The sequence below is a fragment of the Chiloscyllium plagiosum genome, unplaced genomic scaffold (assembly GCF_037043375.1).
Source record: "Chiloscyllium plagiosum isolate Xiang-an unplaced genomic scaffold, Cpla_swu_hap1 HiC_scaffold_4, whole genome shotgun sequence".
NCBI lineage: Eukaryota > Metazoa > Chordata > Chondrichthyes > Orectolobiformes > Hemiscylliidae > Chiloscyllium > Chiloscyllium plagiosum.
The window spans coordinates 55,649,682-55,721,770 of record NW_028270142.1 but is presented as its reverse complement, the minus strand read 5'-3'; the positions used below and the strand labels follow the sequence as shown (position 1 = coordinate 55,721,770).

The 72,089-nt window shown below is 41.5% G+C and overlaps 1 pseudogene; it reads left to right on the top strand.

Moving 5' to 3' along the window:
- The first annotated feature begins 19,436 nt into the window (after positions 1–19,436).
- Positions 19,437–54,541, top strand: LOC148150151 (small ribosomal subunit protein uS3 pseudogene; annotated as a pseudogene).
- Positions 54,542–72,089: the final 17,548 nt, after the last annotated feature.

The following is a 72,089-nucleotide window of genomic DNA, read 5'->3' as shown; positions in this document are numbered from 1 at the left end:
CTACTGTTCCCCCAAACCCCAACATTTCACCTTAATAATGTCAGTTCGACTCCCATAATGCACCCCCTGTGGAGGCTAAGGATGTCACTAAAAATAACCCTTCCTCCCATAGCATACCCTCCAATCCCGTTTTGCATACATCCCTCTCCCATACATATTGAGATCTCTCTCCACAACCCTGGTTCCAACTACCCAAAGCCTCTGCTTCTCCTTCCCACCACCTCCTTACTACCTCCTAAGCCTTGACTCCCCAAACCTTTTTGGTGGTGACCTCCCCTTTGCCTGTACAGGACCCCTTTCCACCTCCATCAAGAATTGATGATGGGACCCCAATCTCTGAATGCCCTCAATGAATGACTGACCAGACCCCTGACCACAGTCTTTACAACTCTTTAACTGATGATATGGGATTCCCCTTATTGATGCTATTGGTGCTACAACTGGGGACTATTACACATTCCCCGGATTGTTGTTGGACAGTTTTTGAAGCCCTGTTTATCAGCATCCTATGCTGACGACTGACTGCGGTCAGACTTTCTACAGACTGTGTCCCTGACTGACAGTACCAGGACCCATTGAAAAGATATGCAGTGTGTTTGCCACACAGGCAGGTGGCAGCTTGGTGTGCTGTACATCAACATCTCCTTCCCTCAGACAGATACTGATTGACAACTACAAAAAGCAGCCTGCCTGTGTGTCTGTGCAAATGAGCCTGTCAATGCAGCAGTGCTGATAATCTTTAGGCTCTTGTTGAAGTGCCAATATGCTAACTACCAAGTCTTGACATTAGAAGGCAAGGCATGGCATGAATGCTGTAAGCATGCAGGTAGGCATTAAGCGAGTGAGCACTAAGAGAGCAAAGTGGGTAGCCCTAAAATGCAGCCTTTGTCCAATGTGTGAGCTGGCTGCCTGTCCGTTTACAAAGTGTCTTTGCTGCATCCTATTTGCTGGTTGGCCCTGCGATGAAGGACTATATGTCCATAGCATTCTGCAAGTTCATGTGTTGGTGTCTGTAGATTGTGCCCTGAAATGCTGTTTGGTCCTCAGAGACATGAAGGTCCTTTGGAGCAAGCAGTGAGTTGAAATCATCAGGAACCTGCTCTAATTTCTGTGTCAAAATTTCTGCGTTTGGCATGTTTGCTCAGATAGGAAGCCCAAAATTAATGAGGCAATTTGCAGCATGTATAAAATGACTATCATGCTTACTTGGCAGATTGCTGCCACCTGGTGAGAAATTTGTATTGCCTCTCAATAAAAGCATAAAAGATAGCCAGAGATGCTCCCAATGTTAAGATAAGCTTCCCTGTACTTTCCATCTCATTCTTCACAAACCCCACTATATCCTGCATCACTCAGAGCCCTACAAACTTCTATCCTTAATGTGCAGTATTCTAGGCTAAACATTGCAGCTGTTACTAATAGTAGAACCTTGACATACAATAGATTGATATAACAACACAGCTATTAATTCAATTAAAATGAACAAGCAATCTGGTTAATTTCCAGCCTTACCATCCAATTAACTCAATTTGTTGACAACCTCCTAATTCTAGTGGGGCAAGGAAATTGATTTTCGCACTCAGGCGCTGGCAATATATGGGATAGAACACCAATGCCAGATTGTTTAGCAGAGACGTTTGCTCAGTTTCATCAGCTTCAGTTGAAAGGCTACAGAGAAGGAACAGGATGCAGGTGTGGGAACAGTCTGAAAACAAGGATGAGGGCTTTTTGTACATTAATTGTGACTGACATGTGAGGTTACTTATCAACAATAAGTGTCCATTTCATTTCTTATCCACCCACTGCATCTCACAGAGAAGTGCATGATGAGAGGGAACACAGCTCATGCTGGATACTATGTATATAATAAGTGTGAAACCTGCAGGATTGACAAAAGTTCCTCTTTATGTAGTGATACTAATGGTACTGGTTTCCATGGTGATGAGAATCCTCTTTTATCCAAACAATCCAAGGTTTACACTAAATATGAGGGAAAATCATATCACTAATAAAGTATACCAAATGTCACCCTGCCCCCTCCCAAATCCTTAAAGAAAACCTTAAAAAATCAAGTAAATGATATTTTCAGGCATGATGAAAGACTGCACCCTCTCCAATGGCCTCTAGTCACAGAGGCATCAAGGCGGCCAGTCAACAGCACATGCTCTCTGTCCAGGAACATGATTTTAATCCAGTATATAGCCTCCTGGAGTGTTAATGGAAGTTAATTTATCAAATTGAGGTTTATGACTGGAGAGAGAAAATATCAAGTCATTAGCTTAACTGCTTTTAGGATGAGAAAAAATTGTTTTTATTAATATAGTATGAGAGCTTTTTAGTTCAATTTGAAGGAGATCTGACTGAAGACAGATGCAGGTGTAGTCTGTTCTAGAGAAGGAGCTTGTTCAGAGCAGTGAATGGAATAAGTTGCTTCAGTGTGAGAGTAGTAGCTTGCAAAGACCGTCTCAGGAGTGTTTGGTTAGAAAGCTGTATTTGTTATTCAAATCTAAGAAAGTCTCAACTCTCAATTCTGTTAGTTTTCAAGGAAAAGGTTTCACATCAGACGGGACAGACACTAAAAGAGGCAATTAGATCAAAGCTACAGATTGGACAGCAAAGAAAATGTTCTCTGGATTTCGATTCACTGCAAAGTGATGATGTTGGGATATAGATGAGATTTGTTGTGTGTTTGAAATCTTTCAGACTACATTACATTTAGATAGCTTGATTTATTTTCTTTTATTCTTATTTATTTTGTGTAATAAACTTCTGTTCTATTGTTTAAAAAAACTGTTGGATCTTGTGTCCTCATGTTTCAATCAAAGTCTGGCTTACTAACTTAAAAGGAAAAGCAAATATGAATTACCAAACCAGACTTCATTCTGGGATCTGATTTGTTCAGTAGTAACATCAGCTCTAATCATAAAACTCGAAGTGTTTTAGCAGTGAAAGAGGAGGCAAGATGAATGGCCCTTGCTCCCTCTCTAGCCATGGAGGAGCGAGTGATCTTGACAAGTCTAGGTGCCACAGACTTTGATGAAATGGCTGCTTGTCCACATATACCATTACAACCTAACTGCAGCTGACAAAGAAAAGAGGCTTCTCTTGAGAAATGTCATCCATTCCAACTTCAAAACTGAGCACAGATGTGAGTTAGCCAGTGTTTTATGTGAAAACAGACCTTTGGCAACAGTGTGGTTGTTTAAGTCCTAGCTCATAGATTTCTTGAATCTGACATTGATTTTCATTAATTCACTGGATGTGGATATCACCAGCCAGATCAACATTTGTTGCCCATCCCGAAGTGCCTCTTGGAGGGCAGTGATCAGCCACCTTCTTGAGTGCTGCAGTTCATGCTCATTTATCACGATCACTTTCTCAAGGGCACTTAGGGACATATAAGAGAATTAAGTTCTCAGCCTCTGGAGGTCCAGGTAAAGATTTTGTGATAGGGATTGTGTCTGAGTGAAAGTCTTGACATGAGGGCTTAACAAAACTGGGGCCTAGAATAAATACATTATCCATGGTGGGCTTTACACATCATTAATGTTGTACAAATGTAGTGAGATTCTTCTGTGAACATTGCTACTTTGCATTACTTTTTGGCTTCCCTGAGTTGCTGAATTATCCAGTTGATGCACCTTTTAGTTCCATCTGGGATTGCTGTTTCAATCTGATGATTTGCTTCGCGCACCAGCTATAACCACTTTGATGTTTTCATGGCTGCTGTGACTTATTCAGTTTAATCACATGACTGAATGCTGTTATTTCTTGCTCTTGAGCCTCCAAAAGAATGGAAAAAAAATCATAGATTAAAAAATGATAGCGGCAATTGGTCTTTTAAACCATACTGAACTGGAGCAACATTGGAGTGTGGCATTCTGAAATGTTACAGTTTACAGGAATGTGTATGCAACTATTTGTGAGAAAGAAAATTCAATTCAGAAATACCCAGCCTTAAGTGTGGGGATAATTTTTCACCACGGCTTGCTGCACTCCCATTATTAGTTTGTGTGAGCAACAGCATTATGTGTGAGTGTGTGTGAGTGTGTATTTACGTGCAAGCGTGGGTGTGTGTGTGAATAAGAGTATATGTGTCCCTCAGTATATGTCAGTGTGTCAGCAAGAGAGTGCGTATTGTCTCCCTTTGTGTACATATTTATATGTCTGTAAGTGAGAGAGAGGATCTTTCTGTGTGTGAGCGAGAGTGAGTGTATGAGTGCTTTTGTGTGAATGCAAGACAATGTGTTTCCTTGTATGTATGTTTGCGTGAGAGAGAGTGTTGTATCCGTTTTTGTGTCTATGTCTGTGTGTGAGAGTGTATGGAGATGCGTGTGTGTGTAAGAGAGAGCATGTATGTGTTCTTTTGTGTGCATGCATGTTTATGTCAGAGAGGCAGTGTGTGTGCTCCTCTCTGTACATATTGGAGTGTGTGTGTATGTATGTAAGAGAGAGAATCTATGTGGCACAGTGTGTGTGTATGTGTGTGACAGACAGTGTATATGTTCCTATGTTTGTGTGTGTGCATGTGTGTGACAGACAGAATGTGTGTGTATGTGTTCCTTTATGTGTGTTTGTGTGTATGAGTGAGAGAGAGAGTGTGTTTGTGTAGAGAGAGAAAGACAGAGTGCGTGACAGATTATTTGTCCCCATGTGTGTGTGTGCACCTGTCTGTGCGTGACAGAAATTGAATGGGTGTATGTGTGAGTGAGTGAGAGGGGATCTATGCGTCTGTGTATGCGTGTGAGTGTGAGAGAGACAGAGAGAATGTGTCCCCTGTGTGAGTTTATGTGTGTGTCTGTGTCTTTGTGTGTATGTAAGAGAGGGAGTTATGTGTCCCTGTGTGTGCAAGACACTGTATATGTCTTTTTGTGTGTGTGTGTGTGTCTGTGACTTTGTGTGTATGTAAGAGAGGGAGTTATGTGTCCCTGTGTGTGCAAGACACTGTATATGTCTTTTTGTGTGTGTGTGTGTGTGTGTATGTGTGTGTGAGAGAGAGAGAGAGAGAGAGAGACAGACAATGTATGTAAACTTACAGATGGTCACAAATGAATTAATGATGGAGAAGGGGTTCCCTCATTGCAGTGTCTAATACTCATATTTACTCTTGCTCACACATTGTCTGACAAAACAATTCAGGATGAAGTACAAATCAGTACTTTCTTCTTTAGCTATTCAGGACTGCTGATAGTAATAAAACATAATAAATACCTGTTGGAAGCGACAAGTGCAAAAGAACAGCAGAAACAGAAGTAATAAATGTTACATTTCAGTTAAAAGAGAAAATCAGATTTGAAGAGTTCCTTGATTCATCCGCTCATTCCTTGCCAAGGAAATCAGCTGTAAAATTGTAATATTTTTGTCAGCTCTTGAAGGGAGATTAGTCGTATTATATGGGGCAGGAATGTGACTAATTTAGGGAAAGGTCAGATGTAAGCAGAGGAACATTGGCTGCACAGCTTAGACAATGGCAACTAATAAATGAAGAATTCCTCTTCATCAAATCAAATGTCGTACTTAACACTCTCAAACACCAGAATCATCTCAATAATTACATGTTTAGTTTAGAATGGTTATTTCTGCAGTTACAGTAGATCAATTTTCTTGCCTTCAATTCTCTATTTAAGACTGTATTACAAAAGCAATGAAATTATTTATCTTAAATGAAAATTTTCTGGATACTTGTGTATGTCAGATGAATAAAAATAAAGAAAATTGTAGTGTCGTGACTTATGCTACAATTTCCTGAACCTTTTGTACCACTGCACTAATTATTAAATTATCATAGCTCTGCATCCATTCCTGCATTGCAAAAGTAACTCCACTTCAAAAATACTTTATTGGTTATAAATCTCTTTGGGACAAGCAAAGATTCTGAAAGGCACTATGTAAATGCAAGCCTTTTTCTTTAAGTCTTGTAAGTTTCCTTAATTAGAGCTCCCTTTATCACAACTGTCACTTAGACTGGTGGCACTTGCTAACTTGGTGGCTGCATGATTTATGGACTTCTATTACAAACTCCAGACATATTTCATGGGTTTGGAATGTCAAAATGTGCAGATTCCAAATTTTACGTCATTACCTAAATGTATATTCATTAGGGAAAGATGAAGAAATTGTTTTTACATGCAATATTTACCAAAATCACCCAACTAATCTTACACATCCTGATATCTTCATATTCCATTGTAGCTTTTCAGCTTGTCTATTGAAGAAAAATTCATCACCAATGATTTCGTCATGTAGGCAACCATACTTTATTAGCATTCTTACCTATGTCTTCCTATTTGACTTTCAAGTAAGTGAGCAGCATTTTTGGGCTTTCATCAACTTGATTATTCCTCGTTATGTTTAGGACTGAAATGAGTTAATCATACTTTAATTCAATATGATCCTTAATAAGATTGTAGTCTTGTTATCATTAGCTTATGATTCATAAAACTGAGTATTGCGCATAGCTAGTTAATAGCATTATTACTGTAATTACGCTGGATAAAGGCTAATCTTAAATTTTGTGATGAAATGTACTCAATAATACGTCCAGCAGACAATATTTAAGTTATGTAATGTTAATCTCTGACACTGCCAAATTACCTCCTAGTATTTAGTTTTTTTAAGAACAGAAATAAATCACTCAGCATTGAAGCATACACTTTCAGTTGAGTTCACACAAGTAAAATATTTCGATGTTAATTTTACAAGACATTTGAGTGCAACATAATTTATTCCAAAACTAAGGTTTTAAATCTGAACAAAGGAAATTATAAAGGTATGGGGGTGGAGAGGGGGTGGAGGTGGGGGGCGGGGGGGGGGGGGGGGGGAGGTGGGGGCGGCAGGCTGACCAAGGTGGATTGGGAAAATACACTAAAGGTTTTGATTTAATATTACAATGTCTAAAACAGATATATATTCCTCTAAAATTCAAACAGCCAAAGGGAAAAGTTAACTAACCACAGTTAACAATACAGGTTAACAATTGCATTAGATCAAAGAAGTAGCTTATAAGAGTGCCAGAAACAGTGATAAACCTGAGGATTGGGAGCAATTTAGGACACAGCAAAGTAGGAGAAGAAACTAATAAGAAAACAAAGAGAGAATATGAATGCAAAATAGCAAGAAACATAAAGGCAAACTGTAAAAGCTTTTATGAATACAGTCTGTTCTTGCTATAACACAGTATTTGCATTCTCATGCGACCTCGTGTTATTGAAAACAAAGCAATAGAAATATTGGGCCTATGAGAAAAAAACATTGTCAGGGGCAAGCCACCAAAAATATTAGCAAAAATCCAAACAAAAATAATAGTTAGCTTAACACAACTGATAACACAGTTTAAGTAAATGTTAAAATCATGCATTTTAATGAAATAATACAATAAATTTAACATTTTAAGGGGTTTCTGAGTTTGCTGAGTAACAGTACTGTATTAAGACAGGGGCTGAGGGTCATCATCAGCATCATCATTACTTTCAGGTGCAATCTGGATGCAGGATTACCATGAAAGAAAAATATTTAGTCTAGAAGTGGATTGCTGTGGTTTATTGTTCGCAGAGTGTTTCTTGGGAGTTGGCTTAAAAAAGGCAACTAGTTTTTTGCTGCTTTCGCTATCTTTCTTCTTTCATGAAGAAGCTATTTGTAGGGTGCCAGATAAGACTTTATGCCATGATCTGCTATCCTGCTGTGTTCTGCTTTATAGACATTTTCTTCGAAGAGCTGCACCTGATTCTCAATTTCCATCAGGATAGAAGACAAAAGGGAAGTGGAAAGTTCTCATGGCTCTGCATCCTGGCCTTCATCATCTCCATCTCGAGTTTCAATTTCCCCCTCAGCAACAAATTATTGTAGATCAGTCTCTACTTCTTCAAATCTAACTCGCTTTGCAAGATCAACATAATGTTCTTTGATTGCTGCAAGCTCCTCTGATGGTTCAATACCTTTAAAATCATGATGAAAATCTGGGAGAAGCAATCTGTCAATAGCATTCTTAACATTAAACCTCTTCCAAAACTGAAGAACCCTGTCCCCCTGCAAATCAGCTTCCTGAATGTATGTTTTAAATAATAGGCTTTAAAAGCTGCTATTGCACCCTGGTCCATGGGTTGAATGAAAGGGCTTGTGTTCAGAAGTAGAAATAACACTTTAATGTTTTCAGAAAGCTCACTAATAGTGGGCGGATGGCTTGGTGCATTGTCCAGAATGAGGAGAATCTTGAAATCCAAATTTGTTTCTCCTGCAATAATTTCTAAAAACATCCTCGAAAATATCAACAATAAGGTCAGAAAGAAATTTGCCCCATTATCCAATCTCTTTTGCTTGACCTGAAGTAAACATCGAGAGTGGGCTTAAGGAAACCCAGGATGAATCACGTGATAATCAACAGGAGTTCTCGTTTTTAAAAAAATCATGCCCCAATTCACCAATCACGTTACAGCCAAATTGCGTTGACAAAACGTGTGTTAGAGGAGAATGACCAGTTTGTGAAATGGGCAAACACAAATGTGGGCCTATTTACAGGTGCGAATAGGAGACTTAATACTAGAGAACAGGGAAATTGCAGAAAAACTAAATATTTACTTTAGGTGGAATCTTACATATATCTGAATGAAGTGGGCATGGTGACTTTGTGGCAGAATTGGACAGGAAATTCAGTCAAACCTATCTCTTCATGGAGCACCTCATTGCATTTTTAAAGCATTTGTCAAGCAGTGAGGTGCGTTTGTCATTAGGCAGTGGTGAGTAGCCAATTAAGAAGGATTATTACTTATTAAATGTCTTATTAACTCTAATACTCATCTCATTAATATTCAGTTTCCTATTTCACTATATGCAATGAAAAAGCTATTGAGAATTCTTGATGTGGGAATCAAAGTGAGGAACTGGAACATTCAATGTGCCACTTGCTCTGAAGGACTTCCACATAGGATATTAGGCACCAGCATCGCAGGGTACACTTTACGGGCACTGGGCTCAGGATCCTCATATCCACTGACATTGACATCCAACATATGCCAGTCTCTAACAACCGTTATGGCACATCTCTGATTCGCTTAGATCACACTTCTTCATTTCAGTGTTGCACCTCAAGCTGGCTCTTAAGTCTCATTGACCATGCTCCAGCATTACACTGTGTGCTCAGGGACACACACTCAGCTCATGGACTGGACTAGGCTGTGTCTCTGGTTTCTTCACTCACTGTCATTGTTTTCAGCTATTCTGAGCCTATCTAGACGCTGCCAGCATTCCTGCCTCACATTGTCTTTTCCCTTCTTTTATAATTTTTCTCGCTCAGTGAAAAGTATTATGTTACTTTGATTAGATTAGATTAGATTACATTAGATTAGATTACTTACAGTGTGGAAACAGGCCCTTTGGCCCAACAAGTCCACACCGACCCATTTCCCTACGTTTACCCCTTCGCCTAGCACTATGGGCAATTTAGCTTAGCCAATTCACCTAACCTGCACATCTTTGGACTGTGGAAGAAAACCGGAGCACCTGGAGGAAACCCACGCAGACACAGGGAGAATGTGCAACCTCAACACAGACTGCCTGAAGCAGGAATTGAACCCGGGTCTCTGGCACTGTGAGGCAGCCTCCAATAGTAGTCCAAAGGCTTGAAAACAGTCAGTCAGAAGCTTAAGGCATTTACAGTCGGGGTAAGGAGCCAAACATCGTACAGCCCATCACCTATCGTGATTCCTTCTGCCAAGTTAAGTACTGTTTTTCTCCTGGATTGAGAGAGAAGCAGGTGTTTCATATGATTAAAGTAGATGGCATGGGGGGAGATGTTCTGAGTGAGTGGGCAGTGCAGAGGGCATGCAGGGTTAATGGTGTGTGAGAGCAAACAGGATAGAGCAGATGAATGCATGGCTGAGGAGCTGGTGTATGGGAGAAGGATTGACATTTTTGGATTATTGAAATCTCTTTTGGGGTAGAAGTGACCTGTACAAGAAGGGCGGATTGCACCTAAATTGGAAGGGCACCAATATACTGGCAGGAAAATTTGCTGGAGATGCTCGGGATGATTTAAACTAGTAACGTGGCGGGGGGAGGCGGTTAGACCCAGGGAGATAGTGAGGAAAGAGATCAATCTGAGGCTGGTACAGTTGAGAATAGAAGTGAGTCAAACAGTCAGGGCAGGTAGGACCAAGGTAGGACTAATAAATTAAACTGCATTTATTTCAATGCAAGGGGCCTAACTGGGAAGGCAGATGAACTCAGGGCACAGTTAGGAACATGGGACTGGGATATCATAGCAATTACAGAAACATGGCTCAGGGATGGGCAGGACTGGCAGCTTAATGTTCCAGGATACAAATACTATAGGAAGGATAGAAAGGGAGGCAAGAGAGGAGGGGGAGTGGCATTTTTGATAAGGGATAGCATTACAGCTGTGCTGAGGAAGAATATTCCCGGAAATATATCCAGGGAAGTTATTTGGGTGGAACTGAGAAATAAGAAAGGGATGATCACCTTATTGGGATTGTATTATAGACCTCCCAATAGTCAGAGGGAATTTGAGAAAAAAACTTGTAAGGAGATCTCAGTTATCTGTAAGAATAATAGGGTGGTTTATGGTAGGGGATTTTAACTTTCCAAACATCGACTGGGGATGCCATAGTGTTAAAGGTTTATATGGAGAGGAATTTGTTAAGTGCGTACAAGACAATTTTCTGATTCAGCATGCGGATGTACCTACTAGAGAAGGTGCAAAACTTGACCTATTCATGGGAAATAAGGCAGGGCAGGTGACTGAGGCGTCGGTGGGGGAGCACTTTGGGGCCAGAGACCATAATTCTATTAGCTTTAAAATAGTGATGGAAAAGGATAAACCAGATCTAAAAGTTGAAGTTCTAAATTGGAAAAAGGCCAATTTTGACGATATTAGGCAAGAACTTTCAAAAGTTGATTGGAGGCAGATGTTCGCAGGTAAAGGAATGGCTGGAAAATGGGAAGCCTTCAGAAATTAGACAACAAGAATCCAGAGAAAGTATACTCCTGTCAGGGTGATAGGAAAGGCTGGTAGGTATAGGGAATGTTGGATGACTAAAGAAATTGAGTGTTTGGTTAAGAAAAAGAAGGAAGCATATGAAAGGTATAGACAGGATGGATCGAGTGAATCCTTAGAAGAGTACAAAGAAGTAGGAGTATAATTAAGAGGGAAATCAGGAGGGCAAAAAGGGGACATGAGATAGCTTTGGAAAATAGAATTAAGGAAAATCCAAAGGGTTTTTACAAATATATTAAGGACAAAAGGGTAACTAGGGAGAGAATAGGGCCCCTCAAAGATCAGCAAGGCGGCCTTTGTGTGGAGCCAGAGAAAATGGGGGAGATACTAAATGAATATTTTGCATCAGTATTTACTGTTGAAAAGGATATGGAAGATATAGACTATAGGGAAATAGATGGTGACATCTTGCAAAATGTCCAGATTACAGAGGTGGAAGTGCTGGATGTCTTGAAACGGATAAAGGTGGATAAATTCCCAGGACCTGATCAGGTGTACCGGAGAACTCTGTGGGAAGCTAGAGAAGTGGTTGCTGGGCCTCTTGCTGAGATATGTGTATCATCGATAGTCACAGGTGACTGGAGGTTGGCAAACGTGGTGCCACTGTTTAAGAATGGCGGTAAAGACAAGCCAGGGAACTATAGACCAGTGAGCCTGACCTCGGTGGTGGGCAAGTATTTGGATGGATTCCTGAGGGACAGGATGTACATGTATTTGGAAAGGGAAGGACTGATTAGGGATAGTCAACATGGCTTTGTGCGTGGGAAATCATGTCTCACAAACCTGATTGAGTTTTTTGATGAAGTAACAAAGAAGATTGATGAGGGCAGAGCAGTAGATGTGATCTATATGGACTTCAGTAAGGCATTCGATAAGGTTCCTCATGGGAGACTGATTAGCAAGGTTAGATCTCATGGAATACAGGGAGAACTAGCCATTTTGGATACAGAACTGGCTCAAAGGTAGAAGACAGAGGGTGGTGGTGGAGAGTTGTTTTTCAGACTGGAGGCCTGTGACCAGTGGAGTGCCACAAGGATTGGTGCTGGACCCTCTACTTTTTGTCATTTACATAAATGATTTGGATGCGAGCATAAGGGGTAGAGTTAGTAAGTTTGCAGATGACACCAAAATTGGAGGTGTAGTGGACAGTGAAGAGGGTTACCTCAGATTACAACACGATCTTGACCAGATGGACCAATGGGCTGAGAAGTGGCAGATGGAGTTTAATTCTGAAAAATGCGAGGTGCTGCATTTTGGGAAAGCAAATCTTACTAGGACTTATACACTTAATGGTAAGGTCCTAGGGAGTGTTGCTGAACAAAGAGACCTTGGAATGCAGGTTCATAGCTCCTTGAAAGTGGAGTCGTAGGTAGATAGGATAGTGAAGAATGCATTTGGTATGCTTTCCTTTATTGGTCAGAGTATTGAGTACAGGAGTTGGGAGGTCATGTTGCAGCTGTACAGGACATTGGTTAGGCCACTGTTGAAATATTGCATGCAATTCTGGTCTCCTTATTATCAGAAAGATGTTGTGAAATTTGAAAGAGTTCAGAAGAGATTTACAAGGATGTTGCCAGGGTTGGAGAACTTGAGCTATATGGAGAGGTTGAAACAGGCTGGGGCTGTTTTCCCTGGAGTGTTGGAGTCTTGAGGGGTGACCTTATAGAGGTTTACAAAATTATGAGGGGCATGGATAGGGTAATTAGGCAAAATCTTTTCCCTGGGGTTGGGGAGTCCAGATCCAGACTGCATAGGTTTAGGGTGAGAGGGGAAGGATATAAAAGAGACCTAAGGGGCAACGTTTTCACACAGAGGATAGTACGTGTATGGAATGAGCTGCCAGAGGAAGTGGTGGAGGCTGGTGTTATTTCAACACTTAAGAGGCATTTGGATGGGTATATGAATAGGAAGGATTTGGAGGGATATGGGCCGGGTGCTGGCAGGTGGGACTAGATTGCGTTGGGACATCTGGTTGGCATGGACGGGTTGGACCAAAGGGTCTGTTTCCATGCTGTACATCTCTATGACTCTATGACTCTAATACTATGAATGGGAGAGTTTGAATCTTATTGGGAAGTGGGTGCGGTAGCAGAGATGAAATGAGTGCGAGGAAGCAGAGCGAAGATGTTGGAGATTAAATTGGTGGAATGGAGAAAGTGATTGACCTTATTCTATAGTGCTCGGCATTTCCCTGGATGCATTGACCCAGGTGGCAACTTCAAACAAGGCTGATATGGTGTGGTTTTGTGGTATTCACTGCAGATTCTTGGGTCCAGCCTGTGTACTACCTTGTCCAGCAGGACCTCCGGGATACTGTCTATAAATGGAGTGCCAATTTCCCTCGGTCTGCCCTGTCCAGGGCAGCTCTAGACTGACAGTGCTTGTCCAGGTATACATTGGGCTTTTTAGATGATCCCAGTCCAAGGCATGCTGGTCTTTTAATATGTTCAGTGAGTGACCAGCTGTTCTGTGAATGGTATGTGGTAAGCTTGGAGCTAGAATCAAATGAAAGGGTCATCATAGCAGCAGAATAGGTAATTTATAAGGCATGTTGAGTAAGATATGAGAGAAAATCGCACTAGGCTTCACAGTGAGAATCTCTCCAAAAATCGAGATGCAACATGCACATTATGAAAAAAAATCAAATGATTGAGCCTTTTGTATCTGTCTTAGAGTCACAGTCATAGAGTTATACAACACGGAAACAGACCCTTCGGTCCAACCAGTCCATGCCAAACATAATCCCAAATTAAACTAGTCCCATTGCCTGTTCCTGACTCATATCCCTCCAAACCCTTCCTATTCATATACTTCTCCAAGTATATTTTAAAAGTAGACCGACATCTATTACTTCCTCAGGAAGTTCATTTCACATGTGAACCACCCCATATGTAAAAAAGAATTTCCCTCAGTCTTTTTTTAATCTCTCTCCCTCGTCATGAAATCCCCCATCCTTGGGCAAAGACACCTACCATTTACCGTCTCCAAATCCTCATGATTTAAAAAAAACTTCATTAAGGTCACCACTCAAAATATCTCCAAGAAGTATTAGGGAATCAAGTGACTTTTGTAACAGAGAAGCTAAAAGAAATTAGTATTGTAATGAAAAAGAAAAGCTGGACTGAGAGTTGACAAATCTCCTCTACCTGAACTTCATCCCAGGGTGTTGTAGGAAATAGCAATAGAGATAACAGAGGCATTGGTGGTTAAGTTTCAGAATGTCGAGATTCTAGAAATGATCCTGCAGATTGGAACATAGTAAATGTCACCCTTCTATTTAAGTGAGGGAGGGTGGAGAACTACATATCTGTTGGCTTAATGTCACATGGCAGGGGAAATATTAGAATCCACCATAAAGAACCTGATAACAGAACATTTTAAAAAATGGCAAAATTGGGAAGTGTCAGCACATATTCACAAAAGGCAAAACATGTTTGATGAACTGTTTGAAGTCTTCTAAAGTTGTTATCTGTAGCATAGATGAAGGAGAGCCAGTGGTTGTGAACTATTTGGATTTGCAGTAGATGTTTGAAATGGTTCCACATAGGAGGTTAGTAAATAAAATTATTGTACATAGGATAGGTGGGATTTTATTAGCTTGGATTGGTTAATAGACAGAAGACAGAGTATGAATAAATGAATCATTCATAATCTCTTAACAGTGGGGTACCACAAGGGTCAGTGCCATGTCTACATCTGTTCACAATCAAGATAAGTAATTTATATTTGAAAATTATCTCCAAAATTGCTGATGACACCAAAGCGAGTCATCTATAACAAGAGATGTTGTGAGGAGGATGCAAAAAAGCTTTAAAAAGACTTAGACAGGCTGAGTGATTGGGCTCAAACATGTGAGATGAAATATCATGTGAATAGCTGTGATATTATTCACCCTGTAAAGAGAAAAAAAACAGAAAGACCGAATATTTCTCAAATGGTAAAAGATTGGGAAGTGTGGTTCTCCAAAGTGAACTGGGTATCCTTGCCTATAAGTCACTAAAAGTAATGATACAAAAATAGTAAGAATTAGAAAGGCATTTGGCATGTTGGTGTTTTTTGAAGGTGGTTTAAGTACAGAAGTAAGGATGTCTTCTTGCAGTTGCATAGAGCCTTGGTGAGACCTCATCTGGAATATTCTATGCATTTGGCCTCCTTATCGAAGGAAGAATATAACTGACATAACAGCAGCACAAAGGAGGTTCACCAGATTAATGTCTGCGATGGTGGAATTGTTTCATGAGGAAAGATTGAAGGAAATGGGTCGGTATTCCCGAGAAATTCAAAAATTGAGAGGTGACCTCATTGAAATTTATAAGACTCTTACAGGATATGAAAAGTAGATAAGGTATTTGCTCTGAATGGTGGCACTAGAACCACCAGGCATAATCAAAAGTTAAGGGGCAGGCCATTTAAGACTGAGAGGAGGAACAATTTCTTCATTCAAAGGTTTGTGATTCTTAGGAATTCTGTACTTAGAAGGCTGGGGAAATTCAAGGAGGTTGAAGACAGAAATCAATAAGTTTCTGGAGAATTATAATATTAAGGGTTATGGAGATAATGCATAAAAGTATAATTGACCATATAGGCATAAGACCCAGAGGCCATTCAACCCATTGAGCCTGCTCTGCCATTCAGTGAGATCACGGCTGACCTGATAATCCTTAAGCAAACGATCAGTTGCTATCCGGTTGAATAGCAGGCAGGCTCAATGGGTTGAGGAACCTACTCTTGTTCCTATGTTAAGGAAATGATTGGGATTAATTTGATATAGCGAATCATAGAATCAGTTTGAGAAAATATCTTGAGACACTTGGAAACCTCATAATTAGCACAGGCTGGAGAAAATAATTTCCGTCGACATTATACATAAAATAGTTCCTTTATAAGTTTTATATTGGGTTGTTACATCTGTTCAAAGTACCTTTTTCTTCTCCTGTCAGATATATTAACAGATGAAGCCTTTCACTGCTTCACCAACCGAATCATAGGGCTAAACATTAGTGATGTCAAAAAGCGTGGTGCTGGAAAAGCACAGCAGATCAGGCAGTATCTGAAGAGCCGGAAAGTTGACGTTTCGGGCATAATTTCTTCATCAGGAATTTCCAAATTCAGGAGAACAGCTCATCACTTGCTCAAGTTCTATTGCTATTGATGCAGCAAAGTGCAGTCGTTCCTTCTTAAGGGCAGTCTGTCCCTTTTACCAGTGACCTGCACTCAGAGCACTCACTCATGCTGTTGCTAGTTGCTTGTGCTGAAGCTTATTGTTCTTACTTGCATAGCTCCTTCATGCAGTAAGAACACAAGAAATAGAAGCAGGAGTAGACCTGACAGCCCCATGAGCCTGTACTGTCATTCAATATGTTAAGGCTGATATTGTGCCTCAACTCCATGTTCCTGCTTATTCCTTATGACCATGGTTCCCCTGACAGACCAAAAACCTGTCTATCCCAGCCTTAAATATTTTCAGTAATTGAATATATAAAAAATTAAAAGGTTCACAAAATTTGAGTGTCAGCCGTCCCTCTAAGCCCACCACCAGAAAGATACCATTAAATTGGAGAGAGTGCAGAAAGGATTTACCAGGATATTGCCAGGCTGGAGGGTTTGAGTTATAAAAATAGGCTGGATAGGCTGGGATGTTTTTTCACTGGGGCGTAGGAGGTTGAGGGTTAACCTTAAAGAGTTTTATAAAATCATGAGGGGCATAGATAAGGTGAATAGCAGAAGTCTTTTCCTTAGGGTGGGTGAGTTCAAAACTATGAGGCATATTTCTAAGGTGAGAGGAGATTTAAAAAGGACCTGAGGGGCAACTTTTTTCACAAAGAGGGTGGTTCGTGTGTGGAATGAACTGACAGAAGAAGTGGTGATGCAGAAACAATTACAACATTTAAAAGACATTTGGACAGGTTAAATGGGAAAGATTGAGAGGGGTATGGGCCAAAGGCAGGCAATAGGGACGAGTTTAGTTTGGGAAACCTGGTCGGCATGGACGAATTGGACCAAAGAGTCTGTTTCTGTGCTGTGTGTCTCTATGATTCCTAGTGTCAACCTGCTCATGTTCGTGAAAATCTTGCCAGTTTCAATGAAATCACTTCTGATTTTTTTGAAGTTATATCGTCCAAATGTTAACTTGCATTACTTTTATACTTGAAAATGATTCGGAGAAAGGCGACAGAAAAGTGGAATTAAGTCACTGTTTAACCTTTTGGTGCAGGAAATGAAAGCATAAATCAGGGATGTAACTGGGAAAAGTTACATAAATGCACAAAATGATAATCTTTAAAATTATTAGAAATACCTGTTCAGAATGAGTGAAGAATGACATTTGTAGCCAAGTTACATTTGGTTAGTGACCGCTACATTATTTCAAGCCTTTATTCTTATTAGCATTAATCTTTATTTTTTCTTTTAAAGAATAGTTCAGTAGTGCATCACAGACGATGCACCACAGGGCAGTAATACATTTGACCTCAGTAGTGAAAACTGGCTAAGTAACTCCTGACTGGTATAGCAACATTTTCTCTCATCTCCATTGTAGTAGATTCAAAGATTTTAATGATGTTTCATAACATACTAAAGGAGTGGCAACAGAATACTCCCTCCTGAGGGCTCAGAGCATAGGGCAAGTCATGAGATACTGATTATGCAGGTGGAAAAACATTGTAATCAAATACAGGTAGTTTTAAGAATGAAATGTAATATGTAGATTAAGCTTCTTCAATGTATGTGTTGGAAAAATGTAGCGGCAAGAAATTAACCCAGATTGACCACATACAATTCGGGAACAATATGGCTCAAAGACAGAGGCCTTATCCTAATGAGGTTTGCTCTTTAAAAGGGACAACTTAATTCCATTCACTGACTTTCTGCTTCATCCTGCAAATATGACCTAAATCTCTTAGAATGCTTAAACCTGAATTGAAAGCTTTATTCTTTTATGAAATATATTTTTGCAATCTGAAGCAAATTTCCTGGTCAGCCATGCTATGGTTCTCAGGCCCAGATAAATGGGCGGGGTCAGCAACAGGAAAGGCATTCGATTGTAAAACTAGCTGCCAAATCCAAAATGATGATTGACATCAAGGTGATCAACCAGCATTATGAGTGACCCCATGTAGCATGGGAAAAACTGAAAGAAAAAAATAATTCTTGTAACCTGAGGGGCAGTAATTGATATTGTACTTTCAAATCAGCAGTCAAGGATTGTTGTAATCTTTCACTTTTTTTTTTACCTGATTTTGTTAATTTGCACATATCTTTACTGCATGTCAATAGCAAGTAATGATCTGCTTTATTACTTTCAACATCACCTTCATCAATTAACACAAAGTATCTGATTTCATTACCAAGACCTTATTCAGCTAAGCTTACTTAACATTTTTTTCTAGTGGTAGTTAAAGTGAAATTCAAGCTTTGCATCTACTAATAGTAAATGTAAGTCCTTGATTAGAACTTAAGTTGGGCAAACAAAGACTTCAAAAAATGTTGGAAATAGGAACCTGTCCATTTTGTAGGGGTAGTAAGAAAGCAATTGACCATTAAAGTGGAGAGAGATTGAAAAACCCAGTAATACTGTGGGATCTGGGTGCCCTCGGACATAAATCATGTAAAGTATATAGGTACAGTAAATGATTAGGAAGGCAAACCAAATGTTGTTTGTTTGTGACAAGAAATATTGAAAGTTTAGCCAAAAAGAAAAAGGAAGCATATATGAGTTTTAGGAAGCTGAAATCAAGCAAGGCCCTTGAGGAATATAAAGGGGGCAGAAAAGTACTTAAACAAGGAAGTGGGTGGGGCCATTGAATACTCTTGGCATGTAGGATTAAGGAGAATCCCAAGACATTTCATTAGGAGCAATGGGGTAGCAAGGGAAAGGGAGGTTCACTCAAGGACAAAGGAGGGAATTTTTGTGTGGAGCTAAAGGAAGTGGGTAAAGTCTTTAATAACTACTTTTCATTGGTATTCAATATGGAGAAATACAGAGAGGGGTATGTTGATATTCATGGGCATGTCAATATTAAGGAACAGGAGGAGTTGTTGGGTGTCTTGGAAAGTATTAAGGTAGATGAATTCCTAGGGCCTGATGGAATCTAACCCTGAAGGAGGGAAGGGAGAAGATTGTTGGGACCTTGACAGAGATCTTTATATCCTCTTAATCACAGGTGAAATCGCAGAGGACTGGCAAATAGCCAATATTGTTCCTTTGTTTGAACAGAGCAACAGGGATAATTCAGGAAATTGTAGGCCAGTGAGTCTTAAACCAGTGATAGGGAAATTATTGGAGAAGATTCTTAGGGAGAGGATGGACTTGCAATTAGAAAATAATTGACTTATTAGGAATAGTCAGTATGGCTTTATGTGGACGAGGTCTTGTCTCACAAATTTGATTGAGTTTTTTGAACAAGTAACAAAGATTATTGAGATGAGGATGTTAGATATTGTCTATGTGGGTTTTGCTAAAGCATTTGACAAGGTCCCTCAAGGTAGCCTGGTCCAGAAGATTAAATCACATGGTTTCCATGGGGAGTTGGTAAGTTGGCTTAGTTATAGAAAACAGAGGGTAGTTGTGGAGGTGTGTTTTTCTGATTTGAAGTCTGTGACCAATGGTGTTCCACAAGGATCAATGTTGGGACGTCTGTTGTTTGTAATATAAATAAATGATGTGGGTGAAAATGTCAGTGGTCTGATCAGTAAGTTTGTAGATGAGATAGAAATGGGTGGATGAGGACAGTTATCAAAGGATACATCACGATATAGATCAGTTGGAAAATTGTGTGCAGAATTGGCAGATGGAGTTTAGTACAGACGAGTGTGAAATGATGCATTTTGGGAGATCAAATGCAAGAGGGAAGTGTAGTGTAAATAGCTGGATCCTTAGGAGTACTGATAGACAGAGGGATCTTGAGGTGCAAGTCTATAGCTCCCTGAAAGGGTAACACAAGTGAATAAGGTGGTAAAGAATGCATACAACATGCTTGTCTTCATTTGCCAAGGCATTATCTGTAAAAGTTGGCAGTTGTAAAAGATTTTAGTTAGGCCACATTTGGAATATTGTGTCTAGTTCTGGTTGCCACACTATTAGAGACATAAAAGAGAGACATGGATAGGATGGATAGTTGGAGACATTTGTTTAGGGTAGAAATGTCAAATACTAAGGGGCACATGTTTAAGGTGAGAGAAAAAAAGTTGTAAGGCGATGTGTAAGGTAAGATTTTTACATAGAGGGTAGTAGATGTCTGGAACAAACTGCAAGGAGAGGTGACAGAAGTAGATGCAGTTGCAACTGCATCTACTGTTCATGATTTATATGGAATCATGAACAGACAGAGAATAGAGGCAGATACACCATGTGCAGGGAGATAGGATTAGTTTAGAATGGCATCATGGTCAACACTGATCTGGTGAGCCGAAGGGCCTATTCTTGTGTTGTATTGTTCTATGTTCTATGTCTATTGTAATTTTGGTTCTCTTATTTCAAAAGGAATACAGTTATGGTCACAACACTATAGAAGGATACGATTGCGTGGAGGTGGTCAGAGGAGATTCAGCAGGTAGTTGCCAAATGTGGAGCATTTCAGATAGAAAGTTAAGATGGACAAGCCCCAGATGTTTTCTTTTGGAGCAGAGAGGGTTGGTGGGATGGTGGGGGCGAGGGATGTTCTGATAGAGGAGTAAAGGTAAAGTCACTGTAGTGTTAGATCATAGGGCTGCTCTGTCATTAGAGGGAGAAAACTGATGGTGGTTTAAGCTGAGGATCACTACAACTCAGACAAGGGGAGAGGTTGAGAAGAAGAATCTTCATAATAACTTCAGTCAGTGCAGAAGTTGAACTGAGACTGTTAGCATATCTCTGCATTGTAAACCAGCCATCCAACCAAATGAGCCCATATAAGATTGTGAAGGGCATGAATAGGGTTGATAGAAAGTAGCCCTTCCTCTTGGTTAAAGGATCAAATCCAAGGTGAAACAATTATGAAGTGAAAGGTAGCAAGTTTAAAGGTGTTTGGAGGAAATCTCCTTTCACTCAGAGGGTGATATGTGTCTGAAATGCGCTGTCTGGAAGGATGTTGAGGCTCGAAACCTTATAACTTTTAGAAAGTACATAGATTATCACTTTGAAGTATCATAACATTCAAGGCTATAGGCTTATTTCGCAAAAGTGAGACTAGTGTAGATAGTAATATATATTTGTTGTTGCAGCCTTGACGAATTGAACAGCTTCTTCTGTACTACATGAGAGTATGATCCTATGATTCTGTATAAATATATTTAAAGCAGATTCACTCAACTGATGAAGAGTTAAGAAACTTGAAACATTAACACAGATGCTGCTAGACATGTTGAGTTTCTCCAGAAATTTCTGTTTTTGTTTCACTCAACTCATTCTGAGAATAAAGGGGTTATGTTATGATGAAAAATCAAAAAGATTGGACCTCTACATATTAGCATTCAGAAGGGGTGATTTTAAGGAACGATATAAAAGATTTAGTAGGGTGGATACCAGGATGATTTTCCTTCCCATGGAAAAGTCTAGTCTTGAGGAATTTAAGAATAAGAGATCTCATGCTCAAGACAGATTTCAGAAAAAAACAATTCTCTCAGAAGGTAGTTAGACTCTGGAATGCTCTTCTCTGAAATGGCTGCGCATGCGCAGTGCTGAAAGACGTTTAGAGCATGTAGAGAGTATGATGACATTGGACAGATCCATAAACGGTGAGAATTGGGCAGATCGTGGAGGCAGGAGAATCAGAAAGGATGCTGAATCCAACTGGCATGTCAGGGTTTGGAGGGGTCACTCAATTTGTCGTAACTGGAATGTCATTGTGTTTTGACACGGAAGGAGAAAGCAGCGTTCACAGTGAGGAGAAACCGTGTTCGTGTTCGGCGTGTGGAAGAGCCTTCAGTCAATCATATGGCCTGTCCAGACACCTGCAATAGAGAGAAGCAATGGAAATGTGGCGACTGTGGGAAAAGTGTTAACTGTAGAACAGTCGATCTTCCGTAATTACACCGGCACCACTCCCCACCTCTTCCTCCGCTACATTGATGACTGCATTGGTGCCACCTCGTGCTCCCGTGAGGAGGTTGAGCAATTCATCAACTTCACCAACACATTCCACCCTGACCTTAAATTTACCTGAACATCTCTGACACCTCCTTCCCCTTCCTGGACCTCTCCATCTCCATTAATGACGACCGACTTGACACTGACATTTTTTACAAACCCACCGACTCCCACAGCTACCTGGTTTACACCTCTTCCCACCCTACCTCTTGCAAAAATGCCATCCTGTATTCCCAATTCCTCCACCTCTGCCGTATCTGCTCCCAGGAGGACCAGTTCTACCACAGAACACACCAGATGGCCTCCTTCTTTAGAGACCGCAATTTCCCTTCCCACGTGGTTAAAGATGCCCTCCAATGCATCTCATCCACATCCCGCACCTCCGCCCTCAGACTCCACCTCTCCAACCGTAACAAGGACAGAACGCCCCTGGTGCTCACCTTCCACCCTACCAACCTTCGCATAAACCAAATCATCCGCCGACATTTCCGCCACCTCCAAAAAGACCCCTCCACCAGGGATATATTTCCCTCCCCACCCCTTTCCACCTTCCGCAAAGACCGTTCCCTCCGTGACTACCTGGTCAGGTCCATACCCCCCTACAACCCACCCTCCCATCCTTGCACCTTCCCCTGCCACCGCAGGAACTGCAAAACCTGCGCCCACACCTCCTCCCTCACCTCCATCCAAGGCCCTGAAGGAGCCTTCCACATCCATCAATGTTTTACCTACACATCCACTAATATCATTTATTGTATCCGTTGCTCCCAATGCGGTCTCCTCTACATTGGGGAGACTGGACGCCTCCTAGCAGAGTGCTTTAGGGAACATCTCTGGGACACCTGCACCAATCAACAACACTGCCCTGTGGCCCAACATTTCAACTCCCCCTCCCACTCTGCCAAGGACATGGAGGCCCTGGGCCTCCTTCACCGCCGCTCTCTCACCACCAAGCGCCTAGAGGAAGAACGCCTCATCTTCTGCCTCGGAACACTTCAACCCCAGGGCATCAATGTGGACTTCAACAGTTTCCTCATTTCCCCTTACCCCACCTCACCCTAGTTCCAAACTTCCAACTCAGCACTGTCCCCATGACTTGTCCTACCTGCCTTTCTTCTTTTCCAACTATCCACTCCACCCTCCCCCCGCCCCCGACCTATCACTTCATCCCCTCCCCCACTCACCTATTGTACTCTATGCTACTTTCTCCCCACCCCCACCCTCCTCTCCACACTTCAGGCTCTCTGCCTTTATTCCTGATGAAGGGCTTTTGCCCGAAACATAGATTTTACTTCTCCTCGGATGCTGCCTGAACTGCTGTGCTCTTCCAGCACCACTAATCCAGTCTCTGCTAGAAACCCATCAACGCAGTCACACTGGGGAGAGATGATTCACCTACCCTGAGTGTGGGAAGTATTCACTCAGTCGTCCAGCTTGGATAGGCACCAGAGACATCACAGCAGGGAGAGACAATTTATCTTCTCTGACTGCGGAAAAGGATTCACTCAGTCGTCCAACTTGCACAGGCACCAGGCAGTTGACACCAGGGAGATATCCTTCACCTGCTGTGAGTGCGGGAAGGGATTCACACAACTGTCCACCCTGCTGGCACATCACTGGGGCGGCGCAGTGGCTCAGTGGTTAGCACTGCCACTTCACAGCGCCAGGGACCCAGGTTCAATTTCAACTTTGACCCCATCCACTATGGGACTAAATGTGTAGATTAGGTGCTTTAGTCAGGGGTAAATATAGAGTAAAAGGGTAGTGGTCTGGGTGCGTTATTCTCTGAAGGATCAGTATAGACTTGTTGGGCCGAAGGGCCTGTTTTTGCACTGCAGGGATTTTATGATTCTCCAGAAAGCAGCAGAAGGTGGGTTGTGGAACCTCTTCAAGGTAGAGGAAGATTTTTCATAGAGAGGGGAGTTAAGGTTTATGGTGGCACTCAGAAAATTTGAGTTGGCACCACAACCAGTCAGCCATGATCCTTTTGCATTGGAGAACAGGCTTGAAAAATTGAAAAATTACTAAGTCCTGAGCTCCTGCTGTGTCATGTTTCACAGTAATTTACCTTTAAGAAAAATTGTCACAACATTAACACTTCATCATGGCCTGATAAGACATGTCAATGTATACTCTACGTTTTCTACCAGCCTGTTAATCATCTATCCATGACAATATGTTACTAACAGCACCGTGAGCATTTGTTTTCTGCAATAACCTTTGATGTGGTAACATCAAATGCCTTCTAGAAATCCAAATATAGTACATCCATAGGTTCCTTTTTATCCACAGCATATGTTGCTCCTTCAAACAATTCCAATAAATTGATTCAACATGATTTCCCTTTGATGAAATCATGCTGAATCTTCTCAATTGCTTTGTGTTATTCTAAGTACGCAGCTATAATTTCTTTAATGGTCAATTCTAACACTTTCTCACAACTGTCATTAAGTTATTTGGTTGATTATTTCCTGTTTTCTGCCATCCTCTCTTCTTGAATTGAGGGGTTGTATTTGCTACTTTCCAGCCTGATGGAACCTTTCATGACTAAAGAAATAGAATCATAGAATTACAGAGACATACAGTACGGTAACCATCCCTTTGGTCCAACTTGTCCATGCCAACCAGATATTCCAACCAAATGCAGTCCCACTTGCCAGCACCTAGCCCATATCCATCCAAACCATTCCCATTCATATACCCATCCAGACGCCTTTTAAATGTTGTAATTATACCAGTCTCCACCACTTCCTCTGGTGATTCATTCTATACATGCACCACCCTCTGCGTGAAAAGATTGGCCCTTAGGTCCTTTCTATCATTTTCCCCTCTCACCCTAAACCTATGCCCTCTAGTTCTGGACACCCCCACCCCAGGGAAAAGACTTTGCCTATTTACCCTATCCATGACCCTCATGATTTTATAAACCTCGTGAAGGTCACCCCTCAGCCTCCAATGCTCCAGGGAAAACAACGTCAGCCTATTCAAACTCTCCCTCTAGCTCAGATCCTCCAACCCTGGCAACAATCATGTAAATCTTTTCTGAAACCTTTCAAGTTTCACAAGATCCTTCCGATGGGAAGGAGACCAGAATTGCTCGCAATATTCCAACAGTGGCCTAACCAATGTTCTTAACAGCTACAACATGACCTCCCAACTTCTGTACTCAATACTCTGACCAATAAAGGAAAGCATACCAAATGCCTCCTTCACTATCCCATCTACCTGAGACTCCACTTTCAAGGAGCTATGAACCTGCATTCGAAGGTCTCTTTGTTCAGCAACATTCCTTGGGGCCTTACCATTATATGTATAAGTCCTGCTAAGATTTGCTTTCCTGAAATGTAAACCTCGCTTTTATCTAAATCAAACTCCATCTGCCACTCCTCAGCCCCTGGCCCATCTGATCAAGATCCCGTTGTAATCTGAGGTAACCTTCTTCACTGTCCACTACACCTCCAATTTTGTTGTCATCTGCAAACTTTATAATTATACCTCCTATGTTCATATCCAAATGATGTATATAAATGACAAAAAGTCGTGGACCCAGTATCGATCCTTGTGGCACACTACTGGTCACAGGCGTCCAGTCTAAAAAGCAATCTTCCACCACCACCCTCTGTCTTCTACCTTTGAGCCAGTTCTGTATCCAAATGGCTAGTTCTCCCTGTATTCCATGAAATCTAACCTTGCTAATCAGTCTCCCATGGAGAACCTTGTTGAATGCCTTACTGAAGTCCAAATAGATCACGTCCACTACTCCTCCCTCATCAATCCTCTTTGTTACTTCTTCAAAAAACTCAATCAAGTTTGTGAGACATGATTTCCCAAGGACAAAGCCATGTTGACTAATCGTAATCAGTCCTTGTCTTTCCAAATACGTGTAAATCTTGTCCCTCAGGATTCCCTCCAAAAACCTGCCCACTATGTTGGAAAATTAATGGTAATGTATTTACCACCTCTTTAGCAATCTGTCGGATAAAGTTAATCTGAACTTGGAGACTTGTCAGTACGCAGTTCCATCAGTTTGTTTAGTACTATTGTAATTTCATGAAAGTCCTCTCACTCTTCCATCTCCAGATAAACAACCATTCCTGGATTTTTGTTTTATATTTTCTACGGTAAAGAGAGAAGCAGAATCTTAATTAATCTCATCAGATATTTCCTTATTAACTGCTATTAATGTTCCTTTCTCCAAATCTACAACCACTCCATTTAGAAAAAGGGCAGCAGGTACCTTAGAACACCAGCACATGCAAGTTCCTCTCCAAGCCACTCACCATCCTGACTTGAGAGCGTGGTGCTGGAAAAGCACAGCAGGTCAGGCAGCATCCGAGGGGCAGGTGAATTGATGTTACAGGCATAAGCCCTTCACCAGGAACCTGATCAGTTCCTGATGAAGGGCTTTTGCCCAAAACGTCAATTCTCCTGCTCCTCAGAAGCTGCCTGACCTGCTGAGCTTTCCCAGTGCCATACTCTCGAGTCTGATCTCCAGCATCTGCAGTCCTCACTTTCTCCCACCATCCTGACTTGGAAATATATCATTGTTCCTTCACTGCCACTAAATCAAAATCATGGAATTCCCTCCCTAAGTGTATTGTGGATCAACTTACAGCAGGTGGAGTGCAGCAGTTGAAGAAGGCAGCTCACCACCACCTTCTGAAGGGCAACTAGGGATGGACAATAAATGCTGGCCAGGCAGCAATGCCCATGTCCCATGAGTGAATAAATGTCACTCTTAGTACCAATACTCACTTTACTTTTTCTTTTCATTTATAAATACTTCGGAACTCTTGCTATCCATTTTTACATTCCCAGTTAGCTTCCTGTCACATATTAATTTCTACTTCCTGATTAACCTTTTAGTCATTCATTACCATTCTTTATATTCAGATCAACCATCTGCTCTGCCCACCCACGCCCTCCACCTCCTCCAGGATTTCCGCTTCCCCGATCCCCAACGCCTCATCTTCACCATGGACATCCAGTCCCTGTACACCTCCATCCCCCATCACGAAGGACTCAAAGCACTCCGCTTCTTCCTTTCCCGCCGTACCACCCAGTACCCTTCCACCGACACCCTCCTTCGACTGACCGAACTGGTCCTCACCCTGAACAACTTTTCTTTCCAATCCTCCCACTTTCTCCAAACAAAAGGAGTAGCCATGGGCACCCGCATGGGCCCCAGCTATGCCTGCCTCTTCGTAGGGTATGTGGAACAATCCATCTTCCGCAACTACACTGGCCCCACCCCCCATCTTTTCCTTCGCTACATTGATCGGCGCTACCTCGTGCTCCCACGAGGAGATTGAACAGTTCATCCACTACACTAACACCTTCCACCCCAACCTCAAATTCACCTGGACAGTCTCGGACTCCTCCCTCCCCTTCCTAGACCTTTCTGTTTCTATCTCAGGCGACCGAATCAACACGGACATCTACTACAAACCAACCGACTCCCACAGCTACCTGGACTACACCTCCTCCCATCCTGCCCCCTGTAAAAACGCCATCCCATTCTCCCAATTCCTTCGTCTCCGCCGCATCTGCTCCCAGGAGGACCAATTCAAAATACGTACAACACAGATGGCCTCCTTCTTCAAGGACCGCAATTTCCCCCCCGACGTGGTCGACGGTGCCCTCCACCTCATCTCCTCCACTTCCCGCTCCTCCGCCCTTGAGCCCCGCCCCTCCAACCGCCACCAGGACAGAACCCCACTGGTCCTCACCTACCACCCCACCAATCTCCATGTACAGCGCATCATCCGCCGTCACTTCCGCCACCTCCAAACAGACCCCAGCACCAAGGATATATTTCCCTCCCCTCCCCTATCAGCTTTCCGTAGAGACCACTCCCTCCGCGACTCCCTTGTCAGATCCACACCCCCCACCGACCCAACCTCCACTCCCGGCACCTTCCCTTGCAACCGCAGGAGGTGCAACACTTGCGGCCACACCTCCCCCCTCACTTCTCTCCAAGGCCCCAAAGGAAACTTCCATATCCGCCACAGATTCACCTGCACCTCCACCCACATCATCTACTACATCCGCTGCAGCCGGTGTGGCCTCCTCTATATTGGGGAGACAGGCCGCCTACTTGCGGAGCGATTCAGAGAGCACCTCTGGGCCACCCGGACGAACCAACCCAACCAACCTGTAGCACAGCATTTCAACTCCCCCTCCCACTCCACCGAGGATATGCAGGTCATTGGACTCATCCACCGCCAAACCACAACAACCCGACGGTTGGAGGAGGAGCGTCTTATCTTCCGACTGGGAACCCTCCAACCGCAGGGGATGAACTTGGACTTCACCAGTTTCTTCATCCCCCCTCCACCCACCTTGTCTCAGCCGGATCCCTCCAGCCCGGCACCGCCTTCCTGACCTGCAGTCTTCTTCTTGACCTCTCCGCCTCCATCCTACTCCGACCTATCACCCTCACCTTGACCTCTTTCCACCTATCACATTTCCAACGCCCCTCCTCCAAGTCCCTCCTCCCTACCTTTTATCTTCTCCTGCTGAACACTCTCTGCTCATTCCTGAAGAAGGGCCTGTGCCCGAAACGTCGAATCTCCTGTTCCCTGGATGCTGCCTGACCTGCTGTGCTGTTCCAGCAATAAAGTTTCAACTTTGATCTCCATCATCTGCAGACCTCACTTTCTCCATCTGCTCTGCCACTCATCTTTGTGGAGTTATATGCTTTTTTCTTAAGTTTGATGTGTTCCCTAATTTCATGAGTTAATCCGTAGATGGTGGGTCCTCCCTTTAGAATTTTTCGTTGTATCATGAATGTGCTTCTGCTGAGTATTCTGAAATATCCCCTTAAATGTCTGACACCATCTCGATTGATCCAGTCTCGAGTCCAATAATTTAGTTCACTTAGCTCACTCAGCTGTAATGCCAAGCTATTTCCCTTATTTAAGTTTAAAATGCTGGCCAAATGTTCTCTCTTTTAAACTAGACGTAAAATTCAATTATATTGTGGTCACTGCTACCAAAGTGTGTCTTAGCTCGGAGATCGTTAATTAATCCCGTCACATTACACAGCACCAATACTATTAACATAACCTGTTCTCTAGGTGGTTCCCAAACGTGTTATCTAAGTAGATACCTCAAAATAAATTCTATGATCTCCTCATCTGCTACTAATGCAACTGACATTTTAAAACATTAGATTAAGTTACTGATAATTAATGCTGTCCCTTTATCACAATCACCTGACGTTTCTCATATATTTTGCCCATTTGTGTTACTGTTAGGAGTACTGTAGACCAGTCTTGCTCATGACTTCTTGCAACAATATTGCTGTGGATTTCAGCTAGATGATGAAAAGATGGCAGCAACTTAGTGAACCAGATAGGTTGTTACAGCAATTGATGGTGGCTGCCACAATCACTATTACCAAGACTAGCTTTACGATTCCAGGTTTTACGAATTGAGTTCAAATTCCACTGGCTGCCATAGTGAGATATGAACCAGTGTTCTTTGAACGTTAGCCTGGAACTCTGGATTACTAATATCAGTAATATTATCACGATGCCAACACCGACCCTAAAATGAGTGCAACTTCACAAGACCAATGTCCAACAGAATCTTCCAACTGTGCCCAAGGTAGAAGCTCAAGCCATTCCACTTTGCAATTTTAGTACTTTATTTTAAAACTTACAGTGACTTGCGTTTCAGTCACAATGCTGTTTCTAGCTGAATGTACTAAGAATGTCGTCATTCACAGCATTTCCAACTATAAGAAACTGTTTACTTAGACCGTAGACCTGAAGGTACATGAGCAAAATTAGGCTGTTCAGACCATTGGGCCTGCTCAGCCATTTGATTACAGCTGATACGTTTTTCAACCCCATTCTCCTACCTTCTTACCATAACCTTTAATCCCCTTACTAACCAAGAGCCTACCTATCACTGTCTTAAACTCACCCAGCCTCTACAGCCTTCAGTGGCAATGAATTCCACAAATTTACCTCTTTCTGGCTGAAAAAATTCCTCCTCATCTTAGTTCTATAAGGTCATCCCTTCAATCTGATGCTGTGCCCTTGGGTCCTAATCTCTCTGACTACTCTGAAAACATCTTCTCCACATCCACTCTACCCAGGCGTCTCAGTAATCTGTAAGTTTCAGTGAGATCACCCCTCTTCCTTGTAAACATCATCAAGTACAGACTCAGCATCCTCAACTGCTCTGCAAATAGAGTCACAGAGTCATACAGCATGGAAACTGACCCATCATTCCAACAGTCCATGCTGACCATGATCCCAGACTAGACTAGTCCCACCTGACTGTGTTTGGTCCATACCCCTCCATAAGTACTCATGTACTTATCCAAATATCTTTTAAGTGCTGTAGTTGTACACACATCCACCAATTCCTCTGGAAGTTTATTCCACACACAAAGCACTCTCTGTGCTAAGAAAATTGCCTCTCACACTTTTTAAAAATCTTTCTTCTTTCACCTTAAAAATATGTCCTCTAGTCTTGAAATCCTCCATCTTAGGGAAATGACACCTCACATTCACCTTATCTATACCCTCCATTATTTTATAAACTTCTATAAGGTCGCCTCTCAACCTCCTACACTCCAGTGAAAATGATTCTCAGCTTATCCCAGCCTTTCCTTATAACTTAAACTCTCCATTCCCAACAACATCCTGGTAAATCTCTTCCGAACCCTCTCCAGCTTAATAATAATATAGCAAATTTGCTGATGATACAAAGCTGGGTGGCAGGATGAAATGTGAGGAGGATGTTAGGAAATTACAGGGTGACCTGGACAGGTTAGGTGAGTGGACAGATGCATGGCAGATGCAGTTTAATGTGGATAAATGTATGGTTATCCACTTTGAAGGCAGATTACTACCTATATGGAGTCAAGTTAGGTAAAGGGGCAGTACAAAGAGATCTGGGTGTTCTTGTACACCAGTCAATGAAGGCAAGCATGCAGATGCAGCAGGTAGTGAAGAAAGCTAATAGCATGCTGGCCTTCATAACAAGAGGGATAGAGGATAGAAGCAAAGAGGTTCTTCTGCAGCTGTACAGGGCCCTGGTGAGACCGCACCTGGAATATTGTGTGCAGTTCTAGTCTCCAAATTTGAGGAAAGACATTCTGGCTATTGAGGGAGTGCAACATAGGTTCACGAGGTCAATTCCTGGAATGGCGGGACTATCTTATGTTGAAAGATTGGAGCGACTGGGCTTGTATACCCTTAAGTTTAGAAGACTGAGAGGGGATCTGATTGACACATACAAGATTATTAAAGGATTGGACACTCTGGAGGCAGGAAACATGTTTCTGCTGATGGGTGAGTCCCGAACCAGAGGACACAGCTTAAAAATAAGGGGTAGGCCATTTAGGACAGAGATGAGGAGAAATTTCTTCACCCAGAGAGTGGTGAGTGTGTGGAATGCTCTGCCCCAGAAGGCAGTGGAGGCCCAGTCTCTGGATTCATTTAAGAAAGAGTTGGATAGAGCTCTCAAGGATAGTGGAATCAAGGGTTATGGAGATAAGGCAGGAACAGGATACTGATTGAGGATGATCAGCCATGATCATATTGAATGGTGGAATGTGAGGACTGCAGATGCTAGAGATCAGAGCTGAAAAATGTGTTGCTGGAAAAGCACAGCAGGGCAGGCAGCATCCAAGGAGCAGGAGAATCGGCATTTCGGGCATAAGCCCTTCTTCAGGAATGAGGAAGGTGTGCCAAGCAGGCTAAGATCAAAGGTAGGGAGGAGGGACTTGGGGGAGGAGCGTTGGGAATGCGATAGGTGGAAGGAGGTTAAGGTGAGGGTGATAGGCCGGAGAGGGGGTGGTGGCGGAGAGGTCGGGAAGAAGATTGCAGGTCGAGAAGGCAGTGCTGAGTCCGAGGGTTGGGACTGAGAAAAGGTGGGGGGAGAGGAAATGAGGAAGCTGGAGAAATCTGCATTCATCCCTTGTGGTTGGAGGGTTCCTAGGCGGAAGATGAGGCACTCTTCCTCCAGGCGTCGTGTTGCCATGGTCACCCCCCACCTTTTCCTCCACTACATCGATGACTGTATCGGCGCTACCTCGTGCTCCCACGAGGAGGTTGAACAGTTCATCCACTTTACTAACACCTCCCACGCTGATCTCAAATTTACCTGGACTGTCTCAGATTCCTCCCTCCCCTTCCTAGACCTTTCCATTTCTATCTCGGGCGACCGACTCAACACAGACATTTACTATAAACCGACCGACTCCCAAAGATTACACCTCCTCCCACCCTGCTCCTTGTAAAAACACCATCCCATATTCCCAATTCCTTCGCCTCTGCCGCATCTGCTCCCAGGAGGACCAATTCCAATACCATACAACCCAGATGGCCTCCTTCTTCAAAGACCGCAATTTCCTCTCAGACGTGGTTGATGGTGCTCTCCACTGCATCTCCTCCACTTCCCACTCCTCTGTCCTTGAACCCCGTCCCTCCAATTGCCACCAGGACAGAACCCCACTGGTCCTCACCTACCACCCCAACAACCTCCAGATACATCGTATCATCCTTCATCATTTCCGCCACCTCCAAACAGACCCCACCACCAAGGATATATTTCCCTCCCCTCCCCTATCAGCGTTCCGGAAAGACCACTCCCTCCGCGACTCCCTCGTCAGGTCCACACCCGCCACCAACCCAACCTCCACTCCCGGCACCTTCCCCTGTAACCGCAAAAAATGCAAAACTTGCGCCCACACTTCCCTCCAAGGCCCCAAGAGATCCTTCCATATCCATCACAAATTCACCTGCACCTCCACACACATCATTTACTGCATCCGCTGCACCCGATGGTGCCTCCTCTACATTGGGGAGACAGGCCGCCTACTTGCAGAACATTTCAGAGAACACCTCTGGGACACCCGCACCAACCAACCCAAGCGCCCCGTGGCTGAACACTTTAACTCCCCCTTCCACTCCACCAAGGACATGCAGATCCTTGGCCTCCTCCATCGCCAGACCATGGCAAAACGGCGCCTGGATTAAGAGCGCCTCATTTTTCGCCTAGGAACCCTCCAACCACAAGGGATGAATGCAGATTTCTCCAGCTTCCTCATTTCCCCTCCCCCCACCTTATCTCAGTCCCAACCCTCAGACTCAGCACTGCCTTCTTGACCTGCAATCTTCTTCCCGACCTCTCCGCCCCCACCCCCTCTCACCTTAACCTCCATCCACTTATCGCATTCCCAACGCCCCTCCCCCAAGTCCCTCCTCCCTACCTTTTATCTTAGCCTGCTTGGCACACCTTCCTCATTCCTGAAGAAGGGCTTATAATGAATAGTGGTGCAGGCTCAAAGGGTAGAATGGCCTACTCCTGCACCTATTGTCAATTGTCTATTGTATATTATCCTTCTTACAACAGGGTGACCAGAACTGGACACAGTACTTCAGAAGAGGCCTCACCAATGCTTTGTACAACCACAACCTTATGACCCAACTCTTGTGTTCAAAGGTCTGAGCAATGAAGGCGAGCATGCTAAATACTTTCTTAACCACCTTATTTATGTGTGATGCAAACTTCAATGAATTATGTACCTGAACAAACTCTTCATCCCCAGGATCATTCTTGTCATCTTCCTCTGGCACCCCTCCAAACCAACGCATTCTTCCTTAGATACTGGGGCACAAAATTGCTCATAATATTCCAAATGTTGTTTTCGCAGAGCCTTATACAGCCTGAGCAGTACCTCCATGCTTTCGTATTCTAGCCCTCTTAAACTGAATGTTAATATTGCATTTGCCTTCCTAACTGCCAACTGAACCTGCATATTAACTTTAAAGAATCCTGAACTGGGACTCCAAAGTCATCTTGTACTTCAGATTTCCAAAGTCTTTCTCCATTTAGTCTACACCTCTATTCTTCCTACCAAAGTGCATGACCTCATACTTTGCCGCATTGTTTTCCAGCTGCCATTGCCTTGCTCACTCTCTAGTGTTTCCAAGTCCTTCTGCAGCCTCCCCACCTCCTCAATACTACTTGTCCCTCCACCTATCTTTCTGTCATCTGCAAACTTAGCCAGAATGCTCAATTCCTTCATTCATATTGTTAGAGTATAATATGTATAGTTGTGGTACTAACACTGACCCTTGTGGAACTCCTCTAGTCATTGGTCGTCTTCTTGTAAAAGACCCTTTTGTCCCCACTCTCTCCCTTCTGCCAGTCGGCCAATTCTCTACCCATGTCAGTACCTTGCCTCTAATACCATGGGTTCTAATTTTATTTGGCAGACTTCTTGTGGAACCTTTTCAAAGGCCTTCTGGAAATGCAAATAGATCATGTCCACTGGCTCTCCTTTGTTTAATTTGCTCATTACCTCCTTAAAGAATTCTTACAAATTTGGCAGGCATGACCTCTCCTTCACGAAGCTTTGTCCTAGGCTTGACATATATGCCCAAGCCATCACCTGATGAAGGAGCAGCACTCCAAAAATTTGTGATTTCAAATAAACCTGTTGGACTCTATAGCCTGGTGGCTTCTGACTTCTGACTTTGTCCCTCCCTTCTTAAACAGGGATGTTATACAATCCTATTTCCTGTCCTCTAGGATTCTCCCTGACTCTAGCGATTCTTGGAAGATTACCTCCAAAATCTCATCAGCTATCTCTTGCAGAACTCTGGGGTGTCATCCACCCAGTCTGCCTAATATATCTACCTTCAGACCTTCCAGCTTCCCTAGCACCTTCTCCTTATTGATGGTCACTACACTCCCTATCTCTCAAGGAAGAATAAACAAATTAAGGGGAGGATGGGGCAACCATGGCTGACAAAGGAAGTCAGGTACCGCATAAAAGCAAAAGAGAAAGCATAAGATATGGAGAAGATTACTAGGAAATGAAAGGATTGGGAAGCATTTACAAAGCAGCAGAGGACGGCAAAAAACAATAAGGGGCGAAAAGATGAAATATGAGGTCTTCCTTGGGAATGAATTTCTGCTGTGCCTCCCAAACTATGTCCAGAAAGACCTGCCATTGGTGCTCCACCAACTCCCTGCTAGGCTCTCCTTCCAGCTCCACCTTCATGTCTTTGCAGTTACCTGTATTACACTGTAATACTGTTACACCTGATTCTCCCTCTACAACTGCAAGGTAAATTGTATCATACTATGGTCACTGCCCCCTCAGAATTCTTTTATCTTAAGCTCCCTAATCAAGTTTGCCTCATTGCACATCACCAAATCCCTAGTAGGCTCTACTACATGATGATCCAAAAACCATCCGAGACATTCCACAAATTCCTATTCACAAAGGAGGCAAGGATGCTATGAAAGCTAATTTTAAATTGTTATCCACCTCTTTCTCAGCTGTTCACTAATTTTTCTATCCTGCGCCTTACTTCCACAGCTTTGATTGCATTTCATAGCCTTTGATACACAAAACAATGTTCTTCCTGTCCACTCCCCACTCCAAACACTTTACTGCAATGTTGGATCAGGTGATGAGGAAGGGAAAGGGGGAAATGTGTTAACGTGACAACCAGGGTCTATCAGCTTCTTACACTGAGAGGCAATATAATTTGCACTGTGTTTTATCTTGATCAAGCTTTATCCCCAAGAGACATTTACCTTGATCCTGGGGGTTTAGATCTTCTTTAAAACATAGCATTAAATCTGACATTGATGAAAGAAATACAGGAAAAGGTGCCTCAAGGTACGAGTGGGGTGAAACTAATGACACATCTAAAGTAGCTTCTGCTTTTAACATTGCTAGTTTATTCAATATTGTCGTCATTAGAACAATTAAAGATGACAGAATAGGAAGCAGGACCCAGATTAAGCTTTTTCCTGAACTCAATCTGCATTTGTGTTTCTTGGTACAAGATGATTAATGGCAAAGTTAGATTCACTGAAAATTATACCAAAATGAAGGACAATGAATTTTCAGATGCATAAAAGTGATATTCTCTGACTTGTAGTTGGCAAAGGAATCATTTGTAGCATTCAATATTGTCAAAGCAAGTAACAAAACATTCAAATTTTATAAAGTACATTTCTTGTCAACAGACAATGATTTTACATTTACTAGTAAAATATATCATGTTTTAAAATAGTTTTTATGTGTGGTTAAATTCAGTCATTCTTCCGTATCTGCAACAGTTCTTTTCCTGAGTACCCTATGAATGAGGAAATTTCCAAATGCAGACAGAGATCATTAAAAAAGGCTTAAATTCATGGGGACATGATTTTTTGCCTGTACATTTTGATTTTTGTTGTTATGTATTTTTGATGCAGATAGGCAAATTTGTGATTCATGATTTTATGAATACCTGTGTAATTAGTTCTGAGCTAATCAATCAAGCTACCTTCTACATGGAGAACCCGTCAGATGGTATTTGCACAATATGTGGATAGAATCAAATTTGAGAGATTTCTGCAGATTATCAGAGTGTGTCGCCAGATACAAAACGCACCCCCTAGAATTCCCTCCAACGCAGTGGGCTTTCCTCAACTGAATCAGCACATGCCATTGACGTCCAGGTGGACAGCTCCTGATAAAGAGAAGAAAATGTTGGGCTACAACCTAGATGATCATGGAACAAGTTATATCAACCTGCCCCCATGGTCTATGAAGGAGCAAGTCATGACTGCTTTCTGCAGATCAGGAGGTCATGCAATGGCTAGTCAAACTAGAAATCACATTGCAAGCTTATGCCTCAATTGAAAGGACTAAGTAAGTTAAAAAGAAACAAAAATAAAGCTTTTCACCTTTATCCATCAGGACTGCCACACAAGAAAACAAATTTGGAAAGGGAATATTAATTTATATAAAATGGGAAGAGGGTGCTGATTGGTCATACCATGGCTGGGATTGAGATGCGTAGGAACGGTTAACTGTCAAATTTGATTATCTGAGAAAACTCCGACCAAGCAACTCTGATTGGTCAGGCTAATGGCATGGGGAATGCGGCGGAGATTGGCCATTTCCATGACTGTTTTCTCAATGAAAAGGATGCAACGTAAGGACAAATTCTATAAATTTGTGTTCCCTTTCCAAGTTTGGTTTCTTAGGTTTAGTCTGCTGAGTGCAATAAAAAGTTTGACATTTGGCTCTTTATGGCAATGTCTGGATTACCAAGTAGTTATTTATTAAATACTAGACCACACAAAAGAGAAAAAAAAAACACGAGAAGCAGGAAAACTGAAATAAAAACAGGAATTTCTGAAAGTACTCAGTGGGTCTGGTAGCATGGTTCTCTGATGCTGGACCATAAAAGTGCTAGGTTTATTATGCTTGATTCTAAATGAGGGCAGGATTGGTGCATTAAGTGCTCAAATGTGCAATGTTTCTGGAAATTATTTGATCCATCTTCAGCTTTCTTCTTCTGTCTTCCTCTCGTGCTGTCCATGAGGCTGTGAGTGTTAGCCTTACAAAAAACTTGCTTTCCAATTTTGCTAATTCCACCAAAGCTACCCTACCCACTGATCACTATCCTCACTCACTCCAGCAGCAGATAAAACACACCACCTCTCCGCATCATCTAGAATTCTGTCCATTCATACACAAGGTCTTTGCCATCAGCAATGTATTTATAGTTCCTGACTGCAGATAGCATTGTTGGGACATACTAAGACTGTTTTACCAAAAACAATTTAACTAGCACCTACACACACCCAGATATACCATGAAAATGGTGGCGCTCACACACCAACACCTTGTTTAAAGAAACTGACTGGAAAACAACCACCTGATGGGGGTGTGAATGGTGTTTAACTTACCAAGGATACAGTAGAGTATACCTATTTTGTCATGTACATAGAGCCCTTGCTGAGAGCAGGGCCTAAATGCAAAGGGGTGGGGTGAGCCCAGTAAGACCAAGACAGATTTAATAACCAAATCAGCTGATGGGATTTGAGGTATTGCTTGATACAGTATATGCCAAAGGCCTGGCTTATGGAAGTGGTTAAAAAAACTAAGCCATCAAAACGTTAGGGATGCAACAGGAAGCAAGATCTGGGTTGGTCCTGAGAAGACACATAGGAGGAGCTGTTGGTGGACTGATGACTGATGTTTGGGAACCCACTGAGGAACTAGGGTGGTGAGTATATGGTGTTGTTAATAAAGTGTAATAAAGCGTAACTTCACTAAGTGGTAGTTGTATTCATAGTTATACTTTATGTCATTGGTACCAAAGTATGGGAAAAAGCACGCCATAAGGCTGGGTCTGGGACCCTTTGATTTATAACATTGATTCCTATTCTTTGATAATTTCAACCTTTATCTCAGCTTCCCTTGTCCTCTCTCCTTTGAATTCATTGTCCTCTGTGCTTGTCTGTTGCTGAATAAAGGAAATCTTAAAGGAGTTAAGGGAAGTGACATCACAGTGCTGATCTCACAATACTAGCCACAACAACTCTTTACATTCAAATAGTACTTCCAATGTAGTGGAGAAACAGCAATTTGTCTTTATATGTATTTAGTGGAATTAAATTTCCAAGATGCTCCATTATAAAGTATGGTTCCTGATGAAGGGCTTTTGCCCGAAACATTGATTTTCCTGCTCCTTGGATGCTGCCTGATCTGCTGTGCCTTTGCAACACCACTCTAATCTAGACTCTGCTTTCTAACATCTGCATTCCTTGTTTTTACTTATTATAAAGTATGACACTAGACCATATAAGGAGATATTAGTCCAGATGAACAACAGTTTGTTCAAAGAGGTCTTGAAGGAAGAAAATGAGGCAGAGTAGGGTGGAACTGCAGAGCTTGGGGCCTAGGGAACTGAAAGTATGGACACCCGTGATGGAGAAATTAAAAGTGGGGATACTCAAGAGGCCAGAATTAGATAAGTGTATTATATATCTGAGGGCCAGGGAGCTGAACAGCACTAAAAAGTTTCCAATTACCTTAACATTTCTGTCGTTTTTGTGCCTTTTACCACAATTATTTCAGTAGAGAAAGCCAGGTTGTGGGGAAAATAGGAATGATTTTGAGAGATCAAAACAGGTTTCAAAGATTTAGGAAATAAAATAAAGGCTGGAGGGAGGTTTGCGGGGAAAAAGGGGTGAGGATAAGCTGTTTCAAAGAGGTGAATGGTTTCTGCTGTGGGAAGATAAAAGGAAACTAGTTTTAAAGTTAACTAGCAGAGGCACATAGGAACATAGGAGCAAGTTAATAAGACTTGGAAGCACAAGTTGACCATTTGGCCCATTAAGTCGATTTTAATATTCAAGACGAGCTTGGCTGATCTGATAGTCCTCAACTCTACTCTCCTGCCATTTCCATATAACCTGTGATTCCCTCACTAATTAACAATCTGTCTATCTCACATAAAAGAGGAATAGATGCTTCTGCTAAAGCTTAAGTGGTAAGCTCATGCCTGAGGTAAAGATCTGAAGGCTCAACAAGTCTTTACAGAGTCAAGTTAAGGACTATACCAGCTTATGTTAAACCATTCATAGACAACCACCTGAGTGGCTCCAAAAAGCTAATCCATAAATAAACAACTGATTCTTTCCAGTGAATGTTCCTCTTTGAATTTTGGAAAGGTTACATTGAATATAAGCCCTGCAGTCACAGTAAACTGATCTCTAGCCATCCTCAAGAACCAGAATTGTTCATTTTTTTGTTACTGTCTTCAATGGCATGTTAACGTTAAAGCTTAATAAAGTATTTTATATTGGCAAGCCCTTATTTGAAATATATTTCCATATGTCTGAGTAAACTGCCAACCTTGATATCCTTTACTGTTGTGGCCATCCTTTCTCTGTCAAAATTCAATTAATCTTTCATGTGAAGGGACAATATCTCCAAGCGGGAGTGATAGTCACAGCCTTGCAGAAAGCTGAAATCTGAGTCAAGGTTACTATTGCATTTGAGGATGAATTTGCACATTTTGACTACCATAAGCTTTTTAATAGTAATGAGATTTCTTCAAATCCGATTCCTATTATAAAATGACAGATTTATTTGATTGTGGTTGCTTCATCAGAGTTAGCTTTGACACTGACTGACTGTTTGGATTATCTCAAATATTTGCAACTGTTGCAATTTTTAACTAGAGATTTGTACTATTTCCCATTGACAGATGGATTGGAGAGAATTGATACTTGGGAGAGATGAAGGACACGTTCTGTGACAGATGCTGTCACATCTGTGTGTCTCATATTTGAAATGCATGTAAGTAAACTTTTTGTTTAATAATAAACTAATCCTCATATGATTTTTTTTACTATAAGATAATGACAGCTGAAGTCAATTTTTTTATCCTGCTTTTTGGAAGAAGGCTGAAGCCCTCCCATCAACAATAATATTAAAAATAAAAATGAATGTGCAGAGGAATATTATTACTAATGTATTTCTCAGATAATTTTCTGATTCTACCTGCGTTACTCTGCATTACTCAAAGGCAGTGTTGAGAGTATGTTGCTGGAAAAGCACAGCAGGTCAGGCAACATCCAAGAAGCAGGAAAATCGAAGTTTCGGGCCGAAGCCCTTCATCAGGAACTCAACTCTGATCTCCAGCATCTGCAGACCTCACTGTCTCCTAGTTGATTACTCAAAGGCAGCTGACCAAGATATTTAATTCTGAATGTTTAATACTATTCTGTTACAAATTAAATCACATTTAAGTGGCAGGATAAAAAAAAGGTACGCAAAGATTTCTGATTAAGAAGCATTCTTGGAAACGAGAGGAATCAGTAACAGCCGGAACACAGAAAGAAGCCGTTCAGTCCAACAAGTATAGAGTGACTGCAGAGATTAAGTACACTGGATATATAACTTAGCTGAGGCTGTGGTATAGTGGCAATATCACTAGACTCATCATAACAAAACTAGGGCAAATGTTATGGAAATATGGGTTCAAAACTGTCTTGGCCACTGCTGAAATTTGAATTCAAGGAAAAATCTGGAACTAAAAGCTAGTTTAATTAGAATAGTATTTCAATTGTTATTAAAAACCCATCTTGTTCACAAACATACTTCAGAAAGGACATCTTCTACGGATGTGTCTATGACCTACAACAGCATAATTGATTCTTAAATGCCCAATGGGCAATTAATGCTGGTCTAGCCAGCAATGCCCACATACCATGAATGAATGAAAAAAAGAAACAGGCCATTTAGCCCAAGGAGTAATCCTTGACTCCTCCTGTCCAGTTTTTCAGCATTTTGTTCCATTCCCACCTCTCTCATGCACTCATCTAGTTTCTTTGCCTCAATCACGTCCTCTGTCGTTGAGCTCCACTTGCTAACTACCCTCCAAGTGAAGACAATTATTTCCCTAATTGATCTCATAATAGTTATCTTGTACTACTGGCTCCTGGTTTTGGATTCTTTCTACATCTACCCATTCTCAATTTTAAGACTTAGCTAAAGTCACTTCTCATCACTATTTTTTCTAAAGGACGGAGTCCAAACCTGTTCAATCTTTCGGTAGAGCTGCAAAGTTTCTGATCTGTTAATCATGTCAATATGCATGTCTATTAAACAAAAAGCTACATAAATTGACATGTGGAACAGAACAAAGACAGGTAGGAAACCAATTATCTGAATGTTTTGGTTTTGTAAAATTATGCATATTGTCAAATGTCTCATCGTGTGTCTTTTGACTTCAAATAGCCATCAGCCTCAAATATTTAAGTTGTTAGGCTTTATGAGTGACTGCATGTAAATGGATCAATATCCTAAATGCTGGAAATGTATTGCTGGAAAAGCGCAGCAGGTCAGGCAGCATCCAGGGAACAGGAGAATCGACGTTTCGGGCATAAGCCCTTCTTCAGGAGAAGGGCTTATGCCCGAAACGTCGATTCTCCTGTTCCCTGGATGCTGCCTGACCTGCTGCGCTTTTCCAGCAACACATTTCCAGCTCTGATCTCCAGCATCTGCAGACCTCACTTTCTCCTCAATATCCTAAATGCAACAGTTAACATTCAGGAGCTTAACAATTCAGTCATTCAAAGCAATCTGTGACATTTAACTATGGAATAAGTAATTTAGGTCAAACTTTAACTTTACAGTCTACCCATTAATGTTAAAAAATTGATAGGTATATAATTATTATGTTTTCTTTGTGATAAAGTTGCAGTACATTGAATGTCATTCAGAAATAAGAATTGATTCGTGAAGTCAAATATATCTGTTAATGCAACTGTTGCCACAACCTAAGACACACCACCTCCTGTTCATAAATCACTGCTTTAACACACAAGGTAAGTATCATTTTTTTAATTGTACTTCATATCATGACAGACTATAAAATGATGACTTAATACATGAGTCACAGATGATAGTAAGAGACTGGATTACATTGCATTATTTAAATTCTGACAATGTTCATTGATCCATGCAGGTGGTGGACTGGGAAATGATTCTTAGTCTCCCATCTCCTTTCCCACCATCAGTGAGTGGCCCTTTGTACGTTATGATAGGAAACAAAGCACTACTTTCTACCATGAGCCATTAAAACCTTTCTTTAATGAGTCCGTACCTCTTTGATATATTATTTAAGCCTATAATTTTTCCACTCCACACAACAGAGCTATGCCAGGGCTTGTTTTACAGCTTTGCACCTGGCTGGTTTGCTATCCTGCTACATTTTCTGCTTTCTCAAATGCATTATCCTCACAATAGAATTATATTCCTTCAGTAAGTGTGGAGAACATTGTTGGAGGTGAAAATATTTAAAAGAGCTGTGGGTTGGGATGAAGGATTGTGTTTGATGGCTGGACATTTGGCCATGTTGCACCTGAGGCAGTAGGTGGAGAATGAGTCAAATCTGCGGTCCTCCAGCAGCAAGCTGGTGAGGAATTGTCACCAGGGCAATAGGGAATGGAATGGGTAGCACTCTGTTTCTTTGTGGTGCTTCTCTACATTATTAATTTGTTTGTTCATGATACAATAATTAGGAGAAAGCGAGGACTGCAGATGCTAGAGAGTCAGAGTCGAAAAGTGCGGCACTGGAAAAGCATAACAGGTCAGGCAGCATCTGAAGAGCAGGAGAGTTGACGTTTCGGGCATTCCCCTCCTCTGAATGTGGAGGGGAAGAGGGCTGAGACATAAATAGGGGAGTGGGGGTGGTGCTGGGGGAAAGGTGGTTGGGAAGGCAATAGGTGGTCCTCACTTTCCATCCCATTAATCTCCAGATATAGCGCATTATTGTCCACCATTTCTGCCACCAACAATCAGCCCCCACCGCCAGATATATATTTCCCTCTCCACCTCTATCTGCATTCCACAGAGAGCATTTCCTTCATGACTCCCTCATTGAGTCCACACCCCTCCACTAACCCACCCTTCACACCCGGCACCCTCACTTGCCACTGCAAGAGGTGTAAAACCTGTGCCTGCATCTCCCTCTCACCTCTGTCCAAGGCCCCAAACAATCTTTTAACTTCCAGCAGAGATTTTCCTGCACATCCATCCACCTCATCTACTGTGTCCATTGCATTCAATGTGGTCTCCTCTACATCAGGGAATCAGACTGCCAACTCGTAAAGCATTTCAGGGAACATCACTGAGACACACGCACCAAACAACACCACCACCCTGTGGCTGACCACTTCAACTCCCCCTCCCATTTCCCCAAGGACATGCAAGTTCTGGGCCTCCTCCACCGCCAAATCCAAGCCACCTCACAATTGGAGAAAGAACGCCTCATTTTCTGCCTTCGGGCCCTTCAACAAAGCAGCACCAACATCAACTTCACTAGATTCCAAATCTCCTCTCCCCCACCTCATCCCAGATCCAACCCTCCAACTCAGCACTGCCCTTTTGACCTGTTCCACCTATCCAGCTTCCTTCCCACCTACCCACTCCACTGTCTGCACCGACCTATCATCATTAAACCCCACCTGCATCTACCTATCACTTTCCCAGCTATCTTTTGTCAGTCCCACCCTCCAATTTATCTCATAGACCCCTTCCCCTGCCACATTCCTGATGAAGGGTCTATGACTGAAATGTCGACTCTCCTGTTCCTCAGATGCTGCCTGATCTGCTGTGCTTTTCCAGCTCCACATTTTTCGATCATGATACAGTGATGTCAGTTTTAGGTCCATAGAATGTCAGTGGACTACTGTCATGCAGCAGTATTGCAGAGAATTTAATGGAATATCTCTCTGAAAGAGCTAGCACAAATGTAATGGGCTGAATGATCTCTTTATGTGCTGTTTTATTCTATTAATCTTCACTTTGTTGCAAATGAGTATGATTTTTCTCGATGTGAGTGGATAGAATATTGAAATGACAAGATAAATTGAGGAAAGAGGAATGACCAACCCTTCCCTCCTAATCCTTAATAGAGATGACCTCCTCCACCTCCAAAGCTACCACCACAGTGACATCTCTGACTGGCCCCAGCAATTCCACTCCATGTGCCTGAATTCCAGGGCTCCAGTGACAATCCTCAATCTTGAACTTACTTCAATGTCAGCAATGGCTACTCCCTCCCAGATTGAGGCTGGTACAAATTGGCCAGCAGCTCTCTGTGGTGGCACATGACCGATTAGCTAAAATCACCTGGGAAATGGGTCCCTGACAACAACCAGGTAAATTCACCATAGTCCTTCTGGACCATAAGGCTGTTCTCCCATTGGAGAGAGGCATTGCAGTTTAACCTGAGGGCCACCATGTCTCTGGCAAGTGGAAAGGGTGAAGAAGGACAGTCTTTTATGGTAACCTCAGTTGGTGTAGGAATTGCACGCATTCTGTTGGCACCATGCTTCACTACCAGCCAGCCATCCAATCAACTGTGCTAATCACTCTATAAGAAAGACGTGCATTTATTTAGCACATTTCAAAACCTAAGAAGTCCAAATGCTTCTTATTACCAGTAAAGTACTTTCCAAATGTGATCAGTAATTTAAGGTAAAAACACAGCAGATGATTTATTCATAGCAAGCTTCCCCAGCCTGCACTGACCAGAGTACCGGTTTTTCCTATGTTACTTCATTATACATTGGTTAGTTTATCAAGAACAGCTCTGAAGTTCAGAAGAAGTCATATTGGACTTGAAATGTTGACTCAATTTTTCTTTCCACGGATGCTGCCAGACATGCTGAGTTTCTCCAGCATTTTCTGTTTTTATTTCAGAATTCCAGCATCTGCAGTATTTGGCTCTTATTTCCAGATCTTAAAAGGACAGGAATTTGGGACACAACAATGAAAACCTCCATCATGTAATCTATTTAAAAAATGATGGTGGCTATTGTCACAATCCAAATTACACCAGAAAACAGCCATTCACTTCAGTCTTGTAAGGGGAAAAACATGAATGTTCAGCTTTCAAGCCAGGAATGTCTCACCTTGGTGGGGTGCATTGTGTTCAGTTGTGGAAACAATATCGGCATTGAACAAGTATGTCTGGAACAGGCTTTAAGGATCAAAGAGAACACTAAGAACTGACCATCCAACAGGGAGGTCTCAGGAAATGTGCTTATGATATTTCAATACAGACCATCATAAAAAAGGACAAGGGTGAAGGGTTTGGCACTGCACATGAAGAAGCGCTAAGATTGGCCAACCTGGCTCAGGGACTTGCAATCCTCACAGAAGGAACAAACACATGAAGGATTGTGAGATATCAGTTAAATCTGAGGAATGATTTCGGCTGAGAAGTTAAGGTAATTTAAGGATAAAAACCAAATCTGGGGGTTTAGGTCCAAATTAAGTAATTTTGTGGCAGAAACCTAGGTTTTTGCCTGTGGTTTTTCACTGAAGCTATTTTTGACCCCAAAAATTGTGGCAGTTTGCTGTTACTTTTTTTAGATGGCGGAACAGAAGCAGAGGTTAAATCATGAAAGGGGATTTAAATCCGACAAACTAATTAGGGTTTTGTGTCCTTCAACTAGCTGAGCAGTTTAGTATTAGGGTGTCAGGAAGGTTTTATTTTAATAAACAACACTTCTGTGCTTGAACCAAACAATGTATCTGCAATTTTGTTCACTATACAATCTGAAGTCCAAGGACCGTTTGTAAAGGGGATCAGATACAACTTACAATATGGAAGGGGATTCCACCCACAGACGATTGCACGCTGATCACATGTGTGATGGTGAAAGAACACTCAGCTCTTGAGATTATTTAGGAGAATAAACCATTGACCAGCCATCACTCTAGCTGAAAAGGAGATCTCAGGAGAGAGGAGGAGGACTTTAGTACAATAGGCTCCACAGATGTCAGCTTGGCTCCTGTCTGTTGGGAATGAAGGCAATTGCTGCATATTTAATCTAGGATAAATATAACTTAGCAAGATTCAGCTAATTTATCGCTAGTGGGAAACAATATGAAATAAATGAAAAAAAATCTGAATGTTCTCAGCCAACAATTTCATCACTTTTTATCCCTGTCTGATAATAAGAGAAAACAGTTCCTCAGAATATGCTGGTTTTAAGGATTTAATTGATTGCACCTATGCTGTCATTTATGCTCCTTTTTGTATCAAACCACTTTTTATTTGACTCACTCAACTCTCTGCATCAACATTTATTTTCTGAAAATATTGAGTGGGGCTTAATAAAAGTTTTTGAGGTTTCACAAGATGTGAGTGATCTTCACATTGCTGGTCTAATACCATTAACTCTACATTTGAATAGCTTTATGATTTTGTCTAAACTCACCAGGAGCATTCTATGTCAATCAGTGGAAGAACTTAATTCACAAATGTGAGGTTCTATCATTTTCCCTCTATCATACCAGAAAGCTATGTACTCATATACAGTTAGTGTTGGAATCTCTAACCCTACAACCATTCAAGAACTCTGCTTCTCCAATAATGACTTCTCATGACTCCGATTATAATTATTTCATCATTGGTAACTGTCCCTTCAGCTGTCCAAGCCCGGAATTCTAGGTTTTCCTTCTCACTCCTCTCTTGCCTCACCACCTTTCTTCTCCTTTAAGACACACCCTAAAACCTACCTTTTGTTTGCTTTATAATGCCCTGATGTGACTCGGTGCTAAATACTGTCTGATCATACTTACTACTTCAAGAGGGAATATAGGGTTTGTGATGTTACCACAGTGTAGAAAAGGTTATGTGCACTCGAGGGTGAATTGGCATTGATTCCCTGAAAATGACAAAATTGTAAATGACACAAAACCAGATAAGAAAGTAAGATGCAAAGATGACGTAAGGAGGCTAAAAAAAAATAGATTAAGTGAGTGTGTACACATCTGGAAAATGGAGTATACTGTGGGCTAAAGTGAAATTGTCTATTTTGGCAGGGAGAGTAAAAAAGCATAGAAATAAATTTTATTGGGACCTCAATATGATGAGAAGTCCAGTGAGGACTACCTCGATATTGGGAGCACCTTGTCGTGCTTTTTATGCATTTGCCGAAACATGGTGCTTTTGTCACAAGGCAGTAGCGAATTACCAATTAAGGAGCTGATAGCTTGTTAAACACCTTATTAATGGCACAACTTGCATCATTAATATTCAGCTTCCTATTTTACCAAATTAGTCAAACAAGCTAGACATCAATAAATCTTGACATGGACATCAGAGCAGGTACCTGGCAAATTCAGCTCACCTCTGGTCATGAGGAGCCTTCATGTCGTTCAGCAACAAACAGCATATCATGGCACAACCCATAGACATCGACCGTACACATCCCTTGACCATGGACATTGGCATCTGATATTTGTCAACCACTCAGAATCCTCATGGTACTTCTCCACTTCACCTGCAGGCTGCTTATGAAGCTCAGACCTGTGCTGTAGGCACACCAGCAATTAAAAAGGCTGTTGCATGGTCACTGCAAGCAGGAATAGACTCCCAGCTCATGAGTGGGACTAGGCTGCACCACATTGCAACCTTAATTTGACCAAGGACCATGTCAGAAAGTAGGTAGAGGCTAGACCTCAGACCAGTGAAGGATGTGTCAGGAGAGAGGGCTGTGCACTGTCTGTCAAGGGGGTCTTGGTATCATCAGTCAGGGGCACAGTATGTACACAGTCCTAGTGCTTGACTACAGTCAGTTGCTCTTTTGGGATAGTTAAAGTGAGGATATATAGACCAATTGCAATCCAGGGAGTGGGCAACAGTGCTCGGACTGGCATGCAAGCAGGAATCGGGGGTGGGTGTAGGTGGACAAACTCAGTGTATTGCATCATCCTGGTGTCCTATACTCTACACAATTGGAGCCGGCAATTGTGCTAGGTACTGTAGAATTGTGGCATAGAAGCTGTCTTCTGAAGGGGAGACAAGGACAAAGACTTTGGCCATGACAGAGCATCGGATGCTACAGGCCAGATAGGACCCGGTTCCAGCTGATGAAACCTGGGTGCAGCATGTAAAATAGTTTGGTCATCCTGCCAGGATTTGGTTCACATTGTGGTGTTGAAATGCAGGTTCTTCATATTTTGATTGTGTTCACTTTTCTGGCTGTAAAGAAAAGCTTATCTTCAGATTTGTCCAATTGTTTGCCTGTGAATAATGTGCCCTACTGGACAATGACAAGAGGCAGGTCTATAGTGGGGAATGGGACAGAGTCGGTGTAAGTTAGAGAGGATGTTTTAATGCAACATAGCTAAGGACAAGGAAGCTGTGTGGCTTGGTAGATAAACAGTGACTTGAGTGAAAGATTAGGATTGTATGTGTGAGGACGTGTCAGCTATGCTGTCCATCAATAGCTTGACTGTGTGTCTGCTGTGCCATTATATTGCAGGTGAAGGCAATGTTAGCTTGGCAGTTGTTGTCCAGGTGCACAGTAGCCTTTCAGAGATGTCTTGAGTGGTGAGTTGTTCTGAGAATGGCATGTGGTAAATGGGCTAATATTTAAATGTGAGGGACTCCACAGAGTAGAGCAGGTGGTTAATGAGGTAAGCTTGGTAAGATACAGTTAGGGATCTCATGAGGATTCACAATGAAAAACTTGACCTAGGTGACACTTAGCTAAAATTATTATTAGAAATACCACTGGGATCTTCAAATAGGATTGTAAATATCCAGACTGAACATGGAAGCTATCCAGTTTATCCCCTCCTATAGTTTACATAGCTTTAGAACATGTACCTTTTTGTACAGGAGGACCATGACAAGAGTAAGATTGTGAAAATTTCAGTGAAGAATTTGATGAGACCAGCAATGCTGCAAGGTTGACTATTGTTGCAAGCAAACATTGCAAGCACCTTTCAAAAGGTCATAGCTATTCCATTTCTTAAAGAGAAAAGCAAACCTGTTAAGCAGTTAGCAGTGCTGTTCCTTCCATATGGTAAACAATGCCCAAATACACTGAACCTGTTCAAGGGAAGTTGTATTCAAGGGGCTTGTTTCCATATCATGTAGTGCATGACTGTTGGCGTTTCAGGTGTTTGTCATTCACTCACAGAGGAATAGACTGCTCAAGAGGCATTGGTTTACAGTGAGAGGGGGAAGATATAAAAGGGACCTAAGGGGAAACTTTTTCACGCAGAGGGTGGTGTGTGTATAGAATGAGCTGCCAGACAAAGTGGTGGAGCGGGTACAGTTACAGCATTTAAAAGGCATCTGGATGGGTATATGTACAGGAATGGCTTAGAGGGATATGGGCCAAATGCTGGCAAATGGGATTAGAATAGGTTAGGATGTCTGGCCAGCATGGACGAGTTGGACTGAATGGTCTGTTTGTATGCTGTACATCTCTATGACTCTATGACTCTATGTGGATGTTAGTGGCTAGGTCAGCTTTTGTTACTCTTTCCTAACTGTCCTGAAGTCAAGAGCAAAACCCAAAGAACAAAAGAGAAGTGCAGTGCAGGAACGGCCCTTCGGCCCTCCAAGCCTGCGCCGATGATCATGCCCTAACTAAACTGAAAAACAAACCTTCTGCCCTTATTCGGTCGGTGTCCCTCTATTCCCTCCCTATTCATGTAATCATCAGATGCCTCTTAAATGTCACCAACATGCCTGCTTCCACCATCTCTTCTGGCAGTGGGTTCCGGGCTCCTACTACTCTCTGCATGAAAAACCTCCCTCATACATCTCCCTTAAACATTCCCCCTCTCATTTTGAATGTAATTGAAATGTCAATCCTCAGAAAAACCCTCTGACTATCCACCCCAACTATGCTTCTCATAATTTTGTAGACCTCTATTAGATCTCCTCTGAGCCACTATCTTTCCAGAGAAAACAATCCTAGTCTTTTTAACTTCTCCTCGTAGCCTATGCCCTCGAGACCAGGCAACGTGGTGAATCTTCTCTGCACTGTCTCCAAAGCTTCCACGTCCTTCTAGTAGTGTGACAACCAAAACTGCACACAATACTTCAAAAGCGGCCTAACAAGGGTTTAATACAGTTGCAACATGTTTTGCCAACTCTTGCACTCCATGCCCTGCCGATGAAGCCAATCATGCCATATATCTCCTTAATCACTTGGCCACCTGTGTTGCGACTTTTAGGGAACTGTAGACCTGCCCGCCTAGATCCGTCTATATGTTAATGTTCTGCCATTTACAGTATAATTCACACCTAAATTTGATCATCCAAAATGCATCACCTTGCAAGTCAGTCAAGAGTCAACAACATTGCACACATAGGCTAGACCAGGAAATGACAGCAGATTTCCTTCCCTGAATGATCTTAGCAAACCAAATGAGTTTTTATAACATTCAACAGTGGTCACATGGTTACCTTTAAGCCAGATTTTCTCATTCCAGATTTTTATTGAGTTCTAATTACACAATCTGCAATGGTGAGATTTGAATCCCAGTCCCGAGAACACTAATCTGAGTTTGAGATTCATACACCAGTGACATTACCATTATACATTTGCTTCCCATAAAGCTTCTGTCACGCTGCTCTTCTCTGTGACACCTAACATGCTGTTCCTGAAGTGAAACCCTCCACTCAGCTAATACACTGTGTCCTTGAGGTAGGACTGAGTGCCGACTAGTGGCTGCAGGGTTTTGCTCACACGCTGCCTCAATTCCACTGGATCTCAACTACGCTGCTTATGTCCTGTATATGATTCCTATAAACAATTCTTATTTTGAATTTTTATGACCAATAACTTTTAAGAAGACACATGAATTTTTCCAGTGACCATCTGAAAAAAAAACCATTCAAGATTTCCCATTTTAAAGACTTTTACTGTAACAAAGTAAAATCAATCTCATCTAAACCTTTCTAAGTGAACAACTAATATACTAAACAACAGAGAAGGTATTCCCTATTAACTTCTCATTATAATTTTAAAAAACCCCATGGTAGCTTCAGACATTACACCACACTCCCAGGAAAAATGTGTTTAAAGCCCCGATCTCTTTCTGATATGAACAGGATCTCTCCTCTCTGCCACATCAGTGCGAACCTTCCAGTGTTACTTTAAACAAAGCTCCTTAACTCAAACTTATGAGCATATGTTCAGCAACAAGGCGCCCTTTGGGACTCCCTGCTTCTTAGCTGTCCAGAATCCTTCCTTCTTTAAACAGTTAAAAAATCACACAGCACCAAGTTATAGTCCAACAGGTTTAATTGGAAGCAGTAGCTTTGGGAGCACCCCTCCTTCATCAGGTGGTCTTTAAACAGAGATCTGTCCTCACTGACACTTTACTTAAGCGATTAATCTCAAACTGTCCTTTATTTCTGCTGGATATAACATTGCCTATTGTGGATATTGCTCCACAGTTTTTTTTGTGTGGTTCTGAGAGTCTTTGTATTTGTACCCCGCATGACAAGCAGCCTCCTTTTTTGAATGCAGGTGTTCAGACTTACACTTGAATAGATTTTCATTTAAGATTCTGCCTCTACAGCTTGATCACATGAGTTTGGCTCCAGGGAGATATAAATCAAGTCACATTGGCTTACTTCTGAACAGATGTCGCAGGAGATCACAGCCCTCTCCAAACTATTTTATTTTACCTTGAGTGAAAAACGGTTCACAAAATAATTATCATGGAAACTCCAGCATTCATAACACTTTCCAGAGCCTTACATTTAAGGCAGTCAGATTCAAGACCACGCTGGCTAACTGGACTCTTTTGTTTCCATGTTTTGTAAAGTAGCTAAAGGGTCTGCAGAATGTGGCTATGATTCCTTTTAAAACTATATCTTTGCTGCATGAATCATAGAGTCATGGAATAGTACAACATTGAATGAAGCCATTTGGCCCTTTGAGCTGCATTGGATCTCATACAGTTACAGAGTCATAGAGTTAAATGGAGCGGCAGCAGACCTTTTGGAACAACTCATCCATGCCGAACAGATATTTCAATCTGACCTAGTCCCATTTGCCAGCATTTGGCCCATATCCCTCAAAACCCTTCTTATCCATATACCCATCCAGATTCCTCTTAAATATTATAATTGTACTGGCCTCCACCACTTCCTCTGGCAGCTCACTCCATCCATGCATCATGCTCAGTTTATTTCTAAATTTTCCCCTTTCACCCTAAACCTATGCCCTCTAGTTTTAGACTCCACCACCCTAAAAAAAAGACCTTGGCTATTCACCCTATCTATGCTCTTCATGATTTTATAAACCTATGTAAGGTGACCCCTCATTGTCCAACACTCCAGGGAAAATATGCCCAGTTTATTAAGCCTCTCCCTGCAGTTCAAGCCCTCCAGTCCTGGCAACATCCTTGTAAATCTTTTCTGCATCCTCTCAGGTTTAATCACATCCTTCCTATAGAAGGGTGACCAGAATGGCACACGATATTCCAGAAGTGGCCTCACCAATGTCCTGTACAGCCACAACATGACCTGTTAGCTCTTATACTCAGTGCACTGACCAATAAAGGAAAGCGTACCAAACGTCTTCTTCATTAACCTGTCTGCCTGCAACTTCAATTTCAAGAAACTATGAAATACACCCCTGGGTCTCTTTGTTTGGCAAAACTCCCCAGGTCCTTACCATTAAGTGTATAAGTCCTGCCCTGATTTGCCTTACCAAAGTGCAACACCTCACATTTATCTAAATTAAACTCCATCTGCCACCCCTCGGCTCATTGATGCATCTGATCAAGAATTTGTTGCACTCTGAGATAATATTCTTCACTGTCCACTATATCCCTATCTGCAAACTTACTAACCATGACTCCCATATTCACATTCAAATCATTTAGATAAATGACGAAAACCATTGGGATCCAGCACTTATCCTTGTGGCACACCAGTTTCAAAGAGCGTTTCAATTGGTACAGTTGCATGCTAATTCTCCATGCCCCTACAATATTTTCACTTTGAGATATTCATTCAAGTCCCTTTTGAAAGTGACAATTGAACCTGTATTCACCATATTATCAGACACTGCAGTCCAAATTATCACCATTTGGTGCTGTGATTTATACATACTTTAATATCATTTATTTTAGAGCTTAGATTTTGAACTTGCAGCATTTAGATTTTGGTCTCATTGTATGAAGAGGTTTAATAGTTAACTTGTTAATAAATCTGCAGCCATTTTTTAAAACTAGCGTGAGAGAGAGTATCCATGGAGTGATAATGGGAGTTTATTTGCATTGGCTAAGATTTACAAACCAGCAGAATAAACATTGAAGAAGATTAGCCTGTTTTCAGTTAGAAGGATAATTTTTTTTGGAAAACTTTAGTGTTTCAGTTTGCAGTAATCCTAGTTGGCGTTAAATCTATGAAACAGTTTTTCCTGAGAAACTAGTTAGTTCAGAAAAGTTAGGGGATAGGTAACCTCAGTGTAAGAGGTTTTGTTTGAAATCTCCAGAGCAGGAGTGTTTGCTTAGAACCCCAATGTAAGTACTTGAAATTGAGAAGGTCTAAGCTCAGTGTGTGACTAATTAAGGAAAGGCTATCAAACTTTCAAGCTCAGGAATTGCAAGAAACAGTTAAGGTAAATCCATAGATATGATAGAAAAGCAAATTTTCTTGAGCATTCGATTACAGTAAATTGATGGTGTTGTGATAGATGGAATTTATTTATACCGTACATTTTTAAATCTTGAAAATTGTACAATATGTAAATAGCTTGATCATTTATTCTTCATATAGTGATGTTCTGTTTCATTGTTAAGACCATGTTGTATGCTTGTGTTTGAGCAAAAGACCATCTCAATAAATTAAACTGTGAATTGACTGCTGTTCCTCATAAGCAGTTTGGTTTTCCAGAGGGAAGTATTGGGTTTTATGCTGAAAAGGTTGCCACTAGAGGGCTTTGTGCAGGCAGAATCACTGCAATACAATGTGTTGGCCAAGCCTATTACTGTGTTTTTCACCTTTATTATGGAAAGTGGACCAAGGCTCCGAGGTGGTAGTTTCCAGAAAACTACAAGGCAAGAGACCAGGTCCATGAACTTTGTTGATTGTCTGATGATCCACATGGTGACCCAGTGAACAACTATGTTGGTACAGCTGAATGCCATATACTGCTCGGACATGGTGTGTTTGGAATTAAAGTTAAGATGACACTAACGCGAGACCTAAGTAGTAAAATTGCACCCTGATCATGTCAGCATTGTTGAGCCCAAGGGTAAGATCTTGTCAACTACATCTATTTCAGAACAGAAGGGATGCAAAATGGAGCAATCTGTAATCCAGCAGCCTGGACCAGTTTCAACTGCATAGTTGGTGCACCAGCAATGAAAGAGCAAATTCTAATATTTATTTGGATAAAACAAAAGAAGAAAGCAAGCAAAATAGAATCCAAGTCCGATTTCAGTCAGGGATCTGACTTGTCCAGTCATGATATCAGCTGGAATCATGACATTACTTGGAAAATGTCACCTCTGGTTCTGGTGCAAATCCTTTATTGCTGCTCTGTGGTGATTGACCCTTCAGCCATTGGAAACAATTTAAAAACTCTATTTAAACTTTCATGGTTTTAAGCATCTTATTGAAAAATCCTTCAGAAGGTCCTAATTAACTCCAACAGAGGTCTTTTCCCAAGGTGTGTAAAATAGCTGAAATAAAATCCACCTGTTATTTTTGCGCTTCCTCATTGAGATCCTATTTACAGCAAATTAACACGAGCAACATTGATTATCAAACTTTCCAGAGCAAAAGGTACTCAGAGAGGGGCGGTGAATAACTGGAACCAAGAGTGACTACATCTATTTCAGAGATGACAGTAATGTAAATAGCACTGGAACATAAAATCTACTTGAATTCAGCACCAATAATCTTTCAGTTTTCAAGTCAGTTGCAAACAGTCTGGAGATGCCATTCCATAGAAGAGATAGCACAATATGATCCACACACTTGAAAGGTTAATAAATATGAGCTTCATCAAATTTAATTCTATACTTTGTACAGTCTATGTTTTGACAAATGATAACAATTTTTGTCATTTATAAAGGCAAACAATGATGATATAAATAGACATTAGCTGATACTGTGCCTATTTTGTGGCTGACGCTGTGCTCTCACTTTGTTTGACACCTGGAGTCATCACTGGAAAATATATGGCCATCCCAATTTCCCAGTTATGCCTCTAAAGTGCTTGTAACACAATTGCTGCAGGGTGATATTAAGCAGGGTGATTTCAAGTGTCACTATATAGTCTAAAACAGGAGCTAGCCCCTTGCACTTCATACTGAGAAAAGGGGCAGGCATAGTGGTTCAGTGGTTAGCATTGATGCCTCACAGAGCCAAGGGCCCAGGTTTGATCCCATCCTTGGGTAACTGCCTGTGTTGAGTTTGCACAGTCTTCCTGTGTCTGTGTAAGTTTCCTCCCCCCGTCCAAAGATGTGCAGGTTATGTGGATTGCCTATACTGAACTGCACATAGTGTGCAGGCGATGTAGGAATTGAAGAAAGAAGTGTTGCATCATCTGTCTCCACAGCAACACTGGGGACTGCTTTCTGCTGCACTTGTCTGTCTGTTATTTAGCTAAAAGCCTCTGCTGAAATCAGGCCTGGTTTACATTGGTCTTCAGAAAACTGATGAGTTGCCTCTGGTTGTTTAGTTGGTCTCTGCATCCCTCTGGAATTACTCTGATAAGGTCCAATCTGAATTTGATAAGTGTTTAGAGCTTTCAGTTTCTGGAGTATTGGTGAGCTACACAAATCTCCTGATCACTGCACAGTCAATAACCAAAGGGAAAAGCCAGCAATCTTCAATCTTTGGTAAAGGGGGCAGATGACAGAAAGCAAGACAAGAATGTGAGCATTCAAGGAGGTGCAAAATCACTGGTTGCTAAGGGGGCAAGTGAGCAGAGCAGTGATGCTCTCCAGGCCAGTCCATGAGCTGGGTGCCTATCCCTATGCATTGAGTGGCCTTATAGTATCATCACAATGAAAAGTACCAGTGAGCTTTAAGGTGCAGAGCACTCTATGTGGGTTGGAGATGTGCCATGACGAAGCAGAGAAGCTCAAATGTACCTCACATGTTATATGTCGGTATATGTAAGGTACATGCTGTCACTGGCCCATGGAGTGTACCCTAATTTGTGGGAGCTTGGTGTCCAAGATGAAACCCAGCGGAGCAAAAGTGAGCCAGAGTCACAACATATCCAAGAGACTTTCACATTGAGAATCCTTACCATCAGGTATTTATCTAGCAGGTGTAAGAATGGGAGATATGTAGGAATGAGATGAGATTAGATAGAAATTAGGGTGACAATGTGTGACAATCCTTGTTAATAGACATGTCTTCACTCAGGAACGAGAATCTCATCTCAATGACTGAGACTCACCTCCTGACTACCCAAAGCCTGTTCATCATCTACAATGCACAAGACAGGAATGTGATGGAATACTTTCTATTTGCCTGGATGAGTGCAGCTCCAATGACACTCAAGAAGCTTGACACCATCTAGGATAAAGCAGCCCACTTAATTAGCACCATATCCACAAACATCCCCTCCCTCCACCATTGATGTTCAGTAGTAGCAGTGTGTGCTATTTACAAGATGCATTGCAGAAGTTCATCAAAGATCCTCAGACAGCACTTTCTAAGCACATGACTACTTCCATCTCGAAGGACAAGAGCAGCAGATAAATGGGAACACCATCACCTGCAAGTTCCCTCCAAGCCACTCACCATCCTCACTTGGAAATAGTTCACCTTTCCTTCATCATCACCGGCAAAATCTTGGAATTCCCTCCCTATTGACAAATAGGACATATTTGGCTAATTTTTCACATTATGAGGTAAATGCCCAGCTTGCAGAGGGGTTCAGCTAGTTCTGTTAGTTTTACAGTTGTGAGGGCCCACACCTCTTGTTATATTCAGTGCCTTCAGTTTGTTCTGGATAGCATATGGAGTGAATTGAATTGACTGAAAATTGACATCTGTGATGCAGTGGAGGATAAGATGGCTCCTGACTCAGCACTTCTGCCAATGCTTCAGCTTTGTCATTTGAACTGATGTGGTGGAGATCTCTATTACTGAAGGTGGAGGTACTTGTGGATTCCCTTCTCTTGTGATTTGTTAAGTAGTCCACAACTATTCAGTACTGGATGTGACAAGAATACATAACTTTGATTGGATTGATAGATAGCATATTGCTTAGCACTGTCTATCAGGTTCTGCCTTTTCTGTTTATCATGGACACAGCTAGACCAGATCTACATCTCTTTTTATATATTCTGGCTGCTGATTTTTGGCAAACTTGATTGAATCAAGTTTAATCCCTAGCTTGACAGTAATGATAGAGTAAGGGATAAATGGAACATAAACTTAGAGATTAATTTATTAGTGATACTGATGAACCAGTATTGATGATGGCCAGAGAAATCCCCTACTCAGAATATATTCAGCTCTTGCTCTACTCAGAACTTCATCCAAAGGTGTTCAGAAAATGTCTTGATTCATGAGTTGTGGGAATCATGAGAGCTTTCCGTGCTTACATTTTCCCTAATGTCATCACTCTTCATGGGATACACTGTAAATATTGAGGACCCCTAGGACAACTCCCTCCTGACTGTATACCACCAGGCTGCCACCTCTTACAGGGTCTGTCATGCTGATGAGAGAGCATATACCCAGGGATGGTGTTGGCAGTCTTTGAGATGAAGACTGGAAGATATGATTTGGGGAGTATGACCATGTCAGTGTGTCACTTAACTAGTCTATGGGACTGCTCTCCCAATTTTGGAATAAGTCCCCAGATGTTTGTGAGCAGGACCTTACAGAGATGACCAGGCTTGGTGTGCCTATGTCACTTCTGGGACACACCTGGGACAATGCTGTGTGGTCCATTCAGTTCTATTCTTGTTTAACTTCTCTGTGAAAATAAGGTGACGGGAAGGTACAACTGAATGGCTTTCAATTTCAGAGCACAGGTAAGGGTTGGCCCTATTGCTGTTTGTCTGGAGTGACATTGGTCAGCCAAGGTAAAGGCAGCAGATTTCCTTCCGTGAAAGACATTAGTGAACCATGTGTTTTTTTTTAATGATAATCAGGGAGCTTAGTGAATTTCAAATTCAATCATTGTAAGGTCATCATAATTAACATTTTATATTAAAATTGGCTTAATCTATTAATCATTCATAAAGCTATCATTGTTATACAAGAAATATAAATATTCTAACACATTAAAGTTTTGTTTTCATGAATATATTATAGACTACTAATAGATTGAATATTAATAAAGTCTATTTTGATGTATCAGACTTGGATGTATGAAGCTTTGACATGCTGAAATATCGTGTTATTTTTTTCGGTGATGTACTGAAATAGAACCTTGAAACACAAAACTATTTTGTGTCTCCCCTAACCACTTCCTCCTGGACTATCACCACTCATTTACCATCTCCAGTTTGGCCTCCTGATCCCATAGGATGATGTACATACCTGCACTAAGTTCAAAACTGACCTTGCTCTCTAGCAAGAAAACACGCGATGGTTCCTAGATTACTCTTCAGAACTGAGCTGTTGTTCATTCTTCTGCTTCCCATTCAATTCATGAAATGGTTGGTGTTGAAACAAAATTTACTCTTATGTAAACTGCAATGTCTGAGTTCAGCAGGTCCAAAGCTCAATGTTGCTTATATGGGATTTGGAGAAAACATTTGTCAGATCTTTCTTGTGCTGTTGACATTGCTGGCAAAAATCTTGGTCACAAGCTATCCTGCCTATTGCACCGCATTCCTTTCTAACTAGTTGCAGCACTTATCAATTTGTTGCTACCTCCTTAGATCTTGATGGTTTTATTGTTCACCTTATTAAATAAGTTAATCCTTAAATAAATTCTTCCTTGATTAAGTTTGAATGGTGATGTGGATGCAGCATGGACTTAGGGTTGTCAAACTTTGTGACGTGGTTGATTTTAATGGTTCATAGAATCCCTAAAGCATGGAAAGAGACCATTCAGCCCATTGAGTCTACACCAACCTTCCAAAGAGTGTCTCCCCCTATCCCTGTATTTACCATGAATGAGCCATCTAGCTTGCACGTTCCTGGACACTATGGGACTATATAGCATGGTCAATCCACCTTACCTTCACATCTTTGGACTGTGGGAGGAGACAGGAGTACCTGGTGGTAACCACACAGAAACAGGGACAATGTGCAAACTTCACACAATCAGTCTCCTAAGGCTGGAATTGAACCCAGATTCCTGGTGCTGTTAGGCTGCAGTGCTAAGTAGTAGTCCGCTGTTCCACTGGTCAAGTCTGGATTTAGTGTCAGGTTTAATTTCTTTCCTGAACAACTATTATTTAATTGAAGAGTAATTTTCATTTCAACAAGGAAGATAGAATGAGTAAAGATTTCAAAGAACCAACATATACCTTGTTATAAGCCAGTGTCAGCTGTGGTTCATTTCCATTTACTTCTGAAATTCCCGGTTTAAGTCTCACTCCAGGGCTTGTGCACGAAAATCAAAAGAGATAGCGCATAGAACAGTACAGCACAATACAGGCTCTTCAGCCCTCAATGTTGTGCCAGCCTTTTATCCTACTTTAAGATCAGGCTAACCTACATACCCTTCATTGCACTAACTTCCATGTGCCTATCTGAGAGTTGCTTAAATGTCCCTAACGTATTTAACTCCACTACCACTGCTGACACCCACCACTCTCTGTGTAAAGAACCTACCTCTGACATCTCCCCCAAACCTTCCTCCAATCAACTAAAAATTATGCCAGCTCATAATAGACATTTCTGCCATGGCTATCCACTCCATCTATGCCTCTCATCATCTTGTACACCTCTATCAAGTCACCCCTCATCTTTCTTCACTCCAATGAGAAGAGCCCTAGCTCCCTCAACCTTTCTTCATAAGACATGCCCTCCAGTCCAGGCAGCATCCTGGTAAATCTCCTCTGCACCCTCTCTAAAGCTTCCACATCTTTTCTATAATGAGGCGACCAGAACTGAACGCAATATTCCAAGTGTGGTATAACCAGGGCTTTATAGAACTGCAGCATAACCTCACGGCTCTTAAACTCAATCCCCCTGCTAATGAAAGACAACACATCATACACCTTCTTAACAACCCTATCAACTTGGGTGGCAGTTTTATGGGATCAATGGACATGGACCCTAAGATCCCTCTGTTCATCCACACTGCCGAGAATCCTGCCTTTAACCCTGTATTCTGCCTTTAAATTCGACCTTCCAAAGTGAATCACTTTACACTTTTCCAGGTTGAATTCCATTTGCCACTTATCAGCCCAGTTCTGCATCCTGTTAATGTCCCGTTGCAACCTACAACAGCCCTCCACATTTGCCAGCTCCAATCATCTGGCACTACTCTAATGGACAGTGAGGATGCAAAGATCAACCATATCTCCACCAAATGTTGTGTCATCAGCAAACTTACTAACCCAACCTTCCACTTCCTCATCCAAGTCATTTATAAAGATCGCAAAAAGTAGAGGTCCCAGAACCGATCCCTGTGGAACATCACTGGCCACTGAACTCCAGGCTGAATACTTTCCATCTACTACCACCCTCTGTGTTCCATGGGGCAGCCAATTCTGTATCTAGACAGACAGATTTCCCTGTATCCCATGCCTCCTTACTTTCTAAATGAGCCTACCATGGGGAATATTATCAAACGCCTTGCTAAAATCCATGTACACCACGTCCATTGCTCTACCTTCATCAATTTGTTTTGTCGCATCCTCAAGGAACTCAATGAGCTTTGTGAAGCATGACCTGCCCCTCACAAAACCATGCTGACTATCTCTAATCAAACTATGGTTTTCCAAGTAATCATAAATCTGTCTCTCAGAATCTTCTCCAATACTTTGTCCACCACAGACTTAAGACTGACTGGTTTGTAATTCTCAGGATTATCCCTATTCCCTTTTTTGAACAAGGAAATAACATTTGCCAGCTCCAATCATCTGCACAACTCTAGTGGACAGTGAGGATGCAAAGATCATCGCCAAAGGCTCAGCAATCTCTTTTCTCACTTCCTGTAGTAGCCTAGAGTATATCCCTAGGTAAAAACAATGACTGCAGATACTGGAAACCAGATTCTGGATGCTGTGCTCTTCCAGCACCACTAATCCAGAATAGAGTATATCCCTTCTGGTCCAGGGGCTTTATCTATCCTTATGTTGTTCAAAACTTACAGCACATCCTCCTTCTTAACATCAACCAGTTTGAGCATATCAGTCTGTTTCACACTGTCCTCGCAAACGATAAGGTCCCTCTCCAGAGTGAATACTGAAGCAAAATATTTATTAAGGACCTCCCCTACCTCCTCCGACTCCAAGTGCAAGTTCCATCCAGTATCCCTGATCAGCCCTACCCTCACTCTGGCCATCCTCTTGTTCCTCACATAAGTATAGAATGCCTTGGGGTTTTCCTTAATCCTACCCTAGATATTCTAATGGAGTACTGAGAGAGTATTGTTCTCAGAACTGCTGCCTTTCAGATGTGGCAGGGAGAAATTAAAAATTGTAAGTCGTAGCCAAGGCAGACAAAGACAGGGATGGCAGTTGGTGATCAGTGTTGTCTCTGATCCATTTTAACCATTCATGCTCATTTAGTCTGAAATTCAGGGTAGCTTTGTTTCAAATTTATTTCACGATTAAACATGGGTCTATTGGACAACAGCAACATTAAGAAAAAGACAAGGGCCATATTTTTTTGATAAAAGAAAACCCATGTAACTTAACTGCATCATCTGTGCCTGGACTTGTTATCTGACAGTTTTGAACTGAGTGCTGGTCAAACAGATCCACACCTGTTTCAAAGTGTTGAACAATCTATATATCTCCATATATTACTGTGGGCTGGGAAGGCAGTTTATTGTAAATGGATACAGTGCCATCATATGGACAGATTCAGGCATCATACAAATTTCGATATAATGTGAACTTCAGGGCTTTTTTACAGGTGCATTGACTGAAAGCTATCTGCACCATGGCAACAGCAATGGTTATCACGACAGAAGGAACAATTATCTCAGGTAGTGCTTTACTGGGCCTACTCAAGATTGCAGCACCTCGGTAAAGAATGCTTTCTGTTGCCTATTGATTATGGAGAAGGCGGAGTGAACAGTAAATAGCTAACAAATTAAATGAGGCAGGTAAAGGTAATGGCCTGATGTTGTTATTGAGACTGTTAATCAAGAGACCCAGATAATGTCCTGGGTTTGAATCCTACTTCAGCAGACTGAATTGAATTCAATAAGAAAAATCTGGAAATAAGAGTCTGATGATGACCATGAATCCATTGTCGGAAAACTACATCTTGTTCACTAATGCCCTTTAGGGAAAGAAATCTCTCATCCTTATCTAGTCTGGCTTACATGTGACTCCAGACCTACAGCAATGTGGTTGACTCTTAACTGCTCTGTGGTAACTAGAGTAGGCAATAAATGCTGGCTGAGCCAGCAATGCCCACATCCCAGGAATTAACGAACATAAAATGGAACAGTAATAGTGACATTTTGTTTCACAACAGTTTGGGCTGCCTTCCAAACAATAGCACCTCCCTAATTCCTGGAAAAGAAAGGCCTCAAATTGGGATGCAAGCAAGATCTAAAAGATTATTGTGACAAGCTAAAGGGGCTGAAGCTATGCTCTATTGCTTTAGATTGAAAGCAGCTTTATACTTCATTCATTTTTCTGGAGACTTGGTCTGTACATCACTCACCATGGGGCATGGTGGTTCAGTGGTTAGCATCGCTGTCTCACAGCACCAGGGACTCGGGTTCCATTCCAGTCATGGATCGCTGTGTAGAGCTTGCACATTCTCCCTGTGTCTGTATGGGTTTTCACTGGGTGCTCCAGTTTCCTCCCACAATCCAAAAATGTGCAGATTAAGTGGTTTGGCTCCATTAAATTGTCTTTAGTGAATATTATTGTAAAGTTATTGTCCAGGATCTGCAGGTTAGGTGGATTAGAGGTTATGGGGATAGGTTGGGTTGCTATTTGGAGGGATGGTGTAGATTTGATGAGTTGAATGATCTCTTTTGCTATGTGCTGTATGGGCATGTATTACATTTCCACGTACTTTCTTCACAACATGTGTGTATCACCTGCTTAATCCCTCAGGCCGAATCACAATATACAATGTCTGAAAAGGTATCTAGTTGCTTGAGCAACATTCAATCTCAATCAGCTACATTTTTAGAATTCCACTAGAGATAGCATGCTTTATGAATTGACTGAAGACTTAGAAATATCACAAAGTAAAACATACAATTGCGCTTCAAAAGTGTTTCATTAGCTGCAAAGACCTTTGGACATTCTGAAAGGCGCTATATAAATATAAATCCTTCTCCTTTGTTCTGAATTTTCCAAGATTCCTTTTCTCCTTGTCCTGCCAACATTTAAATTTGCAGACACTGGAAATTCTGACACTGCCAACTTCCTCTAATTTGAATATGCGATGATTAATTATCCAACTGATTGTGTGCAGACTGCCTGTTTGAAATCAGTAGGAATGTTTTTATTAGGGCTCATCTTCTTATCAATTCCTGATCAAACATCAATTTGTTTTTCAAACTGAAGGTTAACTACACCTTACTAAGTGAAATCCTTTTGGTAAGGGTATAAGTTTGAAAGAAAATGAAACATAGTAGAAACCAAGGAAGCTAAAGTGAGTGAACTAACCTGTGTAGGATAACTGAAGGCTGGTATGTGGGTGGTTGGGTTAATTACATATGGTGCTAATGAGTTCTGGCACTCTTATCATTGGCCCAATTAAATTGAAACAAAAATACAGAGAATGGAGGAGACATGGAGAGAAAAGATATGTTAATATTTTGGTTCTGATCAAGGACTGGCCCTCTTCACACATGCTGCCTGATTTGCTGATTGTTTCCAGTATTTTCGCTTTGAGATTTCCATCATTTATGACTTTTTCATTTGTATACATGACAAGCTGTGTCTCAGCCCTACTGCTCGCAGTCAAAAATTCTTTATAACCAGACATTTTCTTATCCAATTTAGATTGGCATAACACAAAGTTTAAAAACAAACTTCTGTCAAACAATTACTCCATGATGTAAAATAAACTGTGTGCTTCCCTCAATCAAGGCTCCTTTACGCTGCAAGGAGGAGTTGATGACAGATTAGCTGCTGCTTGATTGAAAATTAAATCAATACCTTTCCATCTCATATTGGTGTCACAATGTGAAACAAATGTCGCTTCAGAAGTGCAGTCAAATGTCATGCAAACATGAAACAGTTGAAGAAAATTTGAACTCTGTAATGCAAATAAAGCCCGTCTTTCTGGAACACTGAATCTAGGGAAACAGGAGACTCTGACTCTGCTGGATTAAGAGGCGGATTTGCATACTTGTGACAGTCCTGACAAGATGAATCTCAAAGTCTACTGGAAACAGGATTTTTAGCAGACATGTAAGTATCAAGCTATTTAGAAGTATTTTCATATTTGATATAACTTCATCCAGTTTGAAACAGCAACATTCCACTGCTTGTTGCCAGCTTTCACGCTAAGCCTGGGAAGCTCACTCCTTTAAGGTAGGATGCTTGCACATGGGTCTGTAATATTCTTGGTATTGCAGCTAATGTGGAATAATTACAGAGCCTGCTGAAGTAAGGAAAAGACAAACTTTATTGGAACGCTTCTCACTGTGGCCTATAACAATGTTGTAGAAGAGAACAAGATTATGAGAAGTTATATCACTATTTGTGATGATGCACTCGGTATCTGCTCATAGCATATCATGCTTAAGAGTCATAGAGGTACTGCACAGAAACAGACCCTTTGGTCTAACTTGTCCATGCCAACCAGGTATTCTAAATTAAGCCAGTTCCATTTGTCAGCACTTGTTATACATCCCTCTCAACCCTTCTTGATTAATGTACCCATCTAGATGCTTTTAAATGTTATAATTGTACCAGCCTCCATCAGTTCCCTTGGCAGTTTATTTCATACACACACAACCCTCTGTGTGAAAAAGTTATCCCTTAGGTCCCTTTTAAATCTTTCCCCTCTCATCTATGCCGTCTAGTTTTGGACTCCCCTTCCTTGGGAAAAAGACCTTAGCTATTCACCCTATCCATGCACCTCACAATTTTATAAACCTCGATAAGGTCACCTCTCAGCCTCCAATGCTGAAGGAAAAATTGCCCCAGTTTATTCAGCCCATCCCTCCAAGCCCAATGACATCCTTGTAAATGTTTTCTGAACACTTCCAAGTTTAACAACATATTTCCTATAGCAGGGAGACAAAAATAGAATGCAAAATTCCAAAAGTGCTTGAACCAATGTTATGTACAGCTGCAACATAACATTCTGAATCATTTACTCAATGCACTGACTAACAAAAGCATACATACCAAATGCCTTCTTCACTACACTGTCAATCTTCAACTCCACTTTCAAAACCTCATATAATAAAAGGAGCAGCTTGCAACATATATACTACAGTGCAAAATAAATGACACTATCTTGATGATAAAGTCATAGATAAGTATTTCCATGGTCTATTGTCCAACTTGGAATTTGGAAAGCAAATGATTAATTTATCACAGCATGGCTCTGATGTATGGAGCAGGATTTTCAAATGCCAAGGAGGACAGGACTAAAAGTGGGCAAGCTGGAATTTCACACCGCTGGCTCACTGGCACGTCAGTATACCACATCCAAACCATTTTTTTGAGAAGGCCAGTTGGCTATAGTAGTGGTCAATCGATGTATTTAAGGGTACCATAAAAATCCCTGTGCTACGGCCAATGAAATGAGATGAGATTGATGTGAGGGATGGTAGATTAATACCAAAGCTGTCAGGCCACAGCTGTGGCAACTGGCTGTCCAATGGAAATCCTGACACAATCATGGCCTGGCTATTGTGCCCATTTATAAACCCATTTTTTGTTTAAACCTGGACCTCAGTTGGTAACTTTATGGAGAGGCACTCTCCTTATGTCTTGTGTGTGACAGCAATACCCGCTCTGGATGGTGAGTAGTATATACTGTGTCACAGAGTGTCCTCTGATCACTAATTGGCTAATGTGTCAAAGATCATGGTGGGGTGACTACCTGACATGATGAAGGGCCAGGATTTTGATTTGTCCCAATGTCAGAATCCTAACCCTAAACATATACCCAGCTCAAAGACCATCTTGATCTCACAATCTACCACAGCCATTATGAACCTGGAAATTGCTACTGCCATGTTATTGAGAGGTTCAATGGGAATCATTTCAAGCTTTCTGCTTAACTCCAGATTTTAGAGTGTTCAGCAAAATGGTTGTGATTTATTTTGTTATCTGCCACAAAAGTGCCAGACAACAATCATATTCCACCAAGCGGTTTTAATCACCCACCCATTTTAATGAATGCATTCAACAGCATTGCCAACACTGAATTCCCCACCATCACCATCCTGGGAGTTTCCATTGATCAGAAACTTAACTGGACCAGCTATATAAATGCTGTGACTATAAGAACAGGTCAGTGAACTGGAAGTTCTGAGACAAATAGCTCTCCTCAAAGTCATCTACACGACACAAGTCAGGAATATACTAGAAAGTTCCCCACTTACATGGATGATAAATAATCAACAATACATAAGATTCATGACTTTACCAAGACAAAGCAGTCTGATGATAGGCATCCCATTCTCTTCATTCAACATTGACTTCATCCACCAGTGAAGCATAGTGGCACATGTATCATCGACAAGTAACCCATGTGAAAGTACTTTCCAAACTTGTGGTTTCTATCACATGAAAGAACAAAGGCATCAGGCACGAACAAAAACTACTGCTGGCAAGTTCCAGTCAAATTCCCACATCATTTTGGCTTGGAAAGGTATAAGCATCTCTTTACCAGTCCTTGGTCAAAATCTTTACAATCACTTCCACATGAGGTCATCTGTAATTGTTAAAGCAAGAATTTCAACATTAACCTTCAAAAAATTAGGAATAAATAAAAATGAATTGTTTTTAATAAGTGTACAACTAGCCTACCAATGGAGCAGAACATAGCAACACAAAAACACAAGTAGATCATTAACCTATCAATCCTATTTGACCATTTATGATCATTGGTGATCCGTGGCCTAACTTCAAAGACATGCCTTTTTCACATATCACTTTATGTTTGATTGACAAAAGATCTTTCAATCTCAGATTTCAAATGAACAATTGATCGAGCAATAAATGCTGTTTGTGGAAAAGAGTTTAAAATTTTAATTTAATTTTTGATAAGTTCTCCCTAGTCTTGGAAAATTTCCCAACAGCGAAAATAGTTCCCTCCAATCTACCATCTCTGTTCATGTTAACATCTTGAAGGATTTGATCAGATCATCCCTTAAATCTTCTAAATTCGAGGGAACACAATCCTGATTTGCATAATCTCTCTTTTTAATTTTAACTTTCGAGTCCAGGTATCATTCGATAAGGCTGTATTCATTCTATAGTCACCATATGCTTCCTAAGGTGCGATACATAGAACTTCTCACAGTACTCTAGGTGTGGTCTAACCAGGGCTTCATATTACTAAACCATTGTTTCTAGCCCTTGTATTCTTGTGGTGATGTTATATTGATTATAAGGAGCTAGAAATCAATTATAATGTGAATACACATCCTTGGCTGCTATAATCACTGTCATATTGCAGTTGTGTAACAATCAGTTAAATCTTACTATGTTTTGGCTGAGTCTTTTTTATCAAGATTTATGGATGGTTCTCTCTTTGCAAAGCCCAGAATATCTTCTGATACAATCATCCCAAGGTCACACAATCAACTATCTACTACACTCCTATAGCCCCTGTGTTGTCTGATGGTAGCCTGACTTTCTCATAGGTGTAAGTACTCACTGCTGCTGGCATATCCTGGGACATCCTGTGATCCCTGTTACTACTGCCATTTTTAAAAGAACATAAGCACAGTCAATCCAGAATTGTCTTGCACGGTGTGTGACAATTGTCCCAAGGCAGGTCATTGTGGGCAGTGTGGTGCAGAGGAGGAACATACGTTTCCCTTAGGATTGCCAGGGTATGCCATGACACCAGATCATGGCAGCCTGTTTTGAGATTGCCACTCAGGATAATGTGAGCTCCACATTCCAGAGAAATGGCTTGCAGAGTAGGAAGAGGGGCAAAGATCTTTTTCACTCTGCCAAGTTAAGTGCCATCATCATCTCTGTGGCACACTGCATTCAGTCTATCTCTGTTGCTGCAGCCATGTCTCATCAAGATTCATGGTCTACCACCCTCATTATTGTCACTTATTCTGAACCACCCAATCCCTAAACTTTATTACATGTTGCATGACCTCTGTGCCTCCCATTCATACACACCTTTCCCTCTCCTGCAACAGCACTAACAGCTATGCCAGCCATTTTCATTTCGCACAATTCCTCTCGTACTCTCATTCCAGGAAATAGCCCACAATAGGGGGAGAAAGGGACAGAATAAGTGGTGGGTGACTCCTCATCTCAAATGAGGAGAGAATCCTGACCCAGATCACCAAAGTAGCTGAATGAGCATGCCTAAGATCTAGAATGAGATTGAAGGTGTCCTTGACATTGGGACCACTGAATGAAGGCTGTGCCCCTGGACTTGACAGAGAATGATTCCCTTTAGACCCTGCAAAATGGCCATTTGCTCGAAGCACAGGCAGTCTGCTGTGTAGGTTGCAGACACATAATGCAAGTGTGAGACTAATTTAGCATGGTCCTGTACAGCAACATGTCACCCCTTGTTGACTGGTGACTGCTGGCAACCACGACAAACTGCCTGGCTTTGTGTTTGCAATAAAAGACAAGTCAAGACAAAAGTACTGTGCACATGTTAACTCTGGGTGAGGGGACAAAGCACTAATAGGTAAGGAAGAGGCGGTGGTCACTCTCTGAATTCAACCTTCTCTGAACTGCCTCCAATCAAATTGTGCATTTTCTTATGTCCAGAACCTAGCTGGAAATCATGACTTGTTGTTCCCAATTTCAAGAAAGTCCTCTTTTGTTTTCTCATACAATTGTCCCAGATTTGTCACCACAAATCTTGACATTCAATGCCTGGGAAGATTCCACCCAACAATTCTATTACTCTAGATATAAAAGAGAGCATTCCTTGAACCTTTTCTGATTATTTTCATGGTCTATTTACCTGGATGCTCATTACTCCATCCACTTGTTCCTAGCTTTCCATTACTTCAAACTATTTATTGTATTCTATCCTTTTTAAGTTCAAAATGGATGACCTCTCATTTGCCTACACTGAAATCTATTTACCACAGTCTTGTCTAGTCATTTAACTTAATAGTAAACATATATAATTACTTGTTTACATCCACATAACTCACAATGCAGCCTATCTTTGTGGCACGGACAGATTTTAATATGGGTTTTGTATTTTGTATACGGTGAACATTTGAAATCCTTGCAGAATACCAGAACTCACACTCTGCCAATTGAATTATTCCTTCTCTCTTTCTCTTGCCACTCAGCCGATATCCTAATGAGCTCAATAATCTGCCTTCGCTTCCTTGAGCTCCAACATTAGCTAACAGTTTCTTATGACGCACTTTATCAAATACCTTCTGGAGTTCCAGATAAATATTTTCCCGTCCAACAATTCAGTCACCTCTTCAAACTCTCGCTGGGTCTCACATGGTGGGCATAAAACCCATAAAATTTACACTAAATTGCAAAGTCACTTTTCAAAAAATGTTGACGGATATTTTATACAACATCGCAGCAAATTTCGTAAAAGCACTTCAAAGATTTTGAAATCTAACTGTGACATTTTATTTACATGATGTTGTTATTTGTTACAATCAAGGTCCTTTAGTTGCCCCAATCTGAGCCCCAATTAAAATTTGACAAATGAGCTGGTCTGATCTGCAACATGCAGGTCTAAAAACCCTTTTCCCAGAGTCATTCCATGCTGACAGCTGGCAGGGCAATGAGTCTATAACAAATCCTGCGCACTCACTATATTTAATTGCAGTGGGAGAGGGCATGTTGGGCATTGCCAATCCTAGGAAATCTTAGGGGTTTTGAAACGGGGATTGAGCATTACCCAATGTTTCTCTATCTATCACCTTGTCAATAACCAAATAGGGTTGAAAAATGTGGTTCTGGAAAAACACAGCAGGCCAGGCAGCATCCGAGAAGCAGGAGAATCGACGTTTCAGGCATAAGCCCTTCTTCAGGAATTCCTGCTCCTGCTGTCAATTCTCCTGCTCCTTGGATGCTGCCTGGCCTGCTGTGTTTTTCCAGCATCTGCAGTCCTCACTTTTTCCTAATAACCAAATAGAACCATGAATGTTATGACATTCATTCACTTACATCTTAGTTGAGCACTCCAATCTCTCTTGATACCTATTGTTGCCCTCTTGCTATGCCATGGATTCATCAAGCTGAAAATTAACTAGCACCGTTTCTTTCCATTAAGCATGTAACAGAACACAGTTAATATTGAAAGCTGAAATTGTATATTCTCTCACCTTTTGTTTGAACCGTGGATTCCGTTGTACTTGTTCATTTTGGCAGTTCATGACTGATACCTGGGTGTCATATGCCATGGTTATAGTGGATGTAAGTGGCCCTTGTGGTCATAAAAAAACACATAAGACCCTGTGGGGGATTAGCAAGGTGAATGTAGAAAGGACGTCTTCCTTTGTGGGAGAATTTAGAACTGAGGTTCTGTGTTTAAAAATAAGGCATTACCTATTTAAGAGAGAAATGAGAAGAAATTTGTTCTCACCGGCAATCATGAATCTTAGGAACTCTTTTCCTCAAAAAGGTGGTGGAAGTGGAGTTTTTGAATATCTTTAAGCCTGCGGTAGATAGATTCTTGACATGCAAGAGATGAAAGGTTATTGGGTGTAGCCAGGAATATGAAATAATCAGGTCAGTCATGATCTTATTGACTTGCAGAGACAACTCAAAGTTCTGAGTGGCTTACGCCTGCTCTTAATTTGTATGTGGACCTTTAAATCACCTCCTCCTTTTCCTCAATTGTGATGCTACAGATGGTTGTCCTTAAAATGCAGGTATCACACTGTCATAAATTGAAGCCAGGCATTGTACCTTTGGCTAAGTATATATGAGATTAAATGTAACTGTTTAACACAAGCACTGTTTATTCCTAAACAGCACTCGTGTTTTTGAGTGTAACACTGAACAAAAAATATTTTTTTTTCCAAAACTTTTCAAACTTTGAGTCTTTTATTTTCTCCAAACTTCTACTTTCTGTTTTTTTTGTAACCCCCTCAGATTTTATGCTCTCTGTTGTTGATTGCTTGAAGTTACACAAGCACAATTGAAGTTACATTTTACACAAAACTATAAGCCTCTATGGCTCCCATATTGATCCTCTCTCACATTAAATTATGAGCATGTTTTGCCAACATGAAGCTGCGCTGTATTGCTAGATATTGTGAGAATAAATCTCCTTTCTGGCTGACAAAGACACAACATATTGTGAACTGGAGGCAGAATGGTGTAATCAATGATTGCCCAAACTCAGGGAATGTACACAGATTATAAAAGTTGCCTTGCCGTGTCACGCTGCAGCCATTGGTTAATGGCAAGAGTTATGAGGCTATTGATCTTGATGAATAATGCATTTTTCCCTCTTGCTTAAATTGACTGCCAATACAGATAATTCCAAGACTGGGCATAAAGGAGCTGACAAAAGAGACAAGTCAACTTTATAATAATGTCTTGTGAAGCAATAGTCTGATGGGTTTCTTTCTCTGAAGGGGATGCAGTAGTATGTTAGCCCACTGAAATTGTTTAAGGTTTATCCTGAAAATGTATTCTAACTGGTTAGGTTGATT